General features: G+C 42.7%; 1 protein-coding gene across 1 annotated transcript; it reads left to right on the forward strand.

Annotated features, from left to right (window-relative positions):
• Positions 1-18,796: 18,796 nt before the first annotated feature.
• rtn4r (reticulon 4 receptor) lies at positions 18,797-45,796 on the forward strand. Its single transcript, XM_049004122.1, has 2 exons — positions 18,797-19,399; positions 43,714-45,796. The coding sequence occupies exons 1-2, from the start codon at positions 19,378-19,380 to the stop codon at positions 45,129-45,131; spliced, it is 1,440 nt and encodes a 479-aa protein (XP_048860079.1). The 5' UTR covers positions 18,797-19,377; the 3' UTR covers positions 45,132-45,796.
• Positions 45,797-72,089: the final 26,293 nt, after the last annotated feature.

Consider the following 72,089-nt stretch of genomic DNA (forward strand, 5'->3'; position numbering starts at 1 on the left):
TTCAATATTTTGGTCCATTTGATTAATGGACGGAATGTGGATCATGTTTATATGATATTGAAGGTATGAATGGCCACAAGCAATCCCAGCACAGAGATGGCAGTTCTAAATTATACTTGTCAATAATATATCCCACCTGGACCTTGTTCTCTGCTTTTTATTGTATGTTCTCTATTTATTTATTTAGGTTGCAAATTTCAGTGCCTCTGGCTAGAACCCTCTCTGCAGTCCATCAGGAGTGGCCTACTGTACAGCAGGTGGACCACAGTGCCACCACCATGGTGAAAATTATTGTGAACTCACACGTTTCAAGACCCTGTGGATCACATACACAGTATATCAAGACAAGGAGCTTCCAACTTATACATTTATGTATAAAAAGAGAGAGTACACACATGATGTATCAGCTGTGTTACGTCATCCTACATGCAACAATGATAGTAAATGTATACAGTAATGATTTACGTTAATTTCAGCTTTATAATGCATTCTTGATGCATTCCTAGCATGTAAGTATTCCTTAACATCGTAACATTCCTTAAGTCCTTTAATAACAAGCATTATATGGTTATGAGACTATAACATTTGCTATTATCATATAATGTGTTTTATTAATGCATATTAAAGCTGTCAAGGTATGTTAGGATGTTATGGTATGCTCACATGCTGCTTAGGAATGTTCTATGAATGCATTTTGAAAGTATTATGAACGTACACTGAATGTATACATTATAAAGGCATTATGAAGGTGCAGTTAATGTAAAGTATTGCCACAGATGCTATACTAATACTACACTGTACAAATACTGTACTACCACTATACTCAGTATAAATACTACTACTACTACTACTAATAATAATAATAATAATAATAATGGTTAATGTATATTTCCAGAGCTCAAGATCACTTCAGAAAATTTTACATTTTACAACACACCAAGAAAAAACATTGAAAACAACTGAAACAAAACAATGCATTATAGTAATACTATATTGAGTATAATTTGCATTCATTCCTAATATAGCAGTGCATTGCATAACATTTGGGTTTGCTGGGTAAACAACTGTTTATTATATATGAGACATTTCCTAAAAGGATATGGAATCCACAGGGATGCAACACTGCAGGGCACAATGGGCTCACATGTCACTTGAAGAGGAACAACCTCGCAGTTGTAATCAGAGGAACAGTAGAGGATTCTGGGTAAGGTCCATTTGTCTTTATAATCTACACAAGCAATATAAAGTGTGTCATGCTTAATGGGTAAATCTGTAGCCGGTACAAAGCAGAGTGCTGTAGCAGATAGGGAGTGGGCAACATTAGACTGGAGTAAAATATAGATATGATGGAATTTACGTCAGAAGAGAGAAAACGACAGTACAGTGATAAAAAAGGCTCTTGAAACAGAGTTTGCATGGATACCCTATGGTTTTCGTACTGGTCAGAAGTGTGTGTCTCAGGCCTTTGAATTCATTCTGGGCTGTCGTACCAAGCAGCACAAATCCTTAGACTCAAGGAAAGAACATAGGTGTGTGTGTGTGTGTGTGTGTGTATAATCCACAAACGATCTGGTGTGAGAATGACCTTGTTTGAACTTGTCCATCAGCCCAAAGTCACAAAGGGCAATGACTCCGTTGAAATGAATCACCATACTGACACATTATACATCCAAGCCAACTAAGTGGCTACAAGACAACTGCAGTGATCCAGATACTGTAATTTCATGGTGTTCGCTGTTGAAATCATATACTTTCATTAACGGTATGTCCAAAAGCTGACAGATTGTCTAACCACCATTTTCAATGTAGTGTTGGGTAAATGGTGCTGGGGTATCCATAAACCACATATAATATATCATAATATATATTATGTGTATCGTGCATGTGAGTGTACATACTGCGGTTGACTAGCTTCCTGTCCAGGGTGTACCCCAGCTCTGTGCAATGTGCTTTTTGGGATAGACTCTACCCCCCCAAGACGATAACTAAGAAGAGCGGTTGCAAGATGGATAGATGGATGGATGGATTCCAAATTGTGCATATAATCCTTGCCTTAGAAAATCTTTTAAATCAAACACTTGGCTGATCAGTGTGAGGTGTCTGGTGAAAGCTTTAAAGGCATCAATAGGACTTTTTGAAAGGAAGATCCATTGAGGTAGATTACAGATGTGAGGCACGGCAAGGCTAATATGGTGCTGGGCCCCTAATTAGTTAACGAGCTGAGGTTGCATGCTAATTCCTCACTGGGGAGGCAGGTAGCTACCAGCATTGAAGGCACCTTAGTATCCTAGTGGTACAGAGTAAGCAAGCATATCGCAGCAAGGGAAACGTGGACCTTCTAAGGGCATGACGTAGCATTTAGCGTAAGCTAAGGCAGCCTTGGTTAATTGTGCTGAGCTGCCCTGAAAGGCACAGAGATTAAGGGTCCACCAGTGGGGAAAGCCTGGCTAATTAGGCTTGACAATATTGACCCGCACTGACGACGTGACATCTCTTCAGAGGCATCATCTGAAGACAACGCTTTCGGCTGGCATGTCTATGAAGCCACTGGGCTGGCTAATTTCACCCCCCGGGGACCAACAAAATATCTGCCTCCGTAAAATGTGGACATGAATCTCATGCATTATTTAGCTAGTTTGCAGACTGGGCGATCAACGTTGGGTGGTCAACAGAGTGCGCCGTAAAGCATAAAAACAGGCCTCTGTGCCTCACTCATGTGCGCTGGGCTGATGCACGACAAACATGAAAATCATGGGAAAAAAAAGAAAATCTATTCAGTCAAGGCTTTCTAGCCACAGAGCGTCAAAATTAGAGTGACATCATCAAAGGCCACTGGAGGCTTATTTGGAATCGGCTAACGCTGAATATGCCTGAGCTACATTGTATGATTCAAGGGAATGAAAGGGGTGAAGTCTGGCCGCAATGTGTGAATATAGTTTTCCCTTCTGCTGAAAAACAGGAGCAATGACCCCATAGTGGAAGAGCAGTTTTAAGGTGGATCGATGGATTTATTCCATGTACTGCATTTCTAACATCCATCCATCATCCATCCACACGTCTTCCAACCACTTATCCCGGTCAGGGTTGTTTCTGAAGCACAATTCAGTAAATCCAGGCCTAAGATGTCAAAAAAAACAAGTGGATCAGTTATTGAAGTCTAGCAGTTAAAGTTTTTAGTTCTGGAAAGTACATGATTGAAACTCTTACTATTTACATAATCTGTTAAGTGTAGCAAGTTGCAATGTGTGTCACTTCAAAAAGATTCTGTAAGTGAAATTAAAAAAGGGTTTTCTGAAAGATAATCTAAAGGCTAAATTATTCTACCATCTAGTGCATATAAGGGGGCAAGATATTAGCTTTGTACAGACTGTCAATGCTTATATGTTCTTTAGCCCTGATCATAATTTTCCTGTTTGCCTGTAGGAATTTTTCTAACAATGTCTGTGCTATAAATGTGCCATAAAATGACCCTTCATTGACTGTTAATTACACAACAAATACTGGTTTTCAAACTAATGAGTGAATTTTTGCATTTTTCTTAATGAAGAAAACAAGGACCTCTGGCTTCTAAGAAATTAGCTAAGTTTTATTTGAATTATAAATCAGCATTTTAATAATGAATTTGAACTGCAAAAATTTTACGTGCCATCCTTCTGGGTTTATTCCAGTATTAATGCTTTGTTTTGTGGGCTTTTGCCGAAGTCCGGTGGTGACGTCACGTTACGTGAGAGGCGTCGCGTTTCCCGAAACTACTGTAGGAAAAGGGAACAGCAAGCATTACTGGACTGTGGTCCCACTACCAAGGGGTAGGTATGAACATAGTATCGGGGGACTCGCCTTTTTCAGCAGATGTTGCATTCTGGGATTGGCACCTCGGGGATAGAGGGGGCCTCAGTGATTTTCACTTGCTGAGTAGAGCCTTTCCGTCAAGTCGCCTATCTCCCGGCAAACCGAGGAGCGTGTCACGTCTCTTCAATTCCTTGCAGGATACAGAGTGATTCCGAGCGACGTTCCTGCCGGAATACAGTCACACCTGCCAAAGTCCCACAGTATCTGCAGAGGTGCGTTTATGCAGACCATTTTCATCTCCACTCTATTTTAAACTCTGACCTCCCCACCACACCAATACCCCTGCAGGAGTGTTCCCTTCATTCCTGCTCCCTCCCAGGTCATGGAGCCTTTGGAAAGATGGAGAGTGACACGGCTAAGCCTCAAATGGATGCTCCCAGGCATTTTGTACCCACTGACCTTTACAGTGTAATACCTGCATTAGCTTTGGATTGCCGCCCCCCCTCCCCCCAACCTGCGCCGCACATCGATCTGACATTGGTGAGTTACAAATTCATTTTTGCCTATTTTACTGAATTATAAAGTTATATGAGAAATTGTTCACCATTATTCCAGGGGTTTTCGCTTTATATGCCAGCTTGTGAGATATGAGCCATTAAAGTTCAATACCACAGTGGTTCTGTTTAAAAGCGTAAAACGAGCCATTAAAAATGTATCTGTCTGAAATTAACGCATTATACATATATTGGTAATGGATATTCAAGTATTTCTGTATCTAAATATATAATTCTGTGGTCGGGAAACATATTTCAGTCAGACTCACATAAGTTCCATGTTCTTTTTCCTACTTCATCCATAAAAAGGGAAATATTGTATTGTTACTCTTAGTGAGTTAAGCAAGAGCATGAAACACATGACTCACCTTTAGAGGTCACAGAAAAACTGCTGTTGCCTTATGGGACATTCCGGGTGGATGCACAGGGCTAGGGGAGCATGTCCCATAAGAAACAGTGAAGGAGAGGCCTGAAGTGAAGATGGGTTGAAGCCAATCATAGCTCCCTTCCATCAGGCTAAGAGATGCTTCTTCCACATATAACCAACAAACGTAAACAGCAGGATGTCAACAACATCACAGACATCGTTTTATCATTGGCTTCATTCGCCTTTATTTGAGTACGGCAGGCTACAAAGCCAGTGGGAAGGAAGGTAAACAAGAGACAGATGTTTCAACTTCAGCACAGGTGGAACACAGAGGCAAACAAAACACATGTCGGGTCCTGGGATCAGCATGCTGGAGCGACTCTCAGGCTCTGTGGGCGGGGCCAGGAGAAGAACTGAAAACTGGAATCCAAATTCATCCCCAAATACATTTTCTATTCCTTCTTCTCAACCCTGTATCACGAGGCTCTGTTTTCCATCCATGCCATAGCAGCTCTTCATACACATTTTCCTGAGCATGTGGTTACTCTGTCCTTCCAAACAGATGCCTCGATATGTTAGAATGAGCTGTATGTCCCAATGGGCCCAATTCTTCATAAGTAATCTGACCGGATTTAAACTATCGGATTCAATCAAATTTTGAAAATGGAAAAAATATTCGAATATTAGATTAGATCATGTAATTCAGTCTTGGTTTTGATCTGGATCAAATCTTTGATCCAAAAAAACTCAGGATTCTCGATTCCTGATCCAGACAATAGGGAGCATTCAGGGTGGAAAAAATGTAATTAAACTTTAAAACTGGGTAAACAATGCAACATTTGTTTAATGTAGTGTATATTCTGTACATTTATTTATATTTTTCTGTTGATTTGTCATGATTATATGGTAGGGAAAGTAGACATTAAGCTACTCATTAAGAATTTCATTTTACACAATTTTACACAATGTCACAGAGAGTGAAGCAGTCCGAAGTAGCTTCTAACAATAACATCCCTTATTGTTGTTAACTGTTGGACATGTAGCCTTTCTATGATTTAAAACACGTGCTCAAGATATCCACAATGCAATGTGAATAATGTATATTTGTTTTATATATTTGTTGTTGACCAGATGAGGGGGTCTGACTGTTTAATAGAAATTGAAAATTGAAGAAGATGTCTGTGCTATTTAATGTGCCATTTTCTGTCTCTTCCAGTAAAAACACAATTCTGCCTGTTGCTCATTACATTGCTAGTAGCCTACATTGTGATGTTGTCCTATTTGCAACACTGGTAATCCGGATTTGTTAATCTTGAAAGTTTCTGTCTGGATCAGGGTGATCCAATTTAATGTTCCTTTGAAAAAGCGGCACAAAAATAAGATGATTTACCAGATCCTGGATGGCAAAACATGGGATTTCCAAATCAGGATCATTCAGATCCCGAATTTGGACCTTGAAGGTTAGATAGTGAGACTTTAGCCTTGCCTGGCTAATACGTGTGCTTGGGCATCACGTGCCAGACTTTGGCTGACATACTTTCAGGTCACTGATATCATTTCCCATTTTCATTCCTGCCTGCCGGCGCATTACTGCTTGTGAGGTGCAGAAACGTAGGACAGAGGGCAGTTCCGTTAATAAATGCCATTTTAGGGTCAAATAACATGAGCTAAGTTATCAGCCGAGGGACTTATTGAACAGACCAGCATATGGAAGCCAATTATGAGGGTGAGTCCTGGTTGTGAAGTGGAGGTAACCTAGTGGTAAGCGCTTGATGAACAATTAAGCTCCATGCTGCATTTCACTTAATGCTCCTCACTCTGCAAGCATAACAATGCAGCGGCAGAAACTTAAATCACTGCCATTAATTAGCTTCTCCTTACCGATCTAGTGGTTTCCCACTGAACATTATAGATGGTTCAGGTGGAGAGTAATTAACTACTGCATAAACTGGTAGAGTGCCCCCTTGTGGACTTTCAAAGGAGTGCAGGCAGATTTTCAGGCTGAATTTGATGCTGTGCTGGAGCCCCCCCACCCCTACTATAACCTCATTGGCTTCATGGATAATCTGCAAATGTCTCCATGGTTTGTTCCTTAGGTGTGTTTGAGGTTGGTAAACATATGTCACTTGATGACTGATGGCTGATTCTTCTAAACAACTCCAGTAACTGCTTAGACATTAGACATGTGACACATCTGTTTCAATGTACAAATGACTGGGGCACACTGTCAGATCCTCAGCACGCTTAATCTTTATCCCTTGGCTTCCTGACAGCAAGGCAACATGCCACTCAGACCCACAATAAAAACACGGCCTACTTTATTTAAGACGTATTGACATAAATCTGGTTTTCTCTTAGCCTACCCTTCAAAAAGACAAAAAATAAGAATTCTTCTAAAGAGATTGAGATTATTAGTCTGAAATCATGTCCACAAGACAGCTGGTAAGGCAGAGTGCTGCTGTGAATCTTCCTTTCTGTGGAATAATATCTCTGCAATGCTGCAATATATGCTGTTACCAAACTTTATGTTCCCTTGTTTGCATAAATTCCTGGGTAATAAATCAGCAATAACCTCATCCTCTCCATTTGCCATCTTAAGCTAACTTCCTGCATCAAGCTGCGAAGGAGACCAGATGTAATCGTTTTCGCTGCTTATCTTGGCAGATGGCAGTTTTTCATCTAATTCCAAGTGCAGGCTCTCCTGCCGTCATGGACGCCTGTGCCCTCTGAGAACTTCGCAGCTCGGAGCTGGATGCAGGTGGAGAAAACAGCATGCAGCTGGGTTCAGGCCGTCCCTCGTCACTGCGACGACTGATCATCAGCCCCGTGCTGACGAATGCCCGAGTTAATGAGAACCAGCTGGCACTGACCGGACTAATTACCTGTGCTGGTGACAAAGACGTCAGAAGGGAAGATTGTGGGTGAGCCCGGAAGTCCAAGGCGTGCCCAGAGGTGGGGGAGAATGGGGGGGGGGGGCATTGGTACGTAAGTGCAGATGAGATTGACACAAGGTAGGGAGGGGCAAATACAAAACAATGGTTATGGACTTGAGAAACATGGGAATACATAAAACAGGCCGTGGGATTGGGAGCAGAGTCTGGGGGTGTGTACTGGGGATAGCGAATAGAAAAAAATACAGGAAAATATAGACAAATGTGATCTGAATGAATTGACGCATCACCAGACTCTTCCCCACCTCCTGTATGGGGGTATGAATGGACTCCTTTAACAAGATGTAGCTTTTTACAGTTTTCAGTGGAACCACGTCCAGAGGTTCTGTCCCACCCACGAAGCGGATGTCCCCCCCCCCCACAATTGGCTGCATATTTCCTCAAAGAGGTGATGGGAATTGGGAAAGAGCGGCGTGTTGGCAGGAAGCAAATCAGCTTAGAGCTCACGATTTGTATGGACTTTACACTCCCCCTGTTAAGAGGCTTTGGGTCTCTTTTTTCCCGAGCAGAAAACCTTGAGGAAATTAAACTGCACAAGTGAACATCACGCATGACCGAATCAGTTGGTCCCCAAGAAAACATTTGCAAACGTCCTGCGTATAGGATGTTTATGCAGAGGATACAGATTTAGGTCTCGGTGGGACACATTTTTCATTTAAGTCTCGGGATTTATGGGTTACATACTAAGAGTACTAACTTTTCCCACTTATTAAAACTATGGTTGAATTGCTTGCTCACATTTTCTCTACTTAACAATAACTGCCATGTACAGATTTTCACTGGCACACCTCATTCCTAACATTGACCTTCCGGCAGATAGTGGCGATAAATCGCGTATAAACCCATGAAAGCCTTATCATGTCTCTGCATGTCATGAGGATTGTACAGGTAGCCATGATTTACTGTAGTTAAGCCATGGTTTAGCTGCCATTTAAAACCAGGACAAAATCGCATCATCATAATTCTGAAGGTCCGCAGAACCTGAATATGGATCATTTTAAAGTTTTAGGTATGATAGCCTCTCCTTTGAATTGTACCAAAAGTCAACGAGGTCTTTTGCAGGTCAATGGATGTGGGAACCTACATAAAAGCTGTTTTTTTGACCTGAGCTTTGTCTTCTGAAAGGCACTTCCTGAATCACATCCAACCTGTTGCGGTTTTGAGGCTCTGAGTGAACAAGATGGCTCAAGAGATTAAAGCAAATTAAGAATCAAAGATGGATTAATTCCAGCCGCATCCAGTTAGCTTTGCATCCATTGAGGATGTGCAGTATGTCATGTACCATTGAGAGACTTCAGTTATATTGGGAAGCTCGTTATATGCCAACTTATTCCTCTGGGTGTCTTTACAGCATATCTTTAAGGCTCTTTATCATCATTTCTTTCATACAGGTATATGACAGAAAGGAAATAGCATTCTTCTGGGTTAAAGTCACATATGTTAAATCTACACATTAAAGAAACGCAATAATATGTATAAGGTAAGGAAAATGCTATAAAGAACATACCTAAAGCAGTCCTCTTAAATAACCTCCTGAGGGGGAAAAGTTCTAAAACATTACATTTTTGATTTGACAGGAAGTGGAAGGACACAGCAACACACATGTGATGTCATCATATAGCCCTAACGGTCCTCTTTAAGGAACAACGGGGCAAAATGTAGTGGCTTATGCAGTACGAGAGCCGTGAATATAAACATGTCTTCTGGAGAAGACAAAAATGAATTGCTAGATTTCAGAAGAATATACAAAAACAGCATGCGTGACAATATGGTCTCAGACACATGTTCGCATTCAGAACAACATACAAAATTATATAATGATGTGCAAATGATGTGATGATGTGCAAAATTGATGTGCAATTTTGGCTAACACACATTAGCTATTGGCAGCTATTTGTATACAATAGTCCCCTTACATTCTACCCTTTCTAAAAAAACGTAACCATAGTGTTCCTCACACCTCTTTGTACACATCAAACAGCATCATCCATCATTTGCGAAATATATTGATAACGTAAGAAAAACTCATATTGGGCTGGATTATATTAACCCCTTTAGCAACTAATTTCGAATACAACCTCCAATACTTAGAATTGTTGAATGCGAATGGGTCCCTTAACCACGACTATCTCGTCACCTACAACAGCTGCACTTCAGTCATTTAGCTGCTCGTTTCTACACGGCTATGCGGCTGAATAAATAAAAACTAAGGCTGACTGAATAAAATTTTGTATTAATAGCAATACATTGTTGAAAAGCTGTGGGTAAAATATATGCATCGACAAGGACTCTTGAACAAAATCAGAGATAATTGGGTTTCCCCCACATGACTGGATTAGGTATGTGAAAGGAATGTCAAACCCAAATGCATGACAGGTGCTTCTCGAATCCAGAGGAAAATTAAGAAATAAACTAAACAAATAACAAATCTTTCTTCTAGCGTTGCACGGAGCAGGTTACCGATGGAAACAGAAGATTGCGTGCTGTGAAGGCTTTCAGGTTAACTGGTTATAGGGGTTGCAACGAGATTAAGACACATGCTGTACGTAGAAGCTAGCACCCCAGTAGCTCCACTCTCAGCTGTCTTGGAGATTGGATGTGTTGTATCTTCCATTGTTTATCTGAGGCTCTACACAATGGAGAAGTCTCTAAAAACATTTGAAAAAAACATTCAAATCAGATGGATATCCAACCACAATGGGAAGTTTATTCCGCTCGAACCTGCTGTGTGCTGTCTAAAATGGAAAGAAGATTAAATCACAAATCATGGGATGTGGACCTCCAGCAACACATATGCTGCACACATGCATGTTACAGACATCAATATTGCCCACATGATTATCAGTTTTCCTTCAAGTGATCATCAGAGAGACACAGAATGGGGTGAAAAGTGAGCTGATTGGCAAAGAATTGGTGTGACAGGATTTACTTGTAGATTGTCTGAATCATTTCATTGGTTTTTATAATGGAATTTCTTGTGCTAGTTTTGTTTTTGCATTTATGAAATGTTAGACACTGGATGGAGCTTGCTGGGCAGGACTGCAACCTCAAACCTGTGGGCCTGTGGGATTGATTATGTAATTGTGTGTTTGTGTGAGCCCTGTGATGGACTGGCATCCCATCCAGCGTGACTCCTACCCTGTGCCCTGTGCATCCAGGGAACCAGGCTGTCCTGTAGAAGCAGTTATGGATGACAGACGGTTTATTTTTCATGCACTTAATTCATGTCCAGCTACATCCTGGAGCAAAACCGTGGCACATCACAGCACCATCTTTCAGCCATGCCACACAGGATGGAAAAGCTGCTCTCCACCATAGAGGGCGGGGCTCTGGATTTTATCCCTGGCCTACATCAACCACGCTGAGTGACAAGCCCACGGCCTGAGCTGTCGTGTGTTCAGTCAAGCACTCTTGCATGAAAGACGTCAAGGTTGAACGGCAGAGAAATCTCTGGAATAAATCTCCGAAGCAGGTGCTCTGCTCAATGAATGTAACCTTGTAAGCAATATTTGGAGGGATGTGTAGGTTTGATTTGTCCCCACTGTGCCCCCGCTGCACCTTCGTACTTGTCGCAGTGCATGTGATGGCGTTAAAGAACATAATGAAACCTATTTAGTGAAAATGAGATGGGTGAAGGCAGAACTCGAGGCCTTGCAATTACAGCTCACTGTAAGTGACTCCATGTCCACCTGATTTCAATACAGTAATAAGTTCTGGACCTCCTCTCATGAAAACTATTTTCCCGGTTTGCAGATGAAAAGCAGTTGCCATTGAATCTTAATGAAAGTTAGGTCATGACTTCTTAAAAAAATATACATTTTTAATAGTTTTATAGCATAAAACCGGCACGATACTGCCAAGGCAGGTGGATTTTTCATTGCAGGCAGGTTACATTGATTTATTTTCTTATTAAATAGAGTGCATGTGTGCTTCATAACAGTGCCAAGGGGAACTGGTGTCTCCCAGCACTGCAGTGAACTTGAACTAAACTTTTCCTGTCATCTCAAAAAAACCTCCAGCACGGTGAAATTCTGTAACACTGCAGCTGGCAGAGATTTTGTAATGGTCTCCCAGGAGGATTTCACAGGTTATACAAACAGCGAGAATAGATTAGTTAATATTAACTGCTTATTTAAAGCAGGATCCTGGAAAGGCTAGAGCAAATCCAAGGAATCACAGGACTAGAGGCAGGGGGCACCCAGGCCAGGATGTCAGCCTATCACAGGGCACACACTTATATGACATGGATGTCAGCCTATCACAGGGCACATGCTTATATGACATAGGTGATTTCGCAGCACTATGCAATTATATTTGCTCCAGACATTGTTTCAGAGTTACTGGTGCTTTGTAAAGCCTTAGCTCACGGATGGACACTTTGGCAATGACTCTGTTGGAATGTGTTGGTGCAATCAGGATGTCATCCTTTCCTCAAGGATCCAGGTCTCACGGTTGCCAATCAGCCATGCATATATACATCCAGGTCCCATTCTCCATGGCTGGAATAAACTGGGGTTCTGTTGTTGGTATGCAGTATTTAACATTAACGTAGCCGCAAAAGTTCAGCTTGCTTTGATATCCATCTCAAATTTTCCAGTGGCTTTTTGGACCACCCAAGTGGTATTTGATAAATGCGAGTTATAAAGAAGTGTTCTTCTTAGAGAACAATTGTTTCTTGCTCGGCATTCTTCTGTGCTTGTCTAGTGTCTCCCTTATGGTAAATTCATGAACAGTCCTCAGTAACTTGGCTGGTAGATCACTGGACTGCATTCACCCAAAAATGATCTCTAAATTTCCCGTGGAGTCTAATTATGTGTGTATGACCTGTGATGGACTGACTTCCTGTCCAGTTTGTCCCCTAGCCTCAGCCCATATTTTGTCTGGGATATGTTCCAGGACTTCTGCAACACTGGACAAACTGAAGCAAGATGGATGAATACAATCATGAACAGTGATAGTAACCAAAGTAGGAGAGGCCTGTAAATCTGTAAGTATTACTCTGAGTATCTGGAGTATCAATAAGTATTGTATTAGAGTATTTTTTGTCCACTATTAAGAAATTGCATCGATTATGACATAGTTCTCTTCCAAACACAACAGGGTGCACAAGACACACCCAGACATGCAGTCACACACTGGGGAGACCAGTTCGCAGTGAGCAGCAGGGTCACTGACTGTGAGAGAACACTGGAGTATCTGGAAAAATCTATTATAAGCTAAAGGAGAGCAAACAGTAAGTATCTTGTAAACATTCCATCCATCTGTCCACCTTCACATAGTTTATTCTGGGCAGGGATGCAGCGGTAAACATTACAGTAGTATTTAAATGATTGAAATGAATGTATTTTTCATGGTCTGCCCTACCATCTTCACATCACATGGGTGAGTTATTTAATACCTATAGTAAAATTATTTGCTATTAATATTTCTATCAATGCGAACACATCTCCCATAACTGCTTATGACACACGCAATGAAGGCAACTTAGAGATGACGTTTTACCTAAGCACTTGTTTTTGGACTGGGAGGTATCCACCGGAATGGAGAATTCCATATACACAGAGCTAGACCCCAAGTGTTGTAGATACAATGCTATTGCGCTATTGAGCTAGTCACTGAGCCGCAAAGATGCAGATGTGACAGAAGAAATGCTGATATCCATTATAATACATCCATTCCTCCATCGTAAAACCTCATACCCTGGTCAGGGTGGTGAGATATTTATTATAATTGTAAATAAATTTGGGTATATTGCTTTTTCTACTCCTGGGGTGAGCAACCTTGATGCTGGACTGCCACTATCCAACAGGTTTTCCATCCTACCTGGTCTCTGATGAACCTCACCTGATCTCAGGCAGAGAGTAACTGATCAAATAGGATAGAAAACCTGTAGGAGACCAGCACTCCAGCGTCAAGGTTGCCTATCCCTATTCTATACTGTTCAAAGTACTCTTACAAATACTTTAACTACAGCTATAACAGTTAAGTAGCTGCAAAATATGTCCAAACCACTGCAGAGAAAATAATTTGTAAACATGTACAAATTCACAACAAATCCAATTCGGATGAATGAACTTTTATGCAAATTTTCATTATAGTGAAAAATTGCTAATGGGCTAGAAGAAACTACATGACAAAAGACAGGACAGCGGACAACATCCCCTCCCCCAGGCTGTCACTACGCACCTTGGGCAGGCTCCAGATTTCCACGCATCAGCCCCTCTCTGTGAAGTGCCTTGCATATAGAGCTCTTATTATTTATTCATTCATTTATTTTCTTTCCTTCTCCTAGTCTCTGGCAATTTCTTGAGAAGTCATAGTCAGCTGCAGATAGCTACAGGAGCGAGGATCAAAGTCCTTTGGGAATGCTGTAGCTCTTCCCCCTTGGCGGCACAAAAAAAATCAAGAGCGCAAACCAGAGCCATGCAGCTTTCTGTAGCCCCTTCTGCAGTTTTCAATCTCAGGAGGAAGAAGCGGATAAAGGTAGTGGTGCCTGTGGCTGTTGCCCTACCTGACACCATGCCTCCAGCAGAGGTCTCTCGCATCCCCAGCGCCCAGCCCAGGAGGGCCTGCCTCTCCATCCAGTCCTTCAATATCCGGCGCAGCCGCACCCTCTTCTCCCTAGTCTCTAGGGTCTGACTTGGAAGAGGATGCACCCGCTCGTCCCTAGCCTCCAAAACCCGGCCCAACAGGAGGCATCCTCACCTCTGCCATGCTTCTAGGGCCCGTCTTCAACTCTGTGCACCTCTGGAAGTCATGCGCCAGGATCCCAGGCCAGAGAGGGCTCCTCCGCCCGCACTCCTGGCACATGGTACAGAGAAGGATGCTCCACCTAGGAGCACACATCTGGCCCTGCGACAGCTGGCAGCGTGAACCTGACCCAGATGAGATCTCGCCATCAGGCGGAACATTCTTCAGGGCTTCTTGGCCTGCCCTGGCTCGTCTGCCGTCCCACAAGAAACACCAATGGTCAACCCAGACGCCCCGACTTGGCCCTGCTCACCTCCAGGTGCCCCGGTGTCATCTTGCTCATCTCCTGCCATCTCATTGGATTCTGCCTCGTCTCCTGTGTCCTGCTGGTGCCTACAGTACCTTGTCTCTTGTCATTCTACCGGTGCCAGTCTCATGATGCGGTTTCTTTGAATCATAAGCTGGTCCAGCACTTCTACATACTTTTTTCTTTCCATAATACTGATACAGGTTGATCTTGGTTTCATCTGTCCAAATAGTCCTGTTCCAGAACTGTACTGGCTTTTTTAGATGCTTTTTTGCAAAGTCCAATCTAGCCTTTCTATCCTTAACTCTTATGAGTGGCTTGCATCTTGCAGTAAACCCTCTGCTTTCATGCAGTCTTCTCTTTATGGTAGACTTGGATATTGATACCCCTACCTCCTGGAGTGTGTTGTTCACTTGGTTGGCTGTTAGGAAGGGGTTTCTCTTCACCATGGAAATGATTCTGCGATCATCCACCACTGTTGTCATCCATGGACGTCCAGACCTTTTTGCGTTGCTGAGTTCACCAATGCCCTTTCTTTCTTTCTTTCTTTCTTTCTTTCTTTCTTTCTTTCTTTCTTTCTTTCTCGGCATGTACCAACTGTGGATTTTTCCACTCCTAATGTTGTGGTAATTTCTCGAATTGTTTTTTTCTGTTTTCGCAGCCTAAGGATGGCCTGTTTCACCTGCATACTGAGTTACTTTGACCGCATGCTCAATCTTCCAAATGCAAAAAAAAGAGGGTGGCACATGTTAACGAGCTGAAACTCCTAAATCCTTCATCCAGTTTGAATGTGGATACCCTAAGATGAAATCTGAGAGTCTGCACTTTATGTCCATGACCATTGTATAACTTCAATTGGAATATATTTCGGTAAACAGTTAAAATAGTAAAACTTGTGTCAGTGTCCAAATATACATGCACCTAACTGTATATACATGCTTCCCAGTCTTGTGTTCTCCCGTCATTGACATGAAACCTTCCTATTCCCTGTGTCCTTCCTAATTTCCAGTCCTACCATTTTGATCCCTCGCGGTCCAGTTCGTTTCACACTCTATACAGTACATTTAAGTTCAAAATGAACCCTGTATGTTTCTCTACACTTGCCCTCGAGTTGTTACAGCAGTCAGTTATGACATGAGCAGAACTTTTCCTGTGGTCCTCTCTATCCCTTATATGTATCTCCATAGCAACAAAGCTGTACTGCATGTAGGTGTTTGTACACAGGTGTCTGCATTTATAGTTGTGCTCAGAAGTTCATTCATCTCCCCCTGGGGGCTGTGCCCTTTAGAGATATTTTAGTGTGATGTCCGCAACTTATTGTGGCTGCCCAGTCCGGAGAAGCAGTGAATTAAAGTCATTCAGAACTTTCTACAAAGAAGGCCTCAAAAATATCCAAATGTTTCCATTTATTACAACTTAAATAGAGGCTTGGCGGCTGAAGATCACTGACATAGAAAATAACTGAAGTGGATGATTCTGTTGCCTGCAAGCTATTACAGACCATCTTAGATGACTGGAGGATGGGTTCCAAGATTGCTCTATATAAAAAATCCACCCGTTAAGATCCAAAGTTCACAAAGTGCCTGAATTTTCTGAAATAATTCTGGAAGTATGCAATTCTGTGAGTATAACTCGCCATATTGTGGTCATTATGGTTCCTCACACGCTCTTACTTCTTGGTCCAAGACACGATGAGCTCTTTAAGCGTTTGCAGCTTCTCCTGACAATCTCCTTGCATGGGGTTCCAACTACATCTTAAAGATAAGGCTGTGATCATCATACCAACCAATCTATTTTGGTTTTTTAATGAAGACTCACACAGTTATCTGGAAGGCACCAAGATCTGTCACTTGGCATAATTTTGCAAATTTCAGCGAAAAAAAAAAATCTTACATATCCTGAGTGCAGTGTGGGTGAGGAATATATTACACTTAAGTTACACTCATTTGCACTGACGCTCCAATTAATTTCTGGAGGGAATCTAAAGGATAAAAGGTAACTTTCAGTGGAATTATCCTTGCAATACTTAATGTGACAAAAAAAAAACGGAAACTCGTTTATACTGTGCCATTGTTCCCCCATAAGATAGGTGTTAATGCATCTATGCTTAAATTGATATCCCCAGGACTGTTCGTGGCGCTACAGCTCGCCGTACACAATGCGGTGCTTATTTACACACACTGAGTTACAATCGCCGTTTTACCTATAACGGAGGCAAATAAACATACGGATCGCTGTACTATGTATCAGAGGGGGGAAGGGGATGAATAATTACCCTGATCTAAGTCCGCATCCGCCTTAATACTGAATGTGCGGTTTCTAGTCGACTCACAGCAGAATAACTGTATCGGACGATTTTTTTTTCTGGGTGTAAACAAACAATCCCTTCGAAATCAGTTTATCTGCAAGTGGAGCCTAGGGGGAAAGACCTGCTGTCAGATTTTTGGTCTGTTCTTTGCCTAAAAATATCTTGTTAACAGTTCACTAGGCAACCGAGAATTAGTAACACGTTTCAAATATAGATACATACTGTAAATGACAAAAGTGCAAAATAGTGCCTGAGCACCGATTGTTCTTGATTAAAGTGAAAAAGAAGCAAAGTCCGCTTTTCTATCGTTACGGCAAAATGCCGCTACAAATTGTATTTTAGGGTTTTCTGTATTTCATAGTAATGTTTGTTCATATGTATTCTACAATCCTCAGTTCTGAAAACTTCCAAAGTAAACTGTTGACTTTTCCCTACTTATTTTAATCGTGTCTCCGACTGCATTTCAATTTTCTGACAAAACATCTATTTCTAGTTTATAGAAAATCTGCGTCGTTTTGGCTGGAGGGGGTTAATGGTCTGTCTCGCCTGTTACTCAAATAATTCAGTCAAATACAGCTATGAATAAAAATGTTTAGGTAAATCAATTCTAATTTTAAAAACTATCCATCACTCATTCTGGATGTGTTAGTTATGCAAAATATGTTAGGTTTCATTACAACTGACAGGGGAATTACTCGGGAAACCGTTTTCTAAACATTCTATACATTTTAAATGAAGAAAAATGTATCTTTATACAAATGCAAATCAAAACGCACTTTCCGAATATGTAATCGTTGTGAAATTCGTGTAATTATAGACTACACATAGCCAGTAACTAAAAGTCTGTACATTACAGTCTCAAGATGTCGAAATTGCTATTGCAAATATTTAACGGTTTATAAATGTGTGTAGACCTACTTTTACGACAGGCACCCTAAACCGCTACATATATACAGTGAATCCAACATGTGAATGCATTGACCAATAAACGTACAATAAGATTCTATGAGAATTTAAATAATTCGTAATAGTGTGAGCCCTTTCATTGCTAGCCATTTACAAAAATGTGTAACTCTTTCCAGTTAATGTAATTATGAAAAATGAAATTCATACAATCTATATACGAAATAAATGAGCAGTTTCAGAACAGCCAAACGCAATAGGTATTTGTTTGCTATCGCTAGGTGGCGTATTTCGCTTACGAATTGTTATAACAACGCGTTAAGGGGCTCGTACTTTACAAAATTAATGTACAGATCATAGGTGAGCGGCTTCTTCATCTTTCTGGTTCTGCTCGTGGTAGTATACAGTTACAGATGCTTTGCACTTATAAATGAATATATGCAAATAACAGACAGAACCTGTCAATATCATTATTGTAGATTAAGTACTGTTTGGGAAGATACTTAATCTATTTAATATGTTTTTAAATAATATTTTTCAAGCAAAGGACGGTGGACTTCGGTTATAATTTGTGGCTTGATATAGGTCTAATTTTTTTCATATTGACACGAAACGAGTGTAGCAGAATGTTAAGGAAACAGTTGAATGTGGTTTGAATCACACACACACGCACACGCACACGCACACGCACACATACACACACAGATGTGTGTGTGTGTGGGGGGGGGGGGTAGAGTTTAAACCCTGTCTAGCCATTTCCTAAATTCAAATTTAATCCAAACCGATTCCCCTCACGTCAAACCACATGATCCCATAAAACATTCATCAGCGCTCAAGCCCTGATCTAGCCATATAAAACATTCATCTTTGCCCCCCCGCCTCTCTCTCTTTCTCCCTCCCCTTGTGCCCGTTTGCAATACCATGCAAACGGTCACAGTAATACAGTGCAGGTTATTACAGCGAGTCTCCATCGTCATCCTCACACCCTCCTTGTACTTTGGGATGTCGCTCCGGAGAATCCAGCCCCTGGACAGCCGGAGCTATTTCCCCGCACCCTGGATTGCTTTTTGATTTCTGCAGCCCGTGTCGCTCGTTGGATTCTTGCTTTGTGTCTTTTCGTTTGTTTGTGTATATATGTATGTATGTATGTATGTGTCTGTCTGTTTGTCTTTTTTGGAGGGGGTATTTTTAATGGCTGAAAAGAGGTCCTATGTCTGGATGTTAATAACAGTTTTGTACTCTTCCCCATCACCAAATGACTACGCGCGGCTCTCAAGGGAGACTCCGTTCTCCGCTTGTCCGCCTGTATAAGAAAACATACGGCTAAAGTTTATATGTATGTATTTTTCCAATTTTGAAAGGGTTGACAGCGATTAGCTGTGCCCTGGATTTGCGATTATTTCAATTTCGAATCTCCTGCTCGGACGACTAACAGAGAACAAGTAGGCGACGTTTTTTTTCCCCACAAGCCAAATAAGGGTGCCTTTATTGGATTATTTCCCCCCAAAATGAAGACCACGGTTGCGGAGGGTATGTATAACTTCGATTTAAAAGCGAAAAGTTTTAACTGCATGCTTGATGGTGTGAATGCGACTGAATATTTTGAAGTCCCCAGGTGCTGTACGCGGCGATTACCTGGTGCATGTAGTGACGGTACATAATGTCAGCGGATGCTTTCTATTTCCAAATACAAACATTTTAACATTTATTTGCATAGGTTGGGAATAAGCATTGGACAGTTGTGATCAATATCTGTCTGTTATTTAGATCACTGTCGGTATTGTAAAGTTGTTACAGTTATTTTTAGGGAGAGGTGCAGTAATAAACGTCTGTTTAAAGACCCATATCTGTCTTGTTTCGCTGCATTGACTGTTGTATATATTACAGATTGTCTCCGAAATTCATATAGTTTAATTATCGGATAAAAAAGGTAATGTGTTGGGTATATTCGGATGCGGCAGTTTGTGTACGGGGCTTTATGGAATACAGTGTATATTTATCATGATGCATATTAGGTTAAATTATTCTCTGCAATCGCCGCGGATTGTGGGAGGCATTTTGTTTTTGGAAACGTGACCGTTTTAATATATCCAGCTACGCGGTGTTGTTAGGTAAGTCTCTGGGAAGCAAATATATAATAAGCGACGTACTTGTTTAGGTATTTAGGGACAATAGTGTACATGTCTTATCCAAAGTAGGAGTAAAGTAAGAGAGGGGGGCGAAATTTAGGTTGTTTGGAGATTTTTCAGCTGGGCGGGGCAATGACACCCATACTTCATACGAGTGAAAGTGGCATATAAAATATTCTGCGTATAATTATTACATCTGCGGCATGCAGTTTGGCTAGTATAGAAAGTTGGAGTGTAATCCGGTTCTAAATGCCAGAGAAGACCTATCCCATTTTTTCCGTGACTGTTGCAAAATTTATGTAATTATACGGCATACTTTCGTCGTCCCCCATGCCATTCCATGTACTGTAAGCATCTTAAAAGCTGTTTGATTTTAGCCATTTGTATATCCTACAGTGAAGTACAAGTGAAATCCTGGCGTTGTTTTTGAAGGAAGGATTTTGCTGTAAATCATTGGGTGTGTCCGATATGCATACCTTGTTTTGAGGCGACTGCCTTAATATTTCATGCCCTTGCTACGTGCTTATTGGCGATGGCGAAGGGTCACATTAATTGAGCCGTGCCTGCAAAGCTGCTAGTGTCAGGAAATGGTTCATAGTACGATCTGCTACTCAATAATCTGGATGATTATTAATTTAAACAAATGTATACATTTAGCCAGAATATGGACTCGTGTGTCCGGTTTTAATGGACTGTAAAGGACAAAAACAACTCCACAAATCACAGCTCCCGAAGTGAAATGATATTTTGTGTAAGTCTGATAAATTGACGTTATTTTGTGCCATTAATCGGGAGGAGTGAAAGTTGATGAGATTAGAATTACGGAGCTCTCACTACACTAGAGGGCGCTTATGTGCTATATATATATATATATATATATATATATATATATATATATATATATATATATATATGCAGTAAATTATTGTCATTAGTTTAAAAAAAATAATAATGCTTTGTATCTGTTTGTCGAAATGAATACTGCAATGCATTAATTTCTTTGGCAAATATATTTGACGATATTTCAGGCTCTCCTTCCTGGAGAACACATGCATCTGTCTGCGGGAGGCAGAGACAGATGGAGAGAATGAGCCGAGGGCGAGTCTTAGCGGCCGGCTTGTTAGTGCTGTCTGGATGCACCGCTCCCGGTACTGCGCGGGGGCTGCGGGGCGATGCATCCATCAGACGTACGGTGCGGGTGCCGGGGATTCGAAGGTTTCTGGGCATTATCTGATACACCCAGGCGCCAGCCCCAAGGCTGACACTTATCCAGACTTTCTGTCACATTAGCGAAGTCGTCTGAACCCTGAATAATTAACGCAAACTGTGATCAAATGTGGGTCGCTGAAAACACATCAAAGGATAGGACGGTAATAAGAGAGGGGATCAGAGAGAGGGGGAAGGGGGGGGGGTGCACTTTCTCACAAGTTCCCCCAGGACTCATGCTTCGACCATGAAGAGGGTGGATGCGTTCGTCAGAGGGAACTCCTAATTGATGCTAATGAGAAGTCAGGCTAGAGCAGAATCGGCCTTGATTATTATCTCAGGTCAGGTGAACAGGGAGGAGGAGCAGATTTGATTTACCTACAGCTCTCCACAGATATTGGGTCCAGCCATATACTTCACTGAATCTATACAGCTGAGCAGCAATCCGTATAACTAAAGGGTGATTGTAGACTATAAATGAACCAAGATTTCCTTTTCTTCCTGCACAAAGTACTACAAATAATGAGAAAATGTTTTTCAACGTGTTATATAATTTCTGTTACATAATACATATATGCTGCTTTGAAAATGAAACAGGAAACGAGCCCATGCAAATTTGTAGTTTATATACCAAGTAAACGAACTGAAAATATACATGAAAGGAGAGCACTGTCTCAGTGGGATTAGGAAACATTTCCATTCAGATCTTCAGCTGGAATTGTGTGATGCATGCAGGGCATTGGTGTGTTAAGTCACCCCCCCACCACCACCACCCCTAAGCTGTGCATTTAATACACTGATTGAAGTGTTCCTTTTGTGTGGGGGGGGGGGCAGTGATGCTCATTAGTCCATCCTCGATTCTCGTTGACACTATAATGCAGAATAGAGAAAACCTCCTCAGAGAAGAATGGTGCTTTGAGACTTCAGGATGATCAAGATAGCGGGCTTTAAACCGGCCTCATGAAAGAGAGACCTGATTTCTCATATGGTCCATCAGCCTCCCATGCAGAGGTTCACTTACAGAGCGTGATGAAGAACAACCAGTGTGGCCCCCCCTTCTTTAATCTCGTAATGCTGGGTGACCACAAGTTGCAGATACTGTATAACCTGCACAGCAGAGGCTCTGAAAGGTTAAAAATGAGCTTAGAAGTGGGAAGCATGCTGGTGGACAAAACGAGGCTTGTGGCACCGGCTGTGACACTGGAGTTCACTGGGTGGCATTACGAGGACCGTAAGCTACATAAACACTCTTTTCTTCCTCACCATCTTCAGGCATCTTCATTGGTCACGTGGGGGAATGAGGTACAAATGAAGATGGCGATGAAGCAGCGATTTCATAGAAGAACGAGGCAATGTGGAAGTTCTCCAGAGCATTTTGCGTATACATTTTGTTTTGGTTGGTTATACAACAGTATAATTCATCTTTGCCTAATTTTACTGGGGCTGTCAGCAACAAGATGAAAGGTCTCTTTCCCTACCTGGAGCCTTTATATTGTTCAAATAGACCCATTCGCTGTTATCTTTCACAGTGTGACCTGCAGGCAGCTGTGCCGTGCCCCCTGGGCTGTGGATCATTTATCCGAGCCCAGTCTCAGACACGGACATGTTCGCTGACTCCGTCTCATTCTCAAATCACCGGGCAGCCGTGTTTTGACTACCGAGAGGAACACACTCTGCCGCTGGCTCCTTAATTCATTAGTACCTTCCTGTGGAGATGCCTGACTGTTAGTCCGAGCTGTAGCACATGTCTAATGGAAGCTCGAGTTCCTCCCATGTTTCTGTCCTTTCACTGGCATTGCTTGCTTTAAGCGTACAGTGAGAGGTGTATAGGCCGTTGCCCCAGTGCATTCTGGAAGTTGATGTCCTGCTAGAATAAGAAACCCCACCCCCACCCATAGGTTGGCAAATATGAATATATGGGCATCCGCGTTTCCGCCGCTTGACTCCCATAAGCGGCTGGCAGCAGCTACCTGCCATGCTAACACCGCTAAGTAGCTCTGACTGCGTGTAACGAAATCGCATTTCATGGGCGAGTTTGATAAATGGCAGGGTGAGGAGCTTCTTTCCGGCGCCTGCAAACGCCTTTTACCCGAACCCCGCGTGTGAATTTCTTCCATCCGTTTGTCCACCGAGCACTGGAATGAAAATGAAGCTGGAAGTTTAATTCACTTTGCCGTGAGAAAAGGTGTTCCAGCAACTCATAGCTGATAATCCTTCTGAGTCAATTCCACAAACAGGCGTCAACATCAAATGCAGGTAGACAATCTTCTCTTAGATTCGCTGTGTTGTCTTTGAGTCGCTGAGTTCGCCTGTTTCTGCAGATTTCTTCAAGGTGCTCTGGTCTCCACCTGCCATCCAAAAAAAACATATAGTTAAGCAAATTAGTGCTTGGATGCATGTAAGACTGCGTTCTTTCCAACAGACTGAAATCCTGCCCAGGGTGTCCCCTGCCTCGTGCCCTGTGCATCCTGGGACAGACTGCAGGCTCACCCTGACTCTATAATAACTTGGAATGTCTTGAAACCTCACATGGAGGTATTGCGATCGATGGCATCTAGGGTAATGATGTGAGTTTAACACTTCAAACCAGATGTCTTACAAAGGTGCAGACCATAGATTCAGAGCGACTCATTTTTATAACTCAAAGGCCAGCAGCCCAAGCCTCTTACAGCCTTTTTGGTGCGTAGATTGTCCGTTCGTCCACTATGTTACCTCGTTCTGAGCTTTGTCAGTTCCATCATCCATCCATCCATCCTTTATCTGTAACTTCTTATACTATTCCAGGTGGTGGGGGGTCCAGAACCTACCCCTGAGGCTATAGGCACACGCCATTCACTCACACACCATTCACTCACACGCCGTTCACTCACACGCCATTCACTCACACGCCATTCACTCACACACCGTTCACTCACACGCCGTTCACTCACACGCCATTCACTCACACGCCATTCACTCACACGCCGTTCACTCACACGCCGTTCACTCACACGCCGTTCACTCACACACCGTTCACTCACACGCCGTTCACTCACACGCCATTCACTCACACGCCATTCACTCACACACCATTCACTCACACGCCGTTCACTCACACGCCGTTCACTCACACGCCATTCACTCACACACCGTTCACTCACACGCCGTTCACTCACACGCCATTCACTCACACGCCGTTCACTCACATGCCGTTCTCTCACACACCATTCACTCACACGCCGTTCACTCACACGCCGTTCACTCACACGCCGTTCACTCACACACCGTTCACTCACACACCGTTCACTCACACGCCGTTCACTCACACGCCATTCACTCACACACCGTTCACTCACACGCCATTTACTCACACACCGTTCACTCACACGCCGTTCACTCACACACCGTTCACTCACACACCGTTCACTCACACGCCATTCACTCACACACCATTCACTCACACACCGTTCACTCACACGCCATTCACTCACACATGCACAGCTACAGATCATTTAGTTAGTCCAATTAACCTCAGCATGTTTTTGGACTGTGGGGAGAAACCGGAGGAAACCCCAGAATGACACATGGAACCACGGTGGAGACCTTGTGAGGTAACGGTGCTAAGCAGTGCTGCCCCCACGGTGTCGGTTATTTCGCCTAAACGTGAGAAGCTGGTAAATGACACATGACTGCCAGTATCCTACCAGGGCCTCCATTATAACAATATCTTTGATTCCATACTGTACATACAGCAAGGGGGGGGGGGGGTGAGAGAAAATTCTCAAATGTGGATCGTGCTCAGTACACCTGCCATGTGAATAGCAAATGGGATTTCCTCGCGGGGACTAACATTTGACCCTTTAATACCTATCAACTGTTCTGGTCGTAAAATCTACACATCCTTCAGAAACATTATTATTATTATCATCATTATTATTGTTAATGTAGGCTGGTATCAACACAATTACGTTTGGCCGTCCACAGGCACTGACACGCCCGACTCACATCTATACTGCAGATCTCACGGCTGCTCGTCAGCTAGGTGGGCGCTTGTCTGTGCACCACGCTGTCTGTGCACCCGAGCAGTCAGCCCGCACTGCATTTTCTTCCTGGGGAGTGAATTTCGCATGTGGCCATTTCCGTTATTGCGGTCTGACTATAAGTGGAGACTTAATGTGTGCTGGCTTATTGTGGACAAAATAATCTCCTTCGATCGTGTTGCGTTATCATTGGTGATGATAATTCTTGGAACAAATACAGGGATTCAGTAATGAAACATGAAAAATGAGATGCAGATCCACCAAAACCGGCTTAATGTTATTATTCTCTGCTCAGTGCCCACATGACACAGTTACAGATTGGGAAGACATCTTCATATGTCTTAAGATGTAATATGTTTTTACGTAGGACTGTTTAATTTTAAGCGTTTAAGGATTTTAGCTTACTGAGTTTAATCGATACCCCCCAAACCAATACAAGCATTGAAAAACACACTGTCTGTTTTATGTTTCTGTACGTAGGCGAACACAGGATCTGAAATGCGGACAGTGCGTCTGAAATTCAGGAAAGGGCAGCAGCGAAAGGCAGCGATCCGCCCACACATATCGATTTCTGTTATGATAGCCACGCTCGTCTGCCTGTTCAGTCAGCCCTCGGTTTAAAGGTCACTGGCTGACCTATAAGGACAAACGTCTTGTCGGTGTTTCGTGGCCGGACCCAGAGGGCACTGCAGCTTTCAGGTCTTTCGGAATTGGGCGCGTGTAGCATTACGCTGAGTTGACGAACTTAGTCTTTGTTTATTTGATTCATCGCCAAGTCCAATAGAAATGGAACTGTGTGAAAATAATTGCCTTTGATTTTTACAACTCTGCTTTGCAAGTCGAGCTCCATGGGGTAGCGCTGTAGCCTCACTCCCCTAAGGTCCAATTCCTGCCCTCGGCTCTATGCATGTAGTGTTTGCATCTCCTTCCCATGTACACGAGGGTTCCTTCTGGGAACTCTGGTTTCTTCTAATGATCAAAAGACTTGTGTTCAGAGGCGCCGTTGGGTGCCGTTGGGCTGGGGCATCCAAGGCTGGAGCCACGAGTAAATCCAGATGAGCCCCAAATGAGTTGTTTAGCTCAGGTGCATAAACAGGCATGCTGTCAGGTTGAGAGTCGGGGCTAAGCCCCTCATGTCTTAAGATCCTAGTGATTCTCTGGCATGCGGTCAGTGTTCTTTGTTTTCCTTATTGGTATTTAGTCCAATTAATACCAAGGCTAGTGCTTTGTTAAGGTGCATAGCGCATTTGGCTAAGCTTGTGCACTGATAATCAGCAGGTCGCTGGTTCAAACCCTGCCTCAGCACATCTGTGGTAGGCTGCTGGGTCATCATAACCCAGTTCTGGATAAGTGACTATGGAAGATGGATGGTATGCAAGTTTATGACAGTTGCCACCAAAATACAGCCAAGCTTTTTCACTAGACATCCAAACATAAAACAATGTGCTATTTGTATTGCTGAAGGAGAGATGGTACCTGCAAGACTTGCCTGAGATGGGGCAGTGGATGGATCGAAGTGACACAGGCATGGGAGGAGGCAATATGGGCCTTATTTTGGGGAGAAGGTTGGGAAGAGATTTAAGAGAAACCCAGGAGAGCTCTTTCGGTGTCATGGAGGGGAAACAGGCATCTCGCTCATGTGGTCTAGGCCTGAGGGTGTTACTTACCAGTAAAAAAGGTCATCAAGTGAACCAATATCCTTGTCTCTTGACTTTGCCTCACCCCTAGGATGACCATCTCACTTCCTTCCTTAACTCATCCATCTTTGCCAGATTCCTACTTTAGTCACTGGAGATGCCTTATCTGAGTGAAATATTGGTGAAGGTTTAAGCAGCAGGAGGCCATTTGTAACAATAACTGCCAAAAAATATGTTTCATTTAGCGGCTTCTGAAATTTAATTGTATACATGTGGAGTTGGTATCTACCCATTTACATTCTTTTGTACAGGTAACCAGTAATGCCTCTAAGGATTATGCATAGGATCAACCTTATACAGTACATAATTAATGTGATTATGAAGATTCAAAGGACTGTCCCTCCTACATATCAGGCTAGAACTACAACAGCTGGTTAAGATATGAGTAGCTGTGTAATGTGCCTTAGGATAACGGGTGTGTGAGTTTGGTGTAGTGATGACTATGCTCCATATTCTGTAGTACATCAGTTCTGTGATGTATATCTGTGTCTGTTTTGACCACTGTAACGTGAGCTTTGATGGATGCTGATAAAGGTACAATCATCCACGTTCTGCCAGAAGGGGGCTGAAAGGACGTGCTTACAATTTATCCCCAGATCTGAGGACAGCATGCGCACGCACAATTGTGACACGTCTGGATGGGATAACCATCCACGGCTTCACCCTATCTGCCCCCCGCCATCCTCAAATCGAATTATTATTACTGACACCCACAGCAATCGGCCAGTTACTATTGGTGTTAGTCTGGGAAGGAGATGATTCTCGACAGCAAGCTACGTGACTGCCGGCACGAAGCGTGATCCTATGACCTTGTGAGCTGGACACGGAGACATCAAAGGCCTTATGGATTAAAGACAAGCTTTGGGGGTAACGGATAAAAGGTGGGATTGTCTTTGCACAGACTGACAGGCAGGGAGAGAGGCCTGGGTTGAACCTGCCCGTGTTCACAGTCAAAAGCACTGAGAAATATGGACAATTTGAATAATTAACCCATGTGATTTTAAGCAGCCACACTGTGGACTTCCTGGAGAGGGGGAAGTGGTCACCCTTATGGAGGGGGTGAATTATAATGCCTGTTCAACATCGTCTCCAAGGAGCCGTCAAAATTGCAGTGAGCCCTTTTAACTTTTCTCAACATCAACAATGGCATCAGGATTACAAAGAGAAAGGGGGTGAATGATGGGTGTTTGGATTTCTGTTGGTACATTAACACAGCTGTTGACTTGGGGGAGGGGGCTGGATTAGAGATTCCTGGCTCATCAAAACAGTGTAACCACACAGTTCATACTCAGGGGCACAGGCAACAACAATGTACCTGTCACTCTACTGTAGATGTAGTGATGACAGTGAGATGGGTGATAAACCCATAAAAGTTGGTGGAAACCGTGAGCCATCCGAAACAGGGGGGTCTGCAAGCATGAGGCGGGAGCATGATGTTACATTTTGAAATTAGCTGGCAACCATAAAATGGAAAACTTGACTCCAGATTGACTGTGACCCAGGACGGTGGCTTTGGGAGAGGAACGGATACTGTGTTTGTAGACTGAGAGACGTTTGCGGCGATATCCAATGTATTACTTTACTTTTAGGGACACTTCTTCAGGTCCACATTGGAAAATTTGGAAAACCTCAATTTTATAAAAATCTGTGAATGTGATCAAAAAAGTAAAAGTGCCAAAAGTATTTTGGTTGGTTATTTATGGTTACGGTTAGGGATGGGTGGGGGTTAGGGGTGTCGTGATTGGGATTAGGGTATTTACGATACAGTAGAAATGAATGGACAGGCCCATTTATAGTAGATAGGAAGACCAACTTGTGTGTGTGTGTGTGTGTGTGTGTGTGGCCTTTGATTTCCTGCATGCTGGTGAGCACTGCGGTTTGACCAGCCTGCCTTTCGGACCCATATCCCTTGTTTAAGTTGACGATGAATCAGCAGAGAAGCTTGTTGCTTTCACAGTTGGAACTTACAGGGAGGGTGGAGCAGGTCACCTTGGGCTCTGCTAGGGAAGCCACATTCAATTTGAAGAAAACAGGTACGCCAAGCCTCCCCACCCAGGTTTCAGACGATAAAATTTGCTGACTGTGGGGGGGAACAAAATGTGTACCAAATCTTCTAACCACTTTTTGTGGCAAGCGTGACGGGGGCAGCACAGGGCTGAGGTATACCCTGGACAAATCACCAGTCCGTCCCAGAGCACACAAGCAAAGCTGCTGCACATCACCTCTGCACAAAATATAACTTAGCTTGACATAAAGGTATGAAAGAAGTCTTCAATATTCCTCATTAAACGTAATATATGATGCTGTTATTTGTATCTGGATCCCTGTATCTGTCGCCGTATAAAGTCCAGTATCATGATCTCTGGTCGATAAAAAGAGCAGGGCTGTAGTGTACGATACATTAGATGAAAGCTGGCAAATCCAGAATTTGCCGGACTAAGAAGTAATAGAATAACAAAAGCTTTGTTTTTAGAACAGTAAAGATCGATTGAATCTTACAAAGAACATGAAGAATGAGACTGCTGTCATATTGTCCTGTGACGAAAAGTGCTGCTAAAATAAGGTTTTAAATCAATCAAAGAACCTTCATCATTTCGCCTATAATTCGACAACAAACAAACACTGAATAAAATGTCCCTCACAGGGGATTGTAGTGTAAGAATTACAGGACATCCGGTGTTGCCTTAGATATGAGGCGTCAGTGGCCGGGTGGCATGATTTAGGTCATCTCTCTTACCTCCAGATATCGAGTTTCACGTTTTCCGTGACCTTCCATCAAATATTTCAACAGGAAGGACAGAAAACAGGCACATAAATCCACCATGTATCTGTCTGTGTGTGTGATGATTACAGTGAGATGATTACAGTGAGATGATTACAGTGAGATGATTACCACGGACCTTTTACGATATAGTGCCACAAGCCAATGTCAAAAAACATGTCACCCAATTAACTGAGTGTCACTGACCGCCCCCCTCCCCCCCAACAGAACTGCCTCTGCTGTCACAGAAGCCCTCTTCCGCAAAAGAGGCATATCCAAAAGTTTTTTCAACATTTGGGTCCAGATGGCTTTATCTAAAAAAAAAAACTGTTTTGATATAATACCTTCCTTTTATTATAAAATGTTACATACTCTGTATTCTGTTGTAACCAAAAATCCTATCACAGGTATTTAAATAAAATATCTGCCATCTGTGACTAGAAAGCAGAGAGGAAGTAGGTTGTCATCCAATAAGCGAACTGAGCTGGAAACTTATTGAAATCATCAACTGAAACACTGGCAAAGATATTAAACAAACATCTATAATCTATCACTCACTCTGTCCAGATGGGGCTTGTACTGTACAGTATATAACAGTCTTCCACAATAAAATGCGCAACTGTGGTTGAATATATTATATATGGGGTAGGGTAAGTGTTCAAAAGTGTTCAAATTGATACTTTTTATCCATTTCACTTACACCCATTTGTAATTCTGGGTTTGTGTTACTAATGCAAAGCACCACATACCACAGGATTGGTAGCTACATGGGTTTTATCGAGAATCTGTAATGTCGTGCTCAGCTCGGTTAGCAACTTGCTAGCCCTTTTAGCATGTGAATATACAGGCCTGTATATAGGCCTCTCTGCTGTAACTCTGACATCTGTTTATCACGGTCCTCTCACCTCTAAACTTTCACATCACTCTGAACTGCCTCCCACGGCCCTATTTGGCCTGATTAAAAACAGGAGTAATCCGGGGCTCCGCGCTCTCGATTAAACGTGGAAACACTGTCCCCCTTGCATTAATCTCAGGCACACAGCTCTTAAATGGCCTGCTATTTGGTAATGCTCAACAGATGGGCCATATATCTTGGCTTATCAGAGCCTGAGGATACAAAGATTTTATTTAACACGAATACCCCAAAAACACAAGGTTAGGGGAATCTCAGCAACAACAGCTGAATGAATGAATTCATTCAAAAGAATGAATGTCTTTGCAAACGTCAGCCTTCAGCATGTATCTGTGTCCCTAAGAATTCGTCATCCCCATTTCCATTATGTTTATTTTAGCAGATGCTTCTTTCGAAAGTGACATTCAGTTAAGAAGGCAGGGTCAACTAGTTCCTGGAGCAACTGGGGTTAAGGGCCTTGCTCTGAATCTGTGGACCACTGGATCTGAACCAGCGACCTTCTGACCAGGGGCACAAAGCCCTAACCTGCAGAGTCGCACACCACTGCCATTTCTGAAACTATACCTGGTTGACCTCTGTCAAGTCTTCCAAGAAACATCCGCACGGATTATCCGGCGTTCTGCTCACCGGTCCGACGTTATTGTTGAGCTACAGTCCAGGGTCAGGGCTTCTCACTCAGCAACGAGTGGCAAACAAAACAAGGACCTTTGTCTTGATTTGTGGAAATAGGCCAGGAGTTAAAAACTGTAGACACGTTGTATAAACACTACATTACGTGGTAAGAAGCATGCCAGCACGCTGATGAGTATTTGTTCAGGAGTTTAGCTAAGAGTCTACCAGAAGAATCCAAACTGTTCTTTGCAGTAGGTTGTGGAGCCCCCATCTGGTCACCTTTGACATGGAAGAGATGGGGCAAGAAAGGGACTCTGTGAGCATTTTACATCTGGGTTTTGTAGGTTAGTCATGAATGCTTCTCTACCCAAATTTTCCTTAACTAGACTAGAAGTCATATTTATTTATAAATAGACGAAACGTCCGGATATATTAATCTCATCGTAGCCGGGGTTGGTTTCTTGGTTCGGAGCAAACCCTGGGCCTGAAGGACAAGAGACAGTCCTAGAGTAGACTGATCTCAGATCAGTGTGTAGTATTAATCTGATGACCCAGTCCATGTTCACTTTCCAAGGTCCACCAGACATCAACAGCAGTCCTGAGCTTCAAGCACAAAAATGCTTTTTATGGTGCTTGAAGAAACAGTGAAATAAGAGAGAGTCCTTCGCTGAATTTATAGATAGGTGCATGTTAAATTTCATTTATGGCAGCATGGAGCTGCGTATTGACTTTTTCCCTCAGTCTGTGGGACAGTGTTTCTTCTTACCCCATTTTATTGATATTGTGGGGCTGCTGTCGACTTTTGCTGACAGCCACAGGTAAACTTGGGAATTAAGTTACAATAATGTAACCCAATCTTTGTCCTGTACCTGTGCCATGGAATTAGAAATACACAGTATTTCTGCTCATTTGTGGTCACCCAGAAAATGTAAAACATAATTCCTCAGGATTTAAATGAGAAAAATCTCCCATTATCCTACAAATACAGATTATCAAAAAAAATGCATGATCGCAAATAAGTGCGTGAAATTCAAACGTCCATCCATCCATTTTCAAAACCGCTTATCCTACTGGGTCGCAGGGGGTCTGGAGCCTATCCCGGAAGCAATGGGCACGAGGCAGGGAACAACCTAGGATGGGGGGGCCAACCTATCGCAGGGCACACTCACACACCATTCACTCACACATGCACACCTATGGGCAATTTAGCAACTCCAATTAGCCTCAGCATGTTTTTGGACTGTGGAGGGGAAACCGGAGTACCCAGAGGAAACCCCAAGACGACACGGGGAGAACATGCAAACTCCACACACATGTGACCCAGGCGGAGACTCGAACCAGGGTCCCAGAGGTGTGAGGCAACAGTGCTAACCACTGCACCACCATGCTGCCCCTGAATGTTTGCCTGCCTTCTTGCTTTTGATGATGATTATTACAGGTAATTATATAAACACAGGAAATTAGGGTGGCAGGCTGCCTCCCCCTGCCTACTCTGTCCCCCTCCCCAGGGGGACGCGCAGCTAAGCCGCTGCCTGAGGGGAGGGTCCAGGGTGCTGGTGACCTTTGCATCACACTTCGGTTAAGCACCACTTTGCAGCTGTGCATTGCTGTGTATCTGCATTAAAGGAGAAAACCTTTACACCGGTATAGCCTTTTATGTAATATACCACGCGGAATGGTCTGGTAGCGCAATAACGCTACCAGCTCACTGCAGCCCGGCCCTGGTTATGCAATCAGAAGATGTATGGATGGAGGGATGGATGGATGAATGGACGGATAGACAGTTTAAATTTTTTATATTCTCTAAATCAAAGAAATGATTATAAATTTTCAAGTAAATAACACGTGTTAAATCAGCCGCATTTTTTTCCTAATTTCTAGCCAGCACCTGATGCTCTCAGACCCCATTCGCCAGCGAGCTGTGCCTTCTCGTCGCTTTGACAGAGAGCATTTATCGCGCGAAGCCCTCGTCTCCGACCGCGACGCTTGCCGCCTGACTCTGTGTCACCCCACTAATTTGCTCTGCTAAAAGAGGCCTCGTTTGTTTACACTCTCGGTTTATCTATCACAGGGTGCTTGTCAGTTTCTGTTTGCTTCCTTGTTAAACTGTAATTATCTGAACCTCCAAAGCAGCCCTGTAAGCTTGTTAAGAGAACATGGCATGGTTCCAATTAATATCAATGTATTTTTCCTTATTGTAATTGCACTGAGGTCTTCAGGAAAGCGGACGTATCTGCCTAAAGGAAGCTCTTTGTTCGACAAAGGTGTAAATGCTCCATGTGAGAAACCCAGGGTGATATTGTGATGGTTCTCACACAAAGCCTGGCTCCCGGAAGCCACTGTGTGAAAGGTTGCTTGTTTACCCCTCGTCTGTCCATGTGACTAATGGAGAAGATGCTGCAAGGTTGGCATTTGGGAATACTGCCTCTATGGGTAGGACGCTTCATGAAGCTTCTCAGTTTAGCTTTTCAAGTGGACCAGCCATGTAGAGCAGGAGCCTTAGCCACCCCCCACCCACCCCGCCCCCAACCTGCCCTGAGAGCTGAAAACCGAAAACATGCTGACATTTTTACTGCAACAATGACAAGGCTTGGCATGGGGCATTTAAACTGGCAGAGCGCCATCTGCTGGCAGGCGTCACTGAGCGATGGCTGGCTTACATAAATCCACATATCATATCCCTGCCCTACCACACATCTCGTCCATATTATGTTTCAGCAGCAGGTAATGGATGGAGGGGGATGGAGACTGAAACTCCACAGTATTGAAGGCTGTAGTCTGTGAAGATGGACATTAGCTGAATAGCGGAAACTACTGAACGCTGAATTATTTATACTTCTGAGAGACCTTTAGCTCAAAATGCATGTTGTGGTCACTTAAGGAGCAATGTCAGGTGTTTTAAAGGGCAGGTTCTTTCATAGTGAGTTTAGCTGGGAGAAATTAGGCTGGGTGAGATTATCCCTGCTTGGTGTAAATCATAAGTCATTTATTGGGTCCCATTTGGTTATAGCTGTTAGTTATTTGGTTAACAGTACTGAGCAATGTTACGCTAAGTCTTGAGTTCTGGATAGTTGTGATATTTTTACCATATTCCCGACAAAACTAGAAGATCTCAGTCCATCCATCTTCTGAATACGTATCTGATACAGGGTCACAGGCAGCTGGAAGCACAAATCAGGAAGCACCTTGGATGCAGTGGCAGTTGATTAGAACACACACACACACACACATGCACACACACACGCATGTACACACACACACGCACGCACGCACATGTAGAGTATACCTACGCGCACTCACGCACATATACACAGACGCGCATACACACGTGCATACACACATACACACACGCATGCATACACACACACAGCATGGGAAATTTACAGATACCAATTGGCCAAAATGCATGCAAGAGAAAATCTTTTAGGGGAATGATGCAGGAAAGCATGCAAACTCCACACATATGATGTTATAGTGACAGACCAGGGCAGAATTCAGACACCCTCTCCAGAAGATGTGAGACAACAGGGTCTCCCTGCTGTGCCACCCAAACACTCTGCAGCAGTTAGGAGCCGCAAAAAAACTCCAGAATTCTTCCAGGTCTTAGCTATGGCACAAAGGCATTACGATCAAGAGCGCTGAGATTCCCTCGATGCAGAAACATGCCAAGAAAAGCCTTTCCCGTTCTCTCATTTTACCATCTCTCTGCCTCTTCCCTGGATATGTTGCCTCAGCAGCAAAGGAGTCAGTTATACCATCAAATCATGTTATACACTCAGGAAAACCCAACGTACTCATTGAAGTTTTAATTACCTTCTCCTGGACATTTCAAGGCTGGGCTTGTGATAAAAGCGGAGACTGATTACAGAGCTTGAGTATGTCTGAGGGATATTATGTCTGTTTTAAATGAATAAATAAAGAGATAGATAAATAAATAAGTAAGAATCAGGGAAGCGGCGGCGAGACAGACAGAGAGGCGGCGGAAGATACTGGATTTTCCTCTATGGCAGTCTGTAATGAGGTCTGGATGTTTCTGGTACAAACACGATGACAGTATCCATGCACAGACGCACACAGAGAGACACCAATGACCACCCACACTGTCTCATATGACCCTTCATTATTTCCCTGTTCCGGACCAGGATATGGGATGGATAATCGTGGATATTCCTGCCATGGCAGGATGAGGAAGTGTCTCTTTCTTTCAGCAGATATTATAACTCTCGTGAGCAAAGCTGTGATGCGGAGAAGTGATTTCAAAGTCTCTTTCCTGCCCTTTATTATATTATTTTGCTTCTGGGTATCTGACTCTTGTTTTTATGCAAATGTCTGCATTGAAAAGCTGGTATCGATTTGTCTTTGTTCCCAAAATCACGCAGAGCAGGGTCAATAGCTAAATATATAAACATCGATCATGTGAAAAAATATGCACTATATATTTAAATCAGTAGTGAAATTATACCCCCGTCACAGGACAAATTTACGGGGAATATCTGCTTCCATTTCAAACTGAAAAAAAAAAATTATATATATATATATATATATTCAAATGAAAGGCTGTTTTTAATTGATGCCACATTTCATATTACTGTAGATTACTGTTGATGTAGATGACAACTGTTAATCCATCTGGAGGGAGAGACTGACAGCAGTGGGAATAGCACTGTGGCAATATCTGCTCATCGTGTACAACATTCCCGACAGCCAGCCAAGGCGTTTGACTGCCTGGCCCTGGAGTCAGTGGCACAAGCATGACCACTAGGGGGCAGACTTCAGCTTTTAAAAAATATAATTCCTGCACGAAGCACGGAACCAAGATGGAGGCTTAGAGGGCTCTTAAATCGTTTGAATATTTAACAGCGTGTATATTTGGTCACATGCATGTGTTTAGTAGGACTTCGGTATTCATTTGAATGTCTTAATTATTTCTGCTAAATATCTGTCATGCTTTAGTATACATTCTAATGCTCTCCTCCTCAGCTGTGCGTGTGTGCATTATATGTGTGTGTGTGTGTGTGTGTGCATGTGTAATAAGCATTTTCATGGCATTTCAGAGTTCGTTGACATTCACAGGTGACAGTACTTACATCAGGCCTCGGCTCTGCGGATGCTACACTGTGCTTCAGCTGCTGTGGTTAGCAGTGTAGCTGTGAGACGCTAATGAGCCCACAGTAGTCAGGGGTAAAATTGCGTCAGCCCAGCCGTCCACACTACCTCTCTACTGTGGATTCCGGTTTACAGCTGACACTTTGCCGTGTAACTGAGGCCGACCGCAGCCAATGAAATACCCGCTGTTAAATGCGAACAACAGTGCCTTGTATTTGCGTGTCGGGCCTGATGTTTTATGCACAGGAACTGTGCCGCGCTCTTAAAAATCCTATTGAAACATAAGCACATTTCTTGTTTAGCAGAATAGAGTGAAACAGTGGAAAACAGGACACCAAGCCTGTCGACCGTTTTAAGAAGGGCTCCTGGATGCTGTAACATTTAATTAATGCTGAGTGTTTTTATATATATAGCAAAACTTCAGTGCACAGCATTTAGCTGAGCACAGTATAAATAGACAATCGATATGCAAAGGACAGACACGCCAGCCATGACCCAGCCCCGGAGGTAGGGATGTAGCCAAGGAGTGTCAAGGGGCTGCGCTCAGCTTCGGGCGCAGGATACAGTAAACGTGCTAGCGAACAGATTGGTGGGACAACAGATGCAGGTTAAAAATGCGCCACACGCACACGCTGCCCAGGAAAGTGTGACACTTCGCATCCAAAAAAAGCTTTCTAAATATGGGAGGTGATGCAGCAGTTCTTACTGTAAGCTGTGCTGGTCCAGTGTCCCCCTACATAGACAAGGAGTAGCTACTCCGAGACGGGTTTGTCTCCCGAGCATTTGGCCAGCTCTTCATGAATTGCCTGGGCTTACTGAGTGCAGCCCCCATCACACACACACACACACACACACACACACACACACACACACACACAAACACACACGTCGGCGGATAGAGGGGATTCTGCTAACTAAAACAGTGACAGATCTGTTAGCGGCTGATATAACGGCGCTCTTTATCTGGACGCTGAAAGGGAAGGTTGTGGAGGGGTGGGTAACACCGCGATCCTTGCCGTCGAGCCGGTGGCCCCCTGGAGGTGAGCAGTAAATTGCAGTAAATAGCACAGCTGCTTTCGGAAACCACTCGCTGGACTCACTCAGCACAGATGCCAGTAAACATCACTCTCCATATGATCCTGTGTCTCCCTGGTTTGAGGGAACATGCCTCCATATAATCACACCCCCTCACATCCCGACCCCCACCCCCCCTGCAGCGGCGCCAGTCCAGACAGTGGCGTAACGCGTCAGTGTTAAACCAGCAGGTTGTCTGATCTAGGAATTATATCATCCTGCCATGTCCTGCCATGTAGATGGTGAGTTTCATTGTTTAAACAAGAAGACAAAAAAACATTTCCCAGCTTTGTGATGATGCAATCATTAATGGAATATAAGATCGACTAATTCGAGAAGCACGATCAGCCACTATAAAATGAATGCATTGTAATATACCATGTTAAACTCTTTCAAGGTTTAATGTGGATTTCTCATTTTTTATTGGTCTATACGTACAGTATCGCCAGTTTCCAGTGATTGCTTTTTGAAAGCCTTACAGTAAAAGAGCATGAAAGCATCGTGCGAGGGGTCAGCAGGAAGTGGCGTGGCCGTGCATTTCCACATGTCTCGTGGCCTGCTACCCTGGTACTCCTTGTGCTGCTGCATTTTAGCAAGAGATAAACATGAATGGGAGGACGAGGAGGAGGAGGAGGAAGAGGAGGAGGTGCCCTCTCTGCAGGTCCGGCCACATCAAGGGAGAACACGAGAAGGGGAAAACACAAGAATCTTGACCGCCATCCTGCATTGTCCTCCCTCCTTGCATCCCTGCCACAGTAGAGGCCACACCCCTCCCACCAATCACATGACCCACTTAGGTGCAGCCTATGACGATGTACTTGTTACCGACAAGCTTTTGTAGTAGATACTTGTCCATTTATATCCTACTGAGAAGGTGGCTCAGTCCTTTACCAGCCCCTCCCTAATATCATCATTAAAGAACTAAAACTATCTAATACATCAAATCATGCCCCATTAATTTCACATCCATCTTACAAAGCATGATACCCCCTCCTGGCAGATTAGTAAGAGGCATTCAGTCCCTTTACTTGTTGAAACACTTTGACTAAATTTAAAAGAAATATTTATGTCAGATTCTCTTTTGATCTATCTGCTCTTTGTGGATGATTAGATACCAATGGATACCCTGTATTCAGCCTTGTGAAAACCCTCTGATTAAAATGTATGTTCTTTTGCCTGTGGAACACAGGTATTCTTTTGAGAGAACATGGCATCCTTTAATACAAACTATCTGTATCTGTTGGATTAATGGCAAGCTTCATCCCTCGCTTCCACACAATCGAATTCCCCATGGATTAGCTGCACATTATGGAATTCTGCAGGTATCCGAGAAGAAACAGCAAGAAACCTGACATGGATGGATTCAGGAACATCAGAGAGATTTGAAGTTGCTCTCTTTCAGAGCCTCACTGTGGGAGTTTATACGGAATTTTACCGTAATTACAAATGCTCTTTAGAGATCAGTCACCGGTGGCGTTCAAAGGGTTCTGAGTGGACTGGAGAGACATTTGGACACACAAGTGAACACACAAGATGGTATTGAAATACAGGTTTTGAAATTTAAATATGAACCCCCACTTAAAAAACTTATAACAGGATGTGAAACTTATCAGACCAATTCCTGAGTTTTAAAACAAATAATATAAATGAATGAGTGAACGCAACTCCATTTTCCCCAAACTCACAGACAGGAAATCAGAAATCGACAGTAAATATCAGTACCGTCTTACTTTTTTTTCCAGACAGGAAAGGGGAAGTGCAGGTGACCCATCCATAAGTGAAGCTGCTTTGCAGGGAAATGGTCTGCTGAGGGATTAAAGTTGGTAAACAAGTCTAGGAAGTGTGGAGAGGTGTTTTGGGTGAAAGGGCTTGTATTTGCCATTCAATTAAACCCTGTTACTCAGGCCTGGCCTGTGAATCTCAAGGTACCACAGACTCACCGGAGTGTGCATGCGGAGGTCAGAAAGGCTGAGCTTTTGCATTTTCCTGTTTTTAAAAGTGAAATGCAGCAGGCTGACTGGTTAAAGACCCTTCCCAGACATCTGCTGTTTTATGAGTGTGATATTGCATTCATTACACTAGAAACAACTAGGCCTCTGAATCTCGGAGAGTCTGTGATTCTGCTATTTGCATTGAATATGCATGGGCAGTGTGTGTTATTAAAATGTGACAGATATCTGTGTGCATACCGGGCCAGTCTGTATTTAATACTGTATATAAGGATTGTCTTTATTTATAATACTGGCCCTGTTTATTGAATAAGGCTTTTTATATTTTCCATACAATAGCAGTCTGTGTTTATTATATAAAGGTTGTCTATACTTAACATACAAGGGCTGTCTATATTTACCACACAGGGGTAGTCTATTTAATATGCAAAAGGTATCTATATTAAACTTACAGGCATAGTCTATGTTAAATATACAAGGGCTGTCTATACTAAACAATAACATACAGGATAAGTCTCTAATATAAAATGGCTGTTTATATTTAGCATGCAGGGGCAGTCTGTGTTTAATTTCTAAAGGTTGTCCATATTTATCCAGCATGGACTTTTTATATTTAATGCATCAGGGCAGTCTATAATTAACATACTGGGACTGTCTATATTAAGCATTCAGGGTCAGTCTGTATTTAATTTATAAGGTCTGTCTATTTTTGGCATGCAGGAACAGTCTGTATTTAATATAGAAGGGTTGTCCATTTATTGTTTTTCCAACCTCATTTAAAAAAACATATTGGAATGCTGTGCAAAATGTAAATAAAAGGAGAATGCAATGATTAGCAAATCAAATAAACCCATATTTAACTGAAAACACACATATCAAATGTTGGCACTGAGATATTTTATTATTTTCTGAGAAATATATGCTGAATTAGAATTTTATGCCAGCAACACGTTTAAAAAAATGTTGGGACAGAGGCAGTGAAAGACTGGAAAAGTTGTGTGATGCTAAAACAAAACGCCTGGTTGAATATCTCAGGTTAACTGGCAACAGGTCCGTAAGATGATTGGGTATAAAAAGAGCCTCCCAGAGAGGCAGAGTCTCTGTGCAATGAAGAGGGGGAGAGATTCACCACTCTGTGAAAGACTGTGTGGGCAAATAGTGCAACAATTTAAAAATAATGTTCCTAAATGTAATATTGCGAAGTATTAAGGAATTTCATCATCTACGGTACATAACATCATTAAAAGATTCAGAGAATCCAGAGAGATCTCTGTACACAAGGGACAAGGCCGAAATCTGATACTGGACAGCCATAATCTTCTGGTCCTCAGGCAGCTCTGCAATGAAAACAGACATGAGTGTAAACCAGTGCATGGGCTCAGAAACACTTCCAAAAAGCACTGTCTGAGAGCACAGTTTGCCACTGCATCTACAAATGCAGGATGAAACTCTACCATGTAAAGAAGAAACCATATCTGAACATAATTAAATGGGAGAGGGACCGTCCAGCAAACAGTTCAGCCAGCATCTGTGATGGTATGGGGTGCATTAGTGCCCATGGCTGAGGTAGCTTACGCATCTGGGAAGGCACTATTAATGTTGAAAGATATATACAAGTTTTGGAGCAACATACTGTATGCTGCCATCCAGAAAATGTCTTGTATATTTCAGCAGGACAATGACAAACTGCCTTCTGCATGTATTACAACAGCACAGCTCTGTAGCAGAAGGGTCCGGGTGTTAGACTGGCCTGCCTGCAGTCCAGACCTGTCACCCGTTGAAAACATTTAGCGCATCATGAAACAGAAAATACAACAAAGGAGACCCTGAACTTTTGAGCAGTTTAAATCCTATATCGGGCAAGAATGGGACAACATTCCACTTTCAGAATTCCAGCAACTTGTCCCCGCAGTTCCCAAACGATTACAGAGTGTTGTTAAAATAAGAGGTGATGCAACACAGTGGTAAACATGCCCCTATCCCAACTTCTTTTAAATGTGCTGCTGGCATTAAATTCAAATTGAGCGCATATTTCGCATATAGCAATAAAATATGTTTCAACATTTGATATATCGTCTTTGTTCTATTTTCCATTAAATAAGGGTTTATGTATTTGTAAATCACTGCATTTTGTTTTATTTACATTTTACACAGTGTTCCAACTTTTTTGGAAACAGGATTGTACTCTGCTGTACTTATTGAATCAGGGCTGTCTGTATTTTACAACCAGGGTCAATCTGTGTTTAACATGCTTCATTATAACTTCATTATATTGTGCTACCTGTATATGCGTATGAAGTATATATAGTGTATATTTAACAAAACAAAAAAACATGATTAATACTAGTTAGTTGACTGAAAATCTGCATAGTAATGACTTTAATAAAACAGTCATTTGCGTGAGGACAAGGTAGGGATAAGCCTCATGTTTGGAGAATGACAGGAGACGTGGGATTTAATTAGGCAGATGAACCTTCATTTAGCCACACTCTTCGTTCAGGCAGGTGAGGGCGCCAAGGAGTGGAGGAGGACACAGCACGTTCTGGAGCCTGTAAACCTCGGCGGCTTCACCAACGCGTATCCAAAGTGTTGGCTCGCGTTTGTTCTGTCTCACGACCCTCGGCCGATGCCATGTGGTTTGTTTTTGTGGAAAGTGCCATATTCAGGGGCCAAAAGTACAGTGCTGACGTCCTTTCCTGGACTAGAATGGGTGCAAACAGAGCCACATTAAATGAATTCCCACCTTGGCAAAGTCCTCCAGCTTGAGATCCATCTACCTGCTACGGACTGGATACCGAGTTCAAGGTGTTTAAGCCAATCAGACGATCAGTTACTATGAAACTGTTTTGAAAATCTACAGAAAGGCAGTAACAGTAAGTAATGTACTGCTGAGGCTGTTAAGCAGAAACATCCAAATCCATATATTTAGTTAGGGGAAGTGGTGATGTTATCCTCTTTAAAGCAGTACTCCTCATCTCCTCCCTCTCTGCATAGAGTAGGCCATCTTCTGCAGCATACCTCTTTTCATTTTATGTATTTATTTTTTTAATGGTGTTCATAAGGGCATAGTAACATGGGGGGCAGACCTCTTACCCCCCCCCCTGCCTCCTTCAGTGTTTGCTAGCATTCCTGTTAGTGCCCCAGAACCTGTCTTCAGCAGTTTATGTTTTGGTAATTTGAAAGAAATTTATGATTATACCCCGATGACTCCCAACTATGTTTGAAAGATAGATGCGATGCCCTCTCATCATTTTATTAAGTGTAGTGGTATTTTATCCAAGGTACTTTTTTTCTGAGTGAATTTTGAATAAAATACTTTATTAAATAAATAAATTTTTCAACATATGTAACCACATGTATGTAAATAATTCAGAACTCATTCAGTTTTATATTGCACTGATATTTACCTTGTTCAAAACTGATCTGATTTCAAGAAAAATGCAGCTTTTAAGAGGCTTAAAAAGGCCGCTTTCCACATGGCCAGGCTGGCAAGTGACTATTCATAGCTGTAAGTAATTATCAGCAAATCCTGCTGAGAAATACATTGTCCCACCCAGTCCTTGGAGGGAGGCCTTAGCCACCTACTGGCTGAACAGTCCAGAGCCTCCCTCACAGGCCTGCATGTTTGCATGGCGTCCAGCATCTAGCTGACATGCACCCAGGCTGGCCTGGTTCCACCAAATCACGACACTCTTATCGCCATTCAGGACTAAACCCCAGTCCTCGAACCATCCTCAAATGTGTTTAGCCTTGCGTGCTGTTAGTAGGGGCAAGTTTTGCAAAGGATCCGTGCCATAATTTTTCTTATCAATGTTTTATGAGGTATTCTCAGTCTGTGACAGTTTCACACTGAGTTAGGAGACTCTGAGTGTTTTTTTTCTTCCAAGTTGCACAGCCTGTGATGTCAGTCTGAGATGGTACAAGGGTTACGATGTTCTTGGGGAGAGACTGGAAACTATGGAAACTATCATCAGGCTCTCATAAATGTCTTGATGGTTCATACTTTGATTGCTTGTTCTCATTACCTAGCCTAGTCTATCCCATCCCCATTAAATCCTAGGCCCCATCTCACATAGATTTGTTTACCAAACCATCCACCCTTTTTCTCACAGTGTTCCTTGCAGGTGCGTTGCTGAATTACTCTAAAAGCACGGCAGTCCCTCCTTGCTTAATGGAGGCACAATTTCAACAGAAATGGAAGCCAGAGCTGGAAGATTAATTGCACATTTAAAATGATACATTGTTGCGATGGTGGTAGTGAGGAAGTGAGGCTTTGTGCGTGATAGTTAGGTGTATGATTTTTGTTTTTTACAGTAATGGAGCAGCGGAAGGCTTGGGTCACGTGAGATATACACTGGCATCTCGTTTTCTTTTTCAGGAACCAAGCTCCTCTTGCTGGTGCTGTGCTTGCACTCAGTTCCGGGACTAGAGGCCTGCCCGGCAACCTGTATATGTTACAACGAGCCTCTTCCCACGGTAGCCTGCCAACGGCAGGGCCTGCCGGCCATCCCCAGCGAGATCTCCAGCCGGACGCAGCGGATATTCTTGCAGAGCAACCGGCTAACTGTGGTGAGGTCCACTAGCTTTAGCTTGTGCCGCAACCTCACCGTCCTGTTGCTGTACTCTAACAACATCAGCTACATCGAGGCAGGGGCCTTCTATGGGCTGGAGAGGCTGGAAGAGCTGGACATGGGGGACAACAACAACCTTCGAATGATTAGCCCAACTGCCTTCCGGGGGCTATCCAGACTGCACACCTTGCACCTGCACAGGTGTGGACTGTCGGAGCTCCCGGTCGGTGTTTTCCGGGGGCTATTTTCACTGCAGTACTTGTACCTCCAGGACAACAACTTGCTCTCCCTGCACGATGACACTTACCTTGACTTGGCTAACCTGACCTACCTGTTCCTCCACAACAACAAAATAAAGACAGTGTCGGACCGCATGTTTCACGGGCTGGTCAACTTGGACCGCTTGCTGCTGCACCAGAACCGCGTGACCTTCGTGGAGCCCAGGGCCTTTCATGACCTGGGTAAGCTGACCACTTTATTCCTGTTCTACAACAACCTGACAGTACTCTCCGGGGAAACGATGGATTCTCTGGTTTCTCTACAGTACCTTCGATTGAACGGGAACCAATGGATATGTGACTGCAGGGCCCAAACCCTCTGGGATTGGTTCAAACGATTTAAAGGGTCCAGCTCAGAGTTGGAGTGTTACCTTCCTCCCAGGCTAGCTGGCAGGGATCTGAAAAAATTAAAAAGCAATGACCTGGAGGGGTGTATTGACAACTCTTCACAAGTCCAGAGCAGTATTTTTAGTACCAAAACACATTATGGAAAATTCCCTTCCACCGAGACCCCTCTGTGGGAAGTCACTCCTAGATGCTGCCTCCCAGATAGTGACAAGATGTCGATCATCTCCAACAAGGGACACTTAGACCCCTCGTTGTATAACAGTCGACAGATTACCAACAATCCCTTGAAGGAGAAGGAGAACATATCAAAGACAAAATTCTTGGATGTAGATACCACCAAGAATGGAACGCACAATAAACAGAGTTTGAATGATGGTCCAGTTGGGAGCTTCTCTAACAATGTAAACCAGCCTTTAGAGAATCTAGATCCAGAAATAGATGACAATGTAGAACCTTCCACAGCCCCATCCAGAAAGAAAAAAAAGTGCTCTAAAAAGCCAAAGTCAGATTCTCAGTGTCTCAAAAGCAGTGGCCCTTCAATGCAAGCCCTCGCAGTTATCTTCTTGCCCGTTCTCTGGTTCGCCTGTGCCGTGTGCTAGGACACAAGAATCACAGGGGGATTGTTTCTGACTGTCTCACTGATGACAATGTCACAGATTGTGAGGTGACCTCTAAAAGTGAAAGGTGGAGCACAGGGCCAGGAGGGTAGACAAAAAGAGAGAATGAGAAAAATAACGTTACATTTACAAATGGATGCCTTTATATAACATGTCAGATCTGATGTATATATTGAATTGGTGCCCAAATCATTTGTTGTATGTACTGTAATGTGTCTGACCTGCACTTCTGAGTCCCATTACGTTCCCTTGCAATGGTCACATTGCGAAGGCGATAACTCTACAGACCTCTGTTGACAAATGCACTCATGGTAACACAAGAATGTTTGGCGGAGGGGGGGTTATGGAGAAGCCCAGAATTGAGGTGATTCCCCTTCATCCTCTCTTCTTTTGTTTGTTATACTTGTTTGCTTTTCTTTTTTTTTTTTTAATTAATGCATTTGTTTAATGCTTTTTTTATGTTTATAAGTATCATAGTAAAGAAGATGTGTAACCCCCCTGGACATGAGTTATGTTTTTCGTTGGACTGTGGTTACGGGTAGCATTTCATGAAGAACGCTGTCGATTTGTTCACTGAGACTGCAAATCAAGTATAGATATGCATTTTATTTTACTTGTGTACAACTATAAATATATTATAAATAAAGTCTCTTTTCTTATATCTGGTGGATGATGGAATTTAGAAAATATATGTTTTACGACTGCCAAAGGTTCATACATGACCTGCACAAAAATGCACAAACTTTTGGTAATATATATATATATATATATATATATATATATATATATATATATATATATATATATATATATATTCTATTCAAAGAACATCCAGTCATGTTTTTTTATGACATAAGATAAACAGGAATTTTTGGGGGTATTATATTTTTTATTGTGTATTAATTATATAATTAAGCTCCAGAAATATCTGGAAAAGGCTAACAAAGACTTACAGCAGTATTGTACTTACCCACTAACGTACCTCCTTATGTAATGTACTTCAAATTTGCATACTCAGGTTTTATCAGTTAAAATTAGCCAACGTGTTTAAGTTCGGTAGTAACCTCTTCGGATTAAATTCAGGGTTAGAGCTGTAATCACTGTGCGTTGGGCAAACATGGTCACAGAAGTGTCAAACCTAAACCACTACGTCATATAACAGAAAGGATTTGAAAACCTCAGGGTGTAATTATGTATTTAATTACAGTATTAGTCTTCAGACCATGAGTATGCAGTGAGTGAAGCTACAAAATTTGGAATGGCAAGAAAAAATATACCTTTGAAGACTAAGACTGAGTTCACTTTGGTAAAAATACATGACCATCTTCACTTGGATTTTCCGTGTTACATCTGAACTGTGTCCATTGCAAAGAAATTAACAATAACTAATGTGATTTTTTTAAGTGGGTCACCATTCCTCTACTCTTATGCAGGTAAATCCATTGTCGGAGAATAGCCAACCATCTATCTGTCGACGCAGGCATGACATCACCTCTCACCACCACTCTGCTGCTTACTCCTACCTTCAGCTCCACAGGGATGCTGGCTCATGGAGTATGACAGACTGGTACAGGCAGTGCAGCTCAATGCCGTGCCCTGGCAGATAGACTGTATTCCTGACTCCTCCGTCACGGATTGGTTCTGTGTTGTATTAAACCACTCACATGGGAGACTTCAGAGTGATCAGTCCGGACCTCATTAAATAAGTCCTGTATGATAGACTGTTACAGTACATCTGCAAAATGCTGGAATATTATACTCAGAATATCATACTCCATCTTCATATGTGGACAAGGCATGGAGCTGCATCAATTACATATCTGCTAGTGTTGTATGTGACCAAAATAACAAAATAAGAACATTAAATTATATCATTTTGTCTAACGGGGCTAATTTTTCTAAGCAAAATCCATAAATTACCGCGTAACGTGTTTGCATCGTTAAACAAAACAAACAAGCTTGGTTGATAAAAGAGATAACATTTTCTGTACATAACAAATGAAACAAATGACCACAATATCCATCTGTCCATTTTCCAAACTGCTTATCCTACTGGGTCGCGGGGGGTCCGGAGCCTATCCCGGAAGCAATGGGCACGAGGCAGGGAACAACCCTGGAAGGGGGGCCAGCCCATCGCAGGGCACACTCACACACCATTCACTCACACATGCATTCCTATGGGCAATTTAGCAACTACAATTAGCCTCAGCATGTTTTTGGACTGCGGGGGGAAACCGGAGTACCCGTAGGAAACCCCACGACAACATGGGGAGAACATTCAAACTCCACACACATGTAACCCAGGCGGAGACACGAACACCTCCCAGAGGTGTGAGGCAACAGTGCTAACCACTGCACCAACATGCCGCCCCGACCACAATATTCATATCTAATTAATTTGAAGGTATTCGGAGATAAATTGCAACGTAAAAGCATAATACACAGCATATGTTTTTGACTCGAATTATGTGTTGGCTTTATTTCAGAAACATGTTAAGCTTCTCCCCAGTAGCTGCCCTGGGGAAGCGGGTTGTGACGTAAACAGCAGACCTGAATTCTTGAAGATGACAGAAAATGACGTCTTAAATGTACTCTCCTGCTGATGTGTACCTAGGTGAATAATAATAAAGTTTCATATTCCAGGGGAATACAATACGAGGCAATAAGTCTTTTTAGGGAAATAGTTTTTAGAGAAGGGAATTCATAGCTCCAGCCCATTACGTGTCGTTTTCCTTTATTGAACATTCAGTATATGGCTGTGAACAGAGTCCCGGACAGACCTCTACTATACTTATTGCATCGTGCGATATCTTTGTTCCCAAAAGTACATGCTAGGCCAGACCGATGTGTCATTTATTTGCCGAGGATTTACCCAGATCAATGATTGATATTTCATTTAGCATTTAAATACTGTATCTCAGCATTGCGTGATGCAATTTAATTTAAAAAATACTTGCATTATTGTTGACTGAAGACTGATGATGTCTGTTACTTAATCCCTTAATATCTGTTAATTTTAATGTGATTCATGTGAATACACGTGAACCATTTTTTGGAATAATTGGGGGGGGGGGGGTGATGTTATCTGTTTTGTAATGGTTTATTGCATGTAACTAACTTGTAAAGGTCATATAATTTAATTTTTTTAGCTTTTTGTCCCGCACCTTACAAGATGATTATATCCAATATATAACATGAATATATAACATGACTATAGTTATTACAGTATGTTGCAGGTAAAGATAATGAGACCATTGGTTAATATGATTACATAAATACAGTAATGCATTGAATAAAGAATTAGACACAATGGCTTCAGAATAGAGCTTGGCTGGGAGAAGAATAATAATAACCATATAATAAAATTTGACATTAAGGGGAAATTGATATCACTCTAACTAGAACAGTGTATAGTTGTTATGAAATACACCAAAAAAGAGTATTTCTCTGCAATAGGAGGGAGTCATATAAGGTTACGTCAGCTTCCGTTACTCAGCTGGTGTGTACTTTAGGATAGGGAGGTATGCTGTCAGTGATCCATAGGATTAGGTATTAGTATTAAGTGGTTATGGCATGAATATATATTTCCTTAGTGGGAGGTTAGTATCATGTTGTTTGGGAATTGAAAGCTCAACAGTGTTAACACAGAAAAAGACAAATAACTAAACTCTTTAGAAAGGGCTGTAAAATACATAGAGAGGGAGAAGAGAGAGCTGTTCTTCTGTTCCCCTTAACATACCAGGTGAGCTGAGACTGCAAAGGACTGTGGGTCACAGGAATGAATGACCTTCCTCCGACAGCAAGAGGGCAGCGGCAATCATCATGTGCGATATGACTGAGGCAACCAACCATAAAGAACCTCAATGACACTCAAAATATACCCGTATCTACCGAAGACTTACAACCATCTGCAACCCATTTTCAGGCTGTATAACTGCTTTCCTGAAGGGACCTGAAAACTCAAGAACTTGCATACATTTTACCACAAATAAAAGGGATTCGAGACTGGAGTGGCACAGCTTTGCAGGGTGTCAGAGCTATACAGCAGCTCTGGGTGTGAAAGAGGCACCTGACAACAGTTCTGAAGGCTGATTTTTCACATGAAGAATTTGGTGTTGAGTCATATTAAGGCTCCTGCTCTACCACCCCTGAGCAAGATACTTAAGAAAAAAGATCTGAATAAAACACAAAGCTATATTAAATGATATATGCAACGAAACTGAGGCAACCGACTAATGGGTGGAAATTTAAACTCATAAAATTGTGAGCCCAGTAAACAAGATGCAGATTTACTAGGCAGGGCTCTAGGGCAGATGGCTAGCTGTGGATCACACTAAGACTACCCTCAGTCATTTGTAAAGAGAAAAGTTTGCAAAAGAAAACATCATGATCCTACTCTGATCTGTCAAAGAAACACAGACTGTCCATACAAATAGCAAGAAAGATATTGTAGCAGTGTCCCTTTCATCTCCCACCAATGCTTCCATTAGGTGTATCATCTCATTCAGGGTCAGTAATCTGCAGCACTCACATGAGAGCTGTCGTGTAGTGACCCTTATCGGATCTTGCCCCGTTTGCCATTTCCCAGGTGACTGGGTAGGTGAGAACACTAAGAACCCTGAAATGATCAGGTGATCCTCCCGAACCAGGTACTTCACTCTGCTGGTGTTTAACTGTCAGACACTTACCACACGGAGATCTTCCCCTGGCTGATAGGCAGGTAATGGCAGCATAGGTAGCTAAGAAGTGGGGCAGAGGTGATCAGATCAGTGGTAAAATAAATACCAACAGTGAAGTTCAACAGGAAGCAGAAATGTAAGTGAAGGCCTGGTAAGGAGAAACAAGAAAGGGAACATGACCCCTTCACCACCACTGACCATACATAACAGGTTCCTGGTGACTGTAGGGTACTGACATCATTGTATGAAAATGTACTGGTGTAGAAAATGATGGTCCAGCATTAAATGATTTTAGAGGCAAATCCAAAATATCATCGCACAGGTCCAGAACAGCTACTGTAAAGGTACATGTTGCCTTTCTACATTTATGGTTGTATAGCCATTGGACCACTGGGAACACAAGACTGCCAAGTCAGAGTTTCTGTTGCCATGGATATAACCTCTTTGCCATGCCAGGTGGTAAAGTGAGAGAGACGGTGTCACCTCTTCCTAATCACGGTTAGTGAGGAATCTGGACAAATGTTCCATCTACTAGAGAAATGTCTTTAAAATGATATTGAAGAAGGGAAAAAGTCCTAGATTTGATTTGAAATGAAACAACGGAAAACGGGAGACAAAGAATGACAAAGATAGGTGTGACCAGAAATTGCAGACTATACCCCACTTACGATGAATTTATATACAAGCCCAGTCAAATTAAATCAGCAAAGTAGCAATTCCCAACTGCATTCTATTAAAGTTCAATCAAAACAGTTGTTAATTACACTGCTTTGGTCATAACTCAGAAGAATAGCATGGAGTCTTGGAGTAAGTGCAGACATGCTGTGCTTGACTCTAGTAAAATGCCTCAGACTCGCTCCATTCTGTGAAATACATATTTGTTCTCTGATGGAACCAGTGCCCACCCCCATTTACCCAAAGCTTGGAAGCAGGCATCCGGCTTGAATATTTCCAAATGTAACAATCATCATATCAAAATTCCACCTTAATACCAACACTCTGCTAAGACAACTGTATCTGCTGAAAACATCTGTTATCTGTTCAGAAGGTTTGCTTACTGATGGACAGAATCAAAGACAGAGCAGGTCTGTTTTGTCTTTCAGACTTATTCTGTCACAGGCATTGAGAGGAACAGCAAAATAGGAGCCCCGGGGCCTTTAGTGGGGCTGAATTTGTGGTACAGTGTGACAGAATGGGGACTGATATTGGAGGTGATAGTTTAGCTGTCAACTGCAAGCAGAGACGTGTCACACATCAAGCTGCAGACAGCACTGGAAAAAAAGCCCGGTGATGAGAAAGTAGTATAGTCCCTACTCCTCCGAAGTGGGAAACAAACCAAATGAAGAGTGTGCACTTCAGATGTAATCAGCTCTGTGCAGTTTGTGACAGCAGTGGCTGCTCCCATCCCAGGCCTCAGGGTCCATCGCAGCCAGGTCACCACCTGTGTAGCTGTGTTAGCTGGCAAGTAAAATCAGGTCTACAGGTGGCTGAACAAACAACAGAAATGAAGCTTTGGCTAAGAACCACTGCTCTAAGTCTGCAATAGATATATAAATGTAAAGACTAATTTAAAGTCAACATTTTTACCTGCATTTAAATTTTTTCTATAATCTTTATTCATGTATTTTTTTCACTCGAGAGCTAATTAAAAACTGCATTTTTTCCCCTTTAACTGCCCACATGAGATGCTTTGATTCCACACCTTATTACCGAGACAAGTAGATCATTTTGTGCAGCATTTTACTATTGCTTTTAAACATAAATTTTACGTGGATTTTAAGTAGGGGCTTGAGTACTGTGGGTATCCCTTACAACACAAGCCTAGGAGTGTAAAATAATGGGAATACTCTTGCAAACAGAGCCGGCAATTAAAGGGCCGCATCTCGATGCAGCATCTAAATGGCTTATGAAGCCCAGTGTAATGAAAGGCACTGTTAAGCTCATTAGGGGCACTTTGTCTAATTAGGATTCTGCACCAAGAGACTCCACTGCGGTGAAAAGGAGATTAAAAAAAGGACAAGAGTTAGTTGTTCAATAGGTATTGGAGCCAATGTTAGGTCATAGAGAAAGTATTGTCTCTGGGTTGAGGAAATCCGGGAAAAAAACAGTCATGCTATTCTTCCAAGTGGACTTGCAATGCAGATAAGTCACAATACGGCATTAATTCAAAGCGTTCATTTATCTATATGCAGAATTTTAATTGCTAGTTTGTGACATTATAGGTGTATTTCAAATAGCAATCCTAACTTGTAGAGTTTAAAAGAAAGTTTTGGGATCCTAGACATAGTTCAGCAGCATTTGTGCCGATCACCAAGAACAACATTTAACCCTGTCTCCTTAATACCTTGCTCCAGTGGTCTGTTAAATCCTAGTTGCCACATCTGCCATAATTGCGCTTCTTCCGATTTTAGGGCAAGCTATTCTTGCGTTGCTGGTTTTGTCAAATCCCAAGTTTGCCAGTTTTATCGATGATTTTTTTCCCCCCACTATTTATTTACTTACCAACACATTTACAACATTCCATAAGAGCCAGGAGTCCTTCTTTTGCTCCATGGGGGAAATGTTGAGGAATATGCAGCAAGAAGGAAAAGGTGTAAAACTCAACAGCAATACGATAAAATGGAAAAGCTGGTACTGCTGTGCGAAGCAGTTTTATGGACAACAGCCACAATCTGCGTGACTTGTAAGAAGTACAAGTGCATCTGTTTCCCAGTTATGACTGAAAGTTATTACCAGGCTGTAAACACTGGCAAATGTGCATGTGATATATTATTCATCATAATCGTCTGGAAAAGAGAATGGAAGAAACTCAGAAAATTAGGGTTATAATTATCTTTTGCGTGAGTAACATTTATCTCTGAAGATTTTTATGCTATACTATACTATACTATACTATAGCAATTGTTTGTAAAAGTGGAAATGCATACTTGTTTTATGTACGTTTGTGTTTCTTAAAGGTGAATGCGTACTTGTGTACCAGTTATGTGTATCCCTGGCTATACCTACTGTAAGTATCTCAGGTGTAAACTGCTGATAACTAATGCTAAGTTCACACTACATGACTTTTAAAGTCGTCAGATAACTGTACTGTTCACACTGCACAACTTGTCATCTTGTATTCGGTAGTCTTGAAGTCATTGTGTTTTACACACTACATGACTGGTCAGCGACAGGGGGTCACGAACTACAAGATCTTTCACCAGGAGGAATCGCTGGTGAGTCTGTCTGGTGTCCAAACTATGTTGAATGACACCAGGAAATCACAATTCTAATGACAAGGTTGTCTAGTGACAAACTGTTGAAATAGTGAAATCAAATGTCGGCGATCTGCAAAAACTCTCTGCGAACAGAGAATGGGGCCTAAAATCGTGTAGCGTGAATTTAACAAAATCAGCACAACTAGTGAACTGGAAATTAGAGTAGCTGCTAATCACAGCGCCCTCCCATTTGGCAGGAAGGACATACAGTTCAAATGGGTGGGTGGCAGGAAGCTCCACCACTGCTTTTGCATGAGCACTGCATGTGATCTCCAAGACAGCCACATAATCTTTGTTATTTTTGTTGGACTGTGTGGCGTGTTTGTGAGAAATTAAGCAAACAATGAATGAAGATGAGAAAGGTGAACAAGACCTGATCACAAAAAGCCATTTGTTTTCTCCTGTATGGAAATATTTTCACTTTTATAGTGACAATGACAAAAGCAAGTGATTTGAACAAAAGTGACTGCTTTGTGTCTGTGGGCACAACTCTCGATAACACAAGTTATTTTACAGACTGTTGGTAGATAAAATAAAGGTAGATAAGGTCTACATGGCTATAGAGTTATTTTATAACTTCCAAATATTGAGATGTGATCTTTTTCTAGTCTTCATCAGCCCTATTCAAAACATGCAATACGTTGACAAAAAATAATTCATGTTAATTGGTTATTAAAGACCATATAAGTGATTGGGTAACCTTTGTTTAAGCAGCAATTATTTTGACATACAGGAATCACAATAAGCAATATAAATTAAGTCAAAGTGGTGACAAAGACAGGCTAGGCTACTTCGAGAGGCTAAATGGGACACATCTATGGCTAACCTCGCATTATTGGGTAAGTCCCTCAAACCTGAACGTCTTCTTTTAAGATGTATTTACATTGCAGTCATGCTGTACTGGTGATATTCAAGTTCTGATTTGCAATACTGACAGACGGCAGCATTCTCATTCACTTTTAATCTCCTCTTCTGTGCTTCCACAGAACTGATGCTTGCACTCTTTATTTGAACCATCATTTTGTATGGTTGCATTTCAGGGCATTCATAAAAATAAAGTAATAGGCGAATGGAAATTGAGAATAAAGTCATAATATTTCGGTTATGGCCTAATGTTGAAATATTTTGAGGTTTAAACTTGAAATAATTGAGAATAAAGTCAAAAGGGCATAACAGACACCAAGAGGGAGCACTGTACAAAGACACCAAGAGGGAGCACTGCACAGTCACCAAGAGGGAGCACTGCACAAAGACACCAAGAGGGAGCACTGTACAAAGTCACCAAGAGGGAGCACTGCACAAAGACACCAAGAGGGAGCACTGCACAAAGTCTCCAAGAGGGAGCACTGCACAAAGTCACCAAGCGGGAGTACTGCACAATCACCAAGAGGGAGCACTGCACAAAGACACCAAGAGGGAGCACTGCACAAAGTCACCAAGAGGGAGCACTGCACAAAGTCACCAAGAGGGAGCACTGCACAATCACCAAGAGGGAGCACTGCACAGTCACCAAGAGGGAGCACTGTACAAAGTCACCAAGAGGGAGCAATGCATAAAGTCACCAAGATGTCCTGTAAACCACCACTGCCTGCAACCTGAGTCTCAATGAAAGTGTCAAGTCATCCCAACCTTATATAATTCTTCTTTCTACCTGAATGGAGTTTGTTACCCAAACGCTTCAATTCTTAATAGTAATGATTATTTGGTGCTGTTGTACCAGCAGATTCGGTATATTTGAATTGTTTTTGAAGCCAGAACGAAAGTCAATATCTTCAATATCTACCATACTTGCACTGGTCCCAGGGATGGAGGGCTAGCATCCAGGATTTTAAACACATTTCAAAAGAAACAATGAACTTTGATTAGATAAATATGAAAACAATTGTGTTTATTGGTTCATTTTATGCACACTGAAAAAACAAAATAAAAAAATTGCTTCAATTGGTAACACAAAAATTAATTAAGTTTTTTTAAATTCAAGTTAAGAAGTTTAATTAACCCATTTGCTTTAAGTTAGGTGTACTTAATAATCTGACTACATGCAATTCAACAGTTATTATTGCACCAGAACAGTAACCCAAATCTGGTTCTGCATTTTTATGCTGATATAAGAATGAAGCTCAGCCTGAAGGATCAGCAATGAAGGATGGACGCTTCTCGTCCCCGTTGCTTCAAACTCCCTGTTCTGTTTTATTCTATACTTGTATTTTGTATGTATGTGAATTTCCCCATTTCACAGGACATAGAGGACACCTGCAAGCCAGGTTTGCTATTGTCCTGCTGCGATTTTACAGAAACATAAGCCCAAAGTTGTTTATAATAAGCAGACTTGGCAGGTGTGCCAGTCTTGTGGTATAGCTAGGGTACGCAGAGTGCGCATTTGGCGTACAGGTGGGAGTGCTGCCGGCAGGGTCCATTCCGTCGATGTCCGATAGCTCTCTTGTGGTGCAAACAGACATGCAGTACAGTGATCTCCCACCTATCGCGTAAGTTACGTTCCAGTCCCATCAGTGATAGGTGAAAATCCGCGATATAGAATGCCCATATAAATAAACATTTTTTTTTATAGTTTACGCCTTCAAATACCCCTCCCACACGCTTTAAACACATGTAAACTTATTAAAACACACTTCTTAAACATATACTGTATAATATGTGGATGTTGGGCTAAGGATATGAATAACATAATAATAATATGTAATGTATATGCATAATGAACATATACACATCGCAGAGAACTGTAATGTGTTGGGGAAATCCGCGATATAGTGGGAGCGCTATAGCTGAACCGCGATATAGCGAGGTATCACTGTAGTCCTATTTAAATGTTACAGACAAACTTATAAGCAGTCTATGAACTTGGTTAAGGATAGCAGTTAATGTTCTCCAATTTTCTATCCTCAGGCAGATAGTGGGAGTGTACTTGCGGAGGTCTCTTGGTGGATACAGTGATTAATCAAATTAAACCACAGGGCTGTAGGTATTATGGGAGTTAAAGACCCCAGACTTGCCCGATTGAGTCCCCAGTGCAGCTTTTTTGTGCTACCTTCAGGCAAGGTACCTTTACTCTAAATGTGTTGGCTTAGTAGCTAAATGAATATGCATGACCTCAGATAGCACTCTGAAGCTCAGCCCTCAGTTCCTCATCCATAAACAGGATGCTGTTGTGGGGAATGTTTCATAGCACTTGCGCAGCCCTTGCGAAAATTAACCATGGTTTTACTATGATTAAATAGCCATGATTGGTTTTCAATGGTTTTCAATTTTTCATGGTTTTTTGGGTAACTATGGAAACCATGACTATGGAAACCCTAGTATAATCTTGGTCTTAAACCATGGTTTTTGTTTTACCATGGTCTTTGTTTTGCCATGGTATTTCCAAACCATACTTTTTACAAACCATGGTTTTCTTATTTAAATCTCTAGCTCCATTAATCTGGCTTCACAAAACTGCAGTGCAGTAATGCATACATCAAACAATTAATAGGCTATTTGTAATATGACAGCAAATGTAATTAAAAATCCTACTTCATGCTTTAATCTAGCTACCAAAAGCCATAAAAACAGGAGAATCGTTCAATCTGTATATATTTTTATTAAATCACATGCAAGGCATTCAGGTCTCATTCTCAGTTGTCTGGGATGGAATCACTGGGTCCAACTCTCTGTGTATAAGAGAGAGGAAGAGAAAGAGAGAAAGATATTCAAGATTAAAGATTGCTTGCAAAAATAAATAACATGATGTTGCATGGTAAGTGAAAGTGTGTTTTGTGTGTCTGTGTATTGTGTGTGTGTGTGTGTGTGTGTGTGTGTGTGTGTGTCTTCACTGTTGAAAGAAATGTTGAATGAAATCATTATAAAGTTATAAATTCTACAGCCAATGTACAGTCTATCGAACGATTCTACAATAAAAAAAAGTGCTCATAATACAGTGTTTTGCAATATCATTACTTTCATCATAGCCTGCAATGGGCCCATTTAGGTTTGGTGTGGGCTGGCCCTAGTCCACACTTCCAGACAAAAGCCCGGATGGGCCCCGCTGGGGCACATTTCCTGGGTACTTTTTAAAACCAGAGCAGTACCATAGTTAACATGAAGTGCTATATATAAACTATGGCAGTACCACAGCTACCATGAAGTGCCATATGTAAACTATGGCAGTACCACAGCTACCATGAAGTGCCATATGTAAACTATGGCAGTACCACAGCTACCATGAAGTGCCATATGTAAACTATGGCAGTACCACAGCTACCATGAAGTGCCATATGTAAACTATGGCAGTACCACAGCTACCATGAAGTGCCATATGTAAACTATGGCAGTACCACAGCTACCATGAAGTGCCATATGTAAACTATGGCAGTACCACAGCTACCACAAAGTGCTATATGTAAACTATGGCAGTACCACGGCTACCATGAAGTGCCATATGTAAACTATGGCAGTACCACAGCTACCATGAAGTGCCATATGTAAACTATGGCAGTACCACAGCTACCATGAAGTGCCATATGTAAACTATGGCAGTACCACAGCTACCATGAAGTGCTATATGTAAACTATTGCAGTACCACAGCTACCATGAGGTACCATAGTAAAACTATGGTTACTGCATGAAAACCACAGGAAACTATAGTGAATTTTCATAAGGAACAAATTTTCACAATGAACAAATATTTTGCTTAGATACAACCCAAGCCACTCTCGTTAATTTGAAAATTGTTTATTTCTAAGACCATAAGCTAGTTCTTAGTTTGAAATTCTCCATTTATTCTATAACATGACAATAAATAAAAGTTCTAAAAAGTTTCAGGTAAAGAATCCATGCAAAGTTATCACTGAAATATTTGTGGATGTTCCCATGTGTTTTTGGCTCCTAAACAGGAAAATAATGTCTTTAGGTACAAATCTGCAAGACAGATGCACAGTAAGCCTGATATAAGTGTGTCAGGGTTTTTTTTCCCTCTGCAGCTTTATATTTGAAATCATACATTGCAAAGGTTACTGTGCATCAACCCTTACTTAGGTTGGAATTACAGATTACAATGGCACATTGATTTTATGCAGTGATACGCCTGGTTGGCACTACATATAGAAAATTAATCAGCCTAGGCATTGATGCATCATGGCGAATCGATTGCTAAGATGGCGATTCAATGCAGCAATATGTAACGTCAGGAACAATTTTTGGCAGTGAAATAAGGACAGTTCCTCTGGGTTATATGCTTTCACCTTCACATGCTACAGACCCCGGCATGTGAGTCTTTGAAATTGTGGGAAAGTTCATGTGCTCCTCTTTTTCAGCACAAAACGCTCTCTCTAACAGTTAAGATAATCTAAAACATTGAGGTGGCTAACAAGCTAGCAAAATAAAAAGTAAGGTTAGCGTTAGAGATGCACAACAAATTCCTTAACATATTAGTGCTAGCCAATATTTTTTGAAAATAGATACTGGCATTGGTCAGTTGTGTCAGTCTTTGTCAATATTGTCAGCTGATATTAAACTTTCTCAGTATTCAATGTTAGCAGCACCAGAGGCAAAGACAGAACTTCTGAAAATAATGTAGATGACCAAACTGGGCAAGCAGCCTTTACAGTGTTACAGAGCCAGCAAACACCCCTCTCCCCCCACACCCAGTCAGTCGCACCTCCTAGTCAGGTTACGCATCCATTCATGTGTGTGATTTTTTTTTTTTTTTTTTTTCATTTTTTTCAGTAGTTGGATTTCTGACAGTTTCACACTGGTGCATTCACGCTGTGTAATAAAACAAAAAAAAAAAGTATGTCTCGAGATTCTAGGTTGTGGGAGGAAGGACTCACAGTCTCTTGGTGAACAAAAGGGGGTTTTATTTAACTGAATGGGGGCAAGATAACAAACGAGACATAAGGGGTCAAAATGAGAAGACCTGTATGGGGAAGGACGTGGGCAGACAGGAGGAGGGACGTCAATGACTGGACTGGGGCGGATGAGACAAACAGGTACTTAAATATAAAGACTAATGAGGGATAACAAGCAACAGGCATGCCTAATCCTTAAGCAGGACACACTGCACAACAATGGACACGGAACAGGCAAGGGCCGGACCAGGGAGCAAAAGGACAACAGGACAGACTAACACCAAAAACGGCCACACAGATGAAGCAAACCAAACATGGGACAGAACCAAGCACCGGGGACAATGGACCAGGTATCAGAGGGACAAGCTGGAAAGCTGAAAGTTTCCTAAAAGAGAGAAAAGCCCAGTAGTACAATGTTGTTTTTTGTCTACAATGTGACAGAGACCGAGGCAAACTGAAGACAACAGACATGGGAACACCAGAGAGACAAGACGCAGGGCACAGGACCAGACAGATGACATGACTAGGGGCACAGAACAGACCGAGGCAAAATCAGAGACAGCAGAGAGGTCACCCAACAAGACACACACCAGGACAGGGCAGACAGGTAGAGGGACCACAGTGGGCGGGACGGAAACATAGGAGCGGGTTACAGGGGACACAGGCCAGGACAAAAACGAGGCAGGACAGGGAACTGGGACAGGAGCCAAGGCAGGACCAGTGGGAATGGAGAATGTCTGGGAAGTCTTCCAGACCCTGGGGAGCTGGGTGGTGACCCTGGAATGCAGACCTTCCGAAGCCCCTCAGGACTGCATGGCCTAAGGGCCATGGAGGGCCTGCAGGGCCAGAGGGCACAGAGGGAACTGCACTGCAGGAGCAGGAGGGCACCGCGGGTTCTCTCTTGCAGACCTCAGCAGGAGAGTTGAATGAGCGGGCAATGTCGGGCAAACGAGAGCTGGGGCAGCCGTCACACATAGTGTGACCGTATCCCCTACTGGGAGAAGGAGACTCAGCCAACCCCTCTTCAGGGCCACAGCTGACATCGCTGACTGCACCAGGACTTGGGATCAGATCAGTGTGGACTTTGTGCTGAGGCTGGAGCCCACGGAGTGGGACCTAGGGCAAGGCCCAAAGGGTCTCGATCTAAGTGCTCCAGCAAAGAATCTTCTGGGTCGACCCAACCTGGCCTGATGGCAACCGGGGAGTCGGACGGTGGGCTAGTGGTGACCTGCAGTGGATGAGGAGACTGTCAGGGTTATGACAAGAGATGAGTCTGGTGTTGGCGTGATGCCAGGAGACACAGTGGGAGCCCATGCAAAGGCAGGAGATGAACAGGATGCAGCCTGGGCACCTGGAGGCGAGCAGGGAGAAGCTGGGATACCTTGCACATCCACTGGGGTTCTCTGTGGGACAATATGACTGCTGCAAGACAGGTACAGGTGATGTGGCCCCTCTTGGTCCAGGTGTCTGGAGCGCGGATGGAGCGGGCCCCTGTGGGCCAGACTCTAGAGGCTTGGGACGAGCAGCGACAATTTCAGGGCCGAACTTTCGAGGCTTGGTGGCGGCTTGCTCTGAAGAAGGCACTGGAAGCACTGGGTCAGGGGAAGCTGCAGCCATGAGCACAACCAACTACCTCCTCCTGTGGCTGGAGATGATAGGCCGAGCTGCAGCAAGCTGCAGGGAACTAGTAGGCTGAGCTGCTTCATGCTGCAGAGAGGCGGCAGGCTGAGAGCCAGTGAGCTGAGTAGCTTTATGCAGCTGAGAGGCAGTGAGCAGAGCGGCTTCACGCAGCTGAGAGGCGACAAGGAGAGCGGCTTCACACTGTGGAGAGGCAGCAAGCAGAGCAGCTTCTCGTCACGGGGAAGCAGCGAACCAGGCCACCTCAGAGACATCTGGCTCCAGAGGGATCAGTGCGGGTATGTCATCCCCGTCGTGGTGAAGAGCCCAGTGTGGCATCCATATGGGTGGGATGACCTGCAGGCCCAGAGACTCTTCAGGGTCCTCCTTCTTCTCGGGCTCCTCTAGGTTGATCCCACTTAGCAGATCGATTGGTGGGATCGTCCAAAAACCATCACTGTGACAGAGGCTCGGACACCGAGAGGAGGTCAGGCGCATGGGAAAGTATTCAGGGTGAGAAGTGGAGCAAAAGAGGCTCCCGGGGATACCCGTTAGCCAATCAGAGACCAGGAGTCTGGTCATTCTGTCACGACTGGCCGGATGAAGGACTGGCAGACAGGCAGTTGGTCATTTAGCTGAATGGGGCCGAGAAACAAACGAGAGCATAAGAGGTCAAAACGGGGATGTTAGCATTGGGAAGGACACGGGCAGACAGGAGGAGCAACGTCAATGACTTGACTGGGGCTGATGAGATGATCAGATGCTAAAGAGGGGCAACAGGCAACAGGAGCGGCTCATCTGTACCACGGTAGGGAGGAGACTGGGGGGTCAGGTGGACATGATGGGCAGGACCTAATATTGTGTTAACTTCCCATGGTAATATTTGTGAATTTTTTCAATAAATATAAAACACATTTTAATTTCTTCAAAATAATAGAATAATTGATTGATCGAATCAAATCATGATACAAATGAAAGATTTCGAACGAATCTTATTGTTCCTTCAATAATCGTAATCAACATTAATTGCTTTGGGGCAATGATTTACACCCCTAATCAACACCCATCTGACTAATCCTATTTGAGACCTGACTCGTAACAATGCCATGGCTTAAATTATTATATCTATTACATAAGAGTGAAAGAACACCAGTTTTACGTCCATCTGATAGCTGCTTGGTTGGACTTGTTCGTACTATGAAAATCCAGCCTCTATTTACTGGTGTTAGTACAGAGAAATCTCACCATTACCCCCAGGCTGTAATGGGTGCTACAAGTTGTGATGGGAGAAATAATGGTGGGATTTTTGTGATTTAGCAGTCAGGTTTAACCCACCTTTCGCTGGCTAATTTATCATTTATTGTGTTAAAATAAGGAGCGATTTGAAACAGGCTATAAATCCCACACACTGTGAGTCCCATCACCACGACTGAAACTCCTGCTCGATGTGCCCTGCCTCATACTTCATGTGAAGGAATTCTTCAAGGAAAGTCCAAATAGTACATGTCACATTATATTACCAAACTGTAAGAGAAAAGAGGGGATGAAGGAAAGTAACCAATCACAACACCCAGGAGAACCAATAAGCAGAGCACAGGAAAACAGCTACATTTCCAAAATAATTTCCAAACAGCTGTACACCAAGAGAAAAACAGCAACAATGGTTATCCCATAGCAGTGATTTCAAAAACCTTGTCTCATATTCATTCACATTACTGTTTATATGTATTGTGCAGTTATATTGTTTTTTTACTAAAAGTATTACTCAAATAGTTATTATTGTATTATTGCGTACAATGACAATAAAGATATTCTATTCTATTCTATTCTTTCTCGCATTCTTACTGCAACACTGATTCCAAGAAGGCTGCTTGCCATCAGCAGACCACATTAATTGTGGTCTGGCTCTTAAGGCTTGAGAGAGCAATATTTACTGCAACCTTGGTCAGTTTTCTTAGAGCATCTTCTTCAAAAGTGCTTTTGACTTTGAGTGCCACCTTGTAGCTGACAGATGGGAGGGAAAAAAAAAAACATTTTGCAGACCATTCTGTATCAGGAAGACATCATCACAACTGCAAGGCTGTGCTAGTTATGCTGTGAGGGAGCACACTTTATCACAGAGGCGTAAATGAAATATTCATACGCTGCAAATCAAATTTGTTGTTCGTGTAAAAATGAAAAGAAAGATGGAAAATAGAAAATGAATGATAATAAAAGACATGCAGGAACAAGTGCTATCTAGGAGCATAGCTGTAATTAGAATGAAGACCAGCATCTTGTTTTATATTGATTTTGATGCTACTGTAGTTAATAATGATATAGTAATTATAGTCAGGGGTGCCACTAGAGATTTTGTGCCCCATGAAAGCATACAGTATTGGGCCTACAACCCAGACCAATCCAATTATGTTCCTAATAATTTCGGGCCCCCTGAATGAGAGCACTTAGAATCCCCCCCCCCCCCTCCCGCATTCTGGAATCATGAGATTAATTGGTGTCTCTAAATTGATTTCAGTTTGTAATTTCGTGTGTGAGAGTTTTATACCATGGACTGGCATCCCATCCATGGTGTTCCCTGCCTTGTGCCCTGTGCTGTCTGGGATGGGCTCCAGACTCTCACTGACCCTACACCAGATAAACGGTTATGGATGGATGGATAGTGTTTATTAGGTGAAGAAGATGAAGGGAAACTGGAAGATTGTATCTTGATGTTGCAATAGTGTTAAAAAATGTGATAATGTTGCCAGAAAACACCATGGAAGCTAAATTTTACGAACGGGAGCTAATTATTTTATTCGAACCATGAAGCTAATAGCAGGATGGATCAGTCCTAAAGCAGGGACGAGAACATTTACATTTAATGCCACTTGAAAACAGTGTGAAAGTACAAATGAAACAAGTCATTGTTATGGTGTCATCCTGAATGAAGAGAACTGACAGCGTTCAGTACCAAATGTGTCACAAAGGCCCGTGCGATGTGACACAGTGGTAGTGGAAGAAGGTAATACAATTAACTTGAGTTCTGCTCTGTGACGGATCCACTTTAAAACTGCCAGGTGAAGGTAGCGGGATTATTCTTTTGAAAACGGACCTGAGGTCATTTCAGGAGCAGCTGGAAAGTCTAATATCTCAGGTTTATTGTTAAAGCTGCCCATCCTTCTGTCATTTGATCCATCTGTATGTCTGTTATTTAACGGCATAATCCAAGGTCATGGCAAGAATTCTGCGAGCTGGAAGGTTTTTAATTAATTGTTGAACAATGTATGGTGTTTTGAAACAGGTTCGGTATGACTGGTAAAAGAAGGCTGCACCAGAATTAAAATCATTTTAACAATAATAACAAAAATCATTTTAAAATCATAACAATTAAAATATTTTGGAATACACTGAACAGAAGTGTCTTACCTAGTAAAAAAGAGCTTGTAAATAAATATATAACTATGTAAGTATTATTAAAGAGTAATGTATCATTGAGATTGTACTGTAGTCCCTATTGGGGGATGGCGCAGGCTGTTAATTGAAAAAATATGTACTTCGGAAATATAATTTTCAGTTAATACCACCTCTTTTCCCTGAAAGAATATTTATTTTTGTATCTTTAATGACTGTGTCAGTGGTTAATCACACTTAATGTGTTAGCTGCTAGATAAATCTGCTTATCGTCATTCACTTGTTGCGTCAGTGCACGGGCGGGGCCAGCCCTCCCATCACACTGCGCTACTGCACAAACCAGCGCAGTGGGAACAGCAGTGATTGTTCCTCTACACCCTCCGTCGATAATCTCAGAGGAGTCGATAATGAACCGAGCGACGAACTGGCGTGCACATAGGTGCTGGGAGCTGCCCTGTGCCAGGTAAAGGCCTTAACGTGTTTATGTGTATGTGCTGTGATTTGGCACTTACAGTGAATTTCAGCACTGGGAGGCATGCGATAGACCCATTTTTATTCCTGAAATGTGGAGACATACAAGTAAAGTCCACTAAGCACTTAATATTCAAGCCTTGTGGTGTTTTTTTTCTTCATGCCACTATAAAATAAAGTACCGTAGCGTTACAATTAGAATGACATTCTTTTCAATTAACAGTAATTTAATTCAAGCCATTGGGGAGAGCAAACTGCTAATTTATCTCAATTCATGGAAGGGCTCGCTGGCTGTTATGCAGAAGCCTGCCAAAATTTTTGATCGCCCCTTGTGTTCTCTCTTTCTCGCTCTCTCTCTTCATCAATGCCACAGTAACATTAAGAGAAATACATCAGTATCCGTCCCATTGATGAAGCGTGTCCCATACAGATCACATCGTCCCAGAAGGGTTATTGAGTGAACACATTACAGCTACCAAATCGGTGGTCTCATGATGAGATTTTAGGATTATAATGCAACATTTCCCCTGAGAGTCTTTTCCTGGGCTGTCTGTCCCCGTGAAAGAACATAACAGCAAAGATGGAATGAGCCCAGAGCAGTAATTTTGGGTGGCAAAGAGATTTAGTGTAGATTAGGGGGGTAGCCAACAGGATTGGAGAGTTTCGCTCCATTAAAATTATAATATCCAACGGAACATCTAATTTACACTCATTATCTTCCCAGGAATGATGCTGACATGTGTCTTTTGACATGATGTTTTCAAAAAAACAAAAAGGATGAAAACCTGCATCCGACAGGCTGCAAATAACCGTGACTTGGCAGGGGGCTATTCTTTGGCCTTCTCTGTGCCCCAGTGAAACGTGATCTGAACACGGCAGTAATGGAATTCCATGGCGCGTGTGTGGCTGCAAACTTCATTTGCTTGGTAGTTGTTTGTTTGCCACTGGAAATTCGCCAAAAAAAATGAAAGAAATGCATTTCAAAGTATTTATAATGGGCTGTCACAAACGGTTCGTAAAAATAGCGTTCACAGCCAGCAGGGGGAATAGCTGTTAAAAAGGATATTTACACACGTGGACCTGATCTTCTAACAATTATGTACCTGATCACAGTATATACAGTAACTGCTAAAAGTCACATTAATATGATCATCTGATGGTTAAGTGAGACTAATGGAGGTTCTGCACCTGTGATGTTCTGATACTCTACAGTCACACTGGGATAACACTTTAGACACACACCTTTACTGCTGGGGGTGTTGTTTCCCAAAGATGTGTCTGCATGTTCTCCCAGGTGCACCTAGGTGAACTAGTGTTAACTGCCAATGGGAGAGTGGACAGGAGTCCCAGCCAGGATGCCAGGCTCTGCATCAAATAATCAATTAGGAAAAAGGTTGGTGGATGGATATACTTACCCCACAGTGTAAGCACTGTGAACTATGAGCATGGGATGCAGACACTGTGGCAGATTGCAACAGGACAGCTGACTGGCTCCATTCTACACTGAACTCACTGGCTCTGGAAAAGGGGGGGGGGGGCAGGCAGACCTTATTGTGAATTCACTGGTATGGAAAATCCATTACCAAGAAAACATAGTAACAAGAAGAGGGAGAGGCGTGGATGGGGCTCGCGTGCACCGGCCCTGGGACCCCGGCGATGACGTGCCAGCTTCTGTAAAGCCACGACGAGGCTTTGCCAATATTTTGGCAGAAGCGGGTCGATTATGCATGGGGGAGTCTGAAGAAAAGGGAGAAGGTGCCAGCGGGGATCCCTTTGAAGAGTATAATCTCTGCGTGAAAAAGACACGCGGTCAGGCTACCGCTGGAGGAAAGAGAAAAGGCGAAGAGGAAGCGTGTGACCAGAACATCCTGTCCCCAGCTCATTTATATGCTAAATTACAATAAAAGCTATTAGGAAACCAGTACTAATAAAAGCCGTATGTTATTTACTCATACCTCAGGTTGATGTTTAGCTATTTTTGTATTCCCCGAAATGGCACATGGACTCTCTGTGAATACAATGGTGCTCTGCTTTAAGGATGTAAACTTCCATGGTGGACTCTCACTGTCCAAAGCTTTATTTCATTGTATCACGGGTCCAGTGTCAGTATTTACTCATTTACAAAGTATCCTGTCATCACACGTGTGCAGCCCACTGTCACTGTACAAAAGCCTGTCCCACACCTGCTCTCTGTATCATTATCTTCACTGCATCATCCTTACATCTCCAAGCGGGAAACCGCTCAATTCCCATTTTCTCCCAAAGCTGTCCTCTGTGATCACTGCTTGGTTTTCACTCCATCAATTTGCATTTATTTAGATAAACCTCTTACTTTCACGGCTGTTCTGTTTCCCTTCCGTCTATTGGCTAGAGACACAAGGGGAGCTCCTCTCTGAGCCAATCACTTGTATCATATGATATTGGGGGCATGTTGCCCTTGAAGTAGCCTGCATCACGCTCCCTGAGCAGGCCAGTGTGAGACTCCATGTGTAGGAGGTCAGCTGAAATCCCTCCTTATGAAGCCAGGACAAACAGACTTCATTATGCACAGTTTTGCTGTTTACAGTATGATTGGAAATTATCAATCCCTCCATATTAGCTCAAGTCTCAAGGGCTCAAAGGACGCGAATATTTGTGTCCAGTAAGTTACTTTGTTTCATAGCCCTGAAAGATCCTGACACAATGCCAGCAGTCATGTGATCAGTGCTGTCAGATCTCAAGTCTCCTTTTTGCAGATTCAGCTGTTTCCTGCAGACCAAGTATGACAACAAACCATTCCTGTGACCTGAGAATGTAATATATTTTATTTTCTATGTTCAGTGTCCAACCTCATTTCTCATACAAGGTTGCAGATATTTGGATTATGCCATTTAATTTGGTCTACAAAAATATTGTGCAGTTTAACAAACTGAAAGTTCTAGAAAAAGAAATGGATGCCATCAAGGGTGAGTAAATATCCACTGTTTGTCTTTCTGTGTTTGCTTTAAATGCTGCTGATTTTGCCCATTTCTGCTTTTGCAAGGATTCTCCCTGACACAAATCCTTTACTCCAGCATGCTGTCTCTCCCGCTGCCCTTCCCAGGTCCAAGAACCCGCTTTGTTCAATAATTGCAATGAGGAATCCAATATGGACCCTCATCTGCGGCATCAAGCAAGTTAATTTGATATCAGAGGCCATATGAAATGAATTTCCCTGCAAGAGTTGTATGACCCTGGCACACACACCCATGTTTAGGACTGATGAGTAGGCCAGTATAGCGATGGACCCAAATCCAAGTTCTGTAGGAGTTCTGCAGGTTCAGCTGTAAGGCCCTACTGCATCTATGAGTTACACCACAAATTATGTGGGAGACGCTGAACAGAATCATGTGATGTTTGGATCTGAGGGAGCAATAGGCTGTTTATTTTGGGATGGGAGTGGAGATGAGCTGAACAAAAAAGGATATCTTCAGAGAAGGGGGAACACTCAGTTTCACTAGGAGGTGCAGGCTCAAGAATCAGGGGCTGAGCACGTTTCCCGGGGCTAGGCTAAAAACAGAACTGAGCCTTCAGTATGGCACAGGTGATGTGAATGAATGAGCCTGTCACCTGACTTCCCCACGCTCATCTATGTCCTATAAAGACTAGGCACAGGAAGAAGGATTTACTGCTAACAGATCAGTGTCTGTTGAGGGAATGCTAAGCGGTGCAAGTGACGCAGAGGCATATTCACAACATGGGTGCTTTGCTTTGCCCAGCCCATGTTAAGGACTTATCTTTTGCAGCAGACCATGATAATGTTGTATTGCAATCCTGTATTAATACAGCAGAGGTGAGGATGGACGCCTTTAATATGTTGCCTCTGTGATTAAGAAGGCTGACCTCGTGGCTGGATCTGTAATGAACACGCTCGCTATTTTAAAAGCAGGCGTTGTGCAGATTGAGCAGCCTTTATCCGCAAGCCGCTCTTCCAGTTCAGCTTACGAGCTGGTATCGTGTTCACTCCGCACCATCTTCGAGGCTTAACTGGCCCGCCAAGGACATGATGATCCACCCTTAGACTTCAACGTTCACCCAATAGCCTTATTAACTAGTCAAGTTAGTTGAGAGCTTACCTCTGTTGCATGCTAAACAGAGGTAACTTGTTATTTTCCGAATGTGCTCTCAGGTTAATGTTTCTGACCTTATCTTCTCCTGAATTGTGATAAAAGCAGGAGCAGTAAACTCTACGCTGCCCGTGACAGTAGGGAGAATATGATGCTCCTGCTCAAGGTAGATAAAGCCCCTTAAATCCGAGAACAGAGAGACTTCATCCCTTTACACGACTGACAAAAGCTACCGCATCTGACCTGAATAACGGCATAATACAAAGTAACACCTTTGCTAATTCCATTTGGGAAGGAGACTGTTTTAAAAAGCTCTTCCTCTGCCATAAGAGATTAATTCACTCCAGAAGAACAGTTATAATCTTCCACAGCGTCCTCTTCAGTGCTTTCGTACTCTGTACATGACTTCTACATGAATCTTTACTTGCATGTCTGCGTTTGGCTGTTATTTCATGTTTAGCGAGAATTATTCACAAAAATTGCTTGATGCTAATAGAAATATTAGCTATGCTAAGAGCTAGAATCATTTAAAATGTGCACTTATTGGCAAATATCTTGACCTACTGTGCCTAGCCAGGTGAGATTTTTTTTTGGATTGCTAGTCTTGATGCCACAGCAGTACTTCCCTGACAGTTTTCCAGTCAGTGCCAGTACCTGGCCCTTCAGACCTGTAATTAAACGCCACAAATAGAACCGGCTGCTGAGGAGTCATGCGGTCGTTAGCAGTGTTGCCTCGCGCTACAAGGAGATGCCGATTGACATAACCGTTCTAAGATAATCTGTTCGAGGACCACATGAACAAACCCACGCGAACGCAGGAAGCACATGAAGATTCCACACTCACAAAGCCACGGGTGAGATCTGAAACCCCAACTCTGGAGATGTGAAGGTAAAGCGTTGCTCACTGTGCCACCTTTAATAGTTATCATCTTAACCTAAGTGAAATAAAACAGCAGAGACCTCCAGTATAGCCTAAAAACAAGGAATACGATGATTTCAGATTAAAGACTAGTCAAGGCTTAGCCTACTGAGAAGACTGTGGAAATGATATGTTCTCTTTTTTTATTGGTTGCCACCCACGACTGTTTGAGGTTGCTTACATAAAGAAAGTTTCATTCCGGGATCAGTAATCCGTTCTTCACTTCCTGGAATAAACACAGACAGTTCCTCTGTTCCAGTTCACCTCTACCTACAGCATGGATGTTTGGTTTTATAATCAGATCCTGCCCACGGATGACTTTTGAAGTCGCTCTGCTCTTTCAAACCAATTTCTACCGGTTTTGTGGATATCGCATGTGTAACAAAATGTGACGTCAGTCATAATTTGGGTATGCAGTAACTGAGGTGTAAAAGTAAAAATACCATTTCACCCAGTAACAGAGTAAGTTTTTCTATTTTCACTTAATAATTCTTCTGGTAATTCTGCTGAAGAATTAATATTGTAAAAACCAAGAGATAGTAAAAATGGTAATCTCCCCCCTGCAGCCTCTTGGCAAATGTTTTTAAACATTTTGGCCTTGGTCGGGGACTCATTCGCATGAAGGATGGGGCAGCGATAATGGGGATATTTAGCATATTAGCATTTGGTAGCACATAGGAAAGGTCGGAACCGAAAATGATTGCACTTCACTCTGTCTCTAGAGGTGAGCAACAAATGACTGCTTGGATGGGAGGGTGGGGGTGCAAAAATTAATCCAAGGCTCAAAGTTGCACACTAGGGAGTGAAGAGACACTGGGAAACGTCAGAAGGAGAGCAAAGGAAAATGTGATGATCAAGGGTGAATAATTTGCTCAATAACAACTTATAGTAAAGCAAAATCTTCACCAATGAATATACATGCACTGTGGTGCATCGTGGTGTTTTATTCCGACACAGTGCCTACAATTAATAATTTCTCAGATGAATAACATTTCTGACTTTGCCCGGAGCAGTAATTCAGAACCCGCTGACTTATCTACATAAGATTGGCATGGCTCCTGCTACCTTTTCTGCATAAATTAAGGGTTATGTTCTCAATGAACTTTAGTTAGTCTTTCAGTCTTACAAGTATGTTGTCTGCTCAGCTATCAGAATGCAGTCCCTACATAGGTAAGTGAAATTTGACTATTTTATTCTTGGGTATTTAGCAAAAAACTGATTTTTTACAGGTTCGATTTTTTAGAACAGTCTGTTATAAATCACTAAACCAATGGCGTTAATCATCTCATTTTCCTGGTGAGGCTCATGGTGGCAAGGATGCCCAACAGGTCAGAGCGGACCACTCTTTCCAAGGCCATGGACTCTAACTCATTATGAGGGATCCTTAGTCGATGCCAAGCCAGCCAGGAGGTATAACACCTCCAGCGCGTCCTGGGTCTGCCCTAGGGCCTCGGCCCAGTGATACATGCCCAGAACAGCCCCTATGTGGCCCGACCATGCAGCATCCTCATCAGACACCCGAACCGCCTCAGTTTGCTGTTCTGAAGGAGCAGAAGCTCTGTTTAGAGGTCTCTCCAGATCTCTGAGCTCTCTCACCCAGCCACAGAGATTGTGTCCAGCAACCCTGTGGAGAAACCTTATTATAGGCCTTGGAATGGTGACCATCTTCATTCAGTCATTACACACAGCTCATAACCAGGGGAACCCGGGAACTATAGCAGAAAACTAGCCTCTTGGCTAACCATATTTACTGTAGTGTTATCAATATGTCCCTGTTAAATAAACCAACAAATAATAGCCACTGGTGAGCATTGGCATGTATATTGAATGGAAAATTGTGAGCTTCATCTTGTGATTTAAATCTGGCTTCACTGAACACCTCAGTGCCTGAAAAGCTGTACTTACAGAATCAATTCACCCATTAATCTCACATTCCCATGAGATCCTGAGGTACTTCACTATGGGCACTAAGGTACTTTACTCTCCCTCCTCACCTGAAAGGAGCAATCCACACTGTGCACCATAGTATTTGGAGGTACTGATTCTCATCCCAGCTATTAGACACTCAGCACTGAATTACTCAGCTGCTTTCCAAGGACCCTGGTCAGATGAGGCCAAAAGCATGGAATCGTCTGCAAGGATATCACTTCTTGGCCCCCATATGATTCACCAAAACATCACTGGAGATACCCAGTAGTTTCTCTCCATGGCCAAACATGACACAAACTCCACCCCTGCATGAGCTTTGCTGTTCCCCCATTACAACATTTACAACAGCCTTTCTAGCCTATTGGTACATTTCAGCTCTCAGGAGGCCCCCATACAAGCAGTGCCTGGAGGCCACCTTCTTCAGCTTGCCAGTTGCCCACCACTAGTTCCTGCTGTTACTGCTATGGCAGGTAGCATCTGCGTTCTGGCCACAGCTCTTCGCAGCCACTGCTATGATCAAGGCCATGAACATAGTCTCTTAAGACTCAACATCCTCAACTTCACTGGGCACACAGTAGTTTTTCCAGTGGTGTGAGCTGAATTTATTTCAGATAGAAGCGTAGTTAGACATTCCCAGTAAACCTTTACAGCATTTCTCTGCCATCCTCCATCTTGCCTCCTGCCCATGCACCGAATCCAACTCATCACCAGGTAGTAATCATTTAATAAATCATCCCAAAACATACAACCTC

Source organism: Brienomyrus brachyistius, chromosome 2 (assembly GCF_023856365.1).
Source record: "Brienomyrus brachyistius isolate T26 chromosome 2, BBRACH_0.4, whole genome shotgun sequence".
NCBI classification, from domain to species: domain Eukaryota; kingdom Metazoa; phylum Chordata; class Actinopteri; order Osteoglossiformes; family Mormyridae; genus Brienomyrus; species Brienomyrus brachyistius.

Excerpts from the sequence above, each read along its gene's own strand:
- rtn4r (XM_049004122.1), top strand. The coding sequence starts at position 19,378 with ATGAAGACCACGGTTGCGGAGG. Across the intron at positions 19,400-43,713 it reads GAAGACCACGGTTGCGGAGG|GAACCAAGCTCCTCTTGCTG; the intron begins GTATGTATAACT and ends TTTCTTTTTCAG.